This window comes from Solanum dulcamara, chromosome 8, assembly GCF_947179165.1.
Source record: "Solanum dulcamara chromosome 8, daSolDulc1.2, whole genome shotgun sequence".
NCBI lineage: Eukaryota > Viridiplantae > Streptophyta > Magnoliopsida > Solanales > Solanaceae > Solanum > Solanum dulcamara.
This window is the reverse complement of record NC_077244.1, coordinates 4,855,097-4,927,185: the sequence shown is the minus strand read 5'-3', so window position 1 is coordinate 4,927,185 and position 72,089 is coordinate 4,855,097. Positions and strand designations below refer to the sequence as shown.

The window sequence follows — 72,089 nt, the reverse complement described above, 5'->3', positions numbered from 1 at the left end:
GGGGGGGACACTGTAATTGGGTGCTCAATTCAAGGGTGCAAAATGAAATAGTAAATCTTGGAGGCTTTTTAATCCGTTTGGTCTTCCTCCGTCTGAAGCTGGGCAGGCCGACTCTATCTAGCATGTAGTATCCTCGAGTACCAGGAGGTAGCTGCTGGAGGGTGGTGTAGTGGCCTGGAGTGGTAAGAATGTGACTGTGCTTGGAGAGAGCATCCGCAGTGAAGTTTGCCTCCCTGTATACATGCCTGCAAGAAAAGAAAGCAAATAATTTGGAAATAACAACAAGGTCATGAGTTACCTGGTGAAGGCTCCACGGAGGTTTCGTTTGATGATTGCTCCATTTAGTGAGCAACTCCGAGTCAACTTCTAGGATAACGTGCTGAAAGCCCTTTTGAATGCACCATTTAAGCCCATAAACTATCGCCTCTAGTTCGGCTTGATTGTTGGTTCCCTCCCCTAACGGTATGGCATAGGCGAAGATGAATTTACCCATGTGATCTCTTAAGATTCCACCCCCCCAGTTGGCCCCGGATTACCCAACGCACTACCGTCAGTGTTCAGCTTGACGAAACCTAGTTGTGGCTTAATCCACGAGACTTGGGTGATCTTCATCTCATGAGTACACTTATCTATACAGGAGATGGTGTGGATCCAGTTCGAGGGCCAATGGATATAGGGGTACGCGACTCTAAGGAGATTTGAGATGTCCTTGAAAATTGCAAATTTCACTCTCGCCAAACTAGAACTCTTCCCCCCGTATTTGCTCGCGCACCTATTCTTCCACAAATTCCAACATATAAATATTGGGGTGGAGTGAAGGATAAGTTTGTGAGCTTCTGTGCGGTACTTGCGAAGCCACCAACTCATAATAAGCTCTTGAATGCAAGTTAAAATCACATTATGCCCGGAATGAGACAAATTAGCAGGAAGATTTTTAAGCACATTTATTGATTTTTTCTTTCCTTTTATCATTAGCAATTGATCAATCTTCACGCATAAATAAAAAATTCGAAAAAAATAAAAACTATTTAACTATTTAACTTGCACCAACATTTTCTCCAGATGCATGTTTTTGAATATCGAAATTAAAGAAAATTAGAAGTGGCGTGCACAATGAGATTCATATTTTTGAAATTGCATTTAACTGATCTGAGTTACGCCACTCTCTTGCCATCAAAATATTACTCCCTCTATTCCATATTAACTGAATTTCTAAGGTAATACACATATTAAGAAAAATATTCAATGACAAAATTTGAAACATATTTTCCTCTATTACCCTTTTGTTTAATCAACCTCATAAAAATGATTAAATGTGAAATCATAAGTACAAGTAATCCTTTATTGGAGTATAACATTGTAAGTAGTGTAGTTTAACTCCTAGAAAATTACAAAACTTCATTAATGAAAAGGGTAATCATGGAAAAAGTTTTAAATATTTCTCTTGAACTTTGAACAATTCAACTATTTTGAACAATGAAAAATACTCTAGAAATTCAGTTAATATGGAATAGAGAGAGTATCTTTTTTGTTGGTGTTAGGAACAAATTTAAAACTTCACGTGCAACTCACGTGACTAAAATGTGAGAGTTGTTCACTTCTAAAGATATTTGTGATGTTTATTGATTAAAGAGATATCTTAAAGTTGTAACTTTTAAGTTTTGTATATAGTTTATTTCAGCCAATTATGACACGTAAGGCACAGAATAGTGCCGAGATAGAAATTTGTGATTGATTGAGATACACAATAATTAATTCCGTTATTGAATCTTTGTCTTCACGTTGGTTATCATTTTCGTTGAAATAATATTGCATGGCAAAATCAGAGTTTTGAAATTATACTATTGTTTTTAGTTTTTGATTATTTCTTGAATGCAAAAGTCATTAGTTAGGAGATTTTTTTTTTTGGTTAATTTTTTTTGCTGTTAAGTCATTTTATTTATAAATCACAAATAAACAAGTAAATTTTACCTAAATCTCATAGTGATTCTTCCCAATTATATTTTATTCATACTCTTTTAAAAATTACCCGAAATTTCTTCTTTTTTGTCACTTTTGGATACATCACGTAAAGTGATGTATTCGACGTCCTGATACACCACGTCAGTGATGTATCCGATCGATACATCACGTAAAGTGATGTATCTGACTTCTCAATACATCGCGTAAATTGATGTATCCGACCGATACATCACGTACAGTGATGTATCAGAGAATGAGAGAAAGTAGAAATTTTTGTAATTTTTTCAAATGGTAGAGAATTTTAGAAAATATGATAAAACAAAATGTGTATTTATGTATTTTTTTCCAATAAACAAAGCACAAAATTCGGCCCAAGTTCAAAATTACAAATCATATAGGGCGGGCCCACTTTCCTAAAAGTTTCTCTATATAAGTGTCTCTTTCTCCCCTTTGATGCATCGCCACAGTACATATGCCTCTTTCCCTTCTTTGCCATGTTTCCGCCTTGTTGTCGGTGTAACTCTACTCTTCGTTCTCTTCTCCTGTGGGTGGTGCCATCTCTATATCCGCTCATGATGCCTTTTATATTATTAACACAAAAACATTATCGGGACCAAGGTATCTTTCTTCCTCTTTTCAGTTCTTCCTCCGCAAGTTTCAATCTAACATTTCTTTGTCTTTTCAGGAGAAAGACTATTTTTGTCTGAAGATGAAGCACATGAAGGTAGCCATTCGGAGTTTGAAGCTCATTTCCTCAAGAGTTTGAAGCTCTCCTCCTGCACTTAAAGCTATATTTGATGCCGCTCCTCTTTCACTTCAATGGTGTTTTTGTGAGCTAACCACGATTAGATTCTTTGTTTTAGCAGCTGTAAAAATGTGTATGTTATACCACCCTTTTATGTACATAATCATGCTGCTTAAAATCACCTCCATGTATGCACCACACCTGCTCATCTATTTATGCATGTTTGAATCTTTTGGTGGTAAGTCTTAACGAAGGGATCTGTGCTTTTTCAGTGTTTATAATTTTCCTTCCAAGTGTTGGTCCTTGCTGGAATAAACTAAATATCTTTAGCATTGTAGTTCGCAAGTTTGTTACCTTCTCTGTAGATGTGCTGAGTAGTTACCTCAAGATGCTTCATTAATTGTTGTATACCCTTAAAATAGTCAGCTAATTCCCAAGGCACTTTCCAGACTTCTTTAATATTATTAACTATTAATAGAGAATCTGATTCAGGTGTCATGTTGTTTATCTGATCCACCACACAACATTTTAGCGCCTCCAGAATGGCTCTCATCTCTGCTTCTGTGTTAATTGTGAGCCCAATACCATCTGCCTCTGCATATATCAAATCACCATAGCTATCCCTCAAACAAAATCCATATGCACTGCTTCCTGGGTTTCCTTTGCATACACCATCTGTATTGCACTTGAGTGTTCCCTCCTCTGATAACTCCTATTTCACTTGGTTTGTTAGTCCCCTAAGATTTTGATTATACCTTCCCAATTCTCCCTTGCAATCTTTATCCATGGGTACTTTCTTTTCGTCCTGAATTGTATACTTTGGACCACTTGATAAATCATACTTTGAAATGACATCTCCCCACCATGCTTTCTTGCATTTAATCTTCTTCATAGAATTTAAATAATCAGGGCTAGTATCATCCTATATATCTCCTTGGGCCTTGATTGTACCACCACATCATCATAATGTGATGTAGATTAGCTCCTTCCACTGCCATACCTATAAATTTAGCAAAATGCTTCCACAACTTGATAGCTATGGGAGCTGTTAGAAATAAATGTTTCATAGTATCTTGATGATATTTGTCACAACACCAATATCTAGATACCAAATTGATCCTCATTCTCTGTAGGTTATCATCTGTGGGGATTCCGCCTTTACACATTCTCCACAGGAAAAAAATGATTTTTAACGGAATTCTCTTATTCCAAATGAATCTGAAGATCTCCCTCTCATTCCTTATATGTCTCAACAGATCCCAAGTTGATTTGACACTAAAAGTGCCACTTGAATTTCCCATTCACCACACCTTGTCCCTTCCTGTTTCTGCTAGTGTGGGAATAATGTTCTCTGCGATATATCTTACCATGTCCTCTGATATATGTTGACTCAGCTTAATATTGTTTCATCTCCCTTCACAGATAAATTCCTTTACCTCTATCTCTTCTTCTCCATTGCTCCCTTATTCTAGATAGTATAAAGCCCATTGTTTTGTTCAGTTGTCAAATCAAAAACTAACTTTGCCATTCTTGATCTGCCACCATATATTATACTCCATTTCTTCTATAATTCCAATCATCTTCTTCCATACATGTGATCTAGCAGTACCTTGAGCAACGATATGATGTTTTTTTGTACAATAATTATTCCACATAAGTATGCTGGAATGAAGTTGGAAGTAGGAAAAAGTGCATAAGTATGCTGGACGTTGTGAACAAACGAAATCAAAGTCGTTCTAGCCAAGTTAAAGTTGTTAAAGTTGCATAGTGTTGTTATGATTGTGGTGTTGTCTTTGGAGATGGTTTAATTGCGTGTTGCAGGGCTAGAACGTGGGTCAAAAGAGGTGTGGGTACTGCTGGTTGCATAAGTGGCATGTCTTAGCCATAAGTGGCTTGTATATGAAATGTGGGCATAATCCCATTAATAAAGCTTCGAGTATGATTCTTAATTCTTATCCACTTCTTGAGGAAAGAACTCCAACAATAATTGAGCTACTGCCTTTCAAGTCTTCTATCTGATGAAAAGTCGTACATGTAAAGCCTATCCCCTCTTTCCTTTTGGCATGTCTTAGATGTAAGTGATGAATGGGATGTGCTTTGAGGGTGATTCCACTCATAAGCTCCGAGTATAACTCGTGACTTGTATTCACCTCTGAATGTTAAAAGTCTTAAAGTAGTTAAACCACTACCCTAGAGCCTTCGATATAATGAATAGTAATTGAATGCATAAGCTCCTAATACTAAGGATTCTAAGATGACAATTGTCTCTGGATCCACGAACTGTTTAGTCTTGCCTCGATACATGTCGATGATTCCTGAGGCTCCACTTAATATGATTCCTAATGACCTTTAGAGGGCACTTAAGACAATTATTACCTTGATCTTCAAGTGACGGTTCACTTGACTATTTCATTGAATCTTAGATGATAATTTTACTTGCACATGATTACTCGCTACTCTGCTCAGGCATGCTGTTAATACATCATTCACCGCGTCCCATGAAGGACCAGGCACGACCGCGTCCCATGAAGGGCCGGGCATGATACATGATGAAATGATTATTCACCGCATTCCATAAAGGACCGGGCACGACTGCGTCCCATGAAGGGCCGGGCATGGCATGATGATATATACGATGATATGATACCGTATACGATGATACGATTTTGTATACGATGACCCGATGAAATGACAGATTCACCGAGCCCCTCACTAAAGGGCTAGATACAATATTTAGACATGCATATGAAAACATAGTGACACATTTGTAATGCCGAGTCCCACAACAGGCCAGGTATGGTAGGTGATGATGATACTCATGATTCCATTTTATAAGATGCAGGTACAGTAATTTATTAATTTTTATGCTTGTTCCCTACATCCCTATGTCAGCTATAATCTACTTGTGGTATTTTATGCTTTACCTACTCAATACATATATCATACTGACTCTCTTTTCTCCGCGGGGCTGCATTTCATGCCCGCAGGTACAGACGCGTATTTTGGGGATCCACCGGCTTAGGATTCCACTCAACAATTTGGGAAGAGCTCCATTGTATCGGAGCTTAGCTTTTGGTACTGGCCTTTTGATGTGTATATTTGTTCATTCAAGGGTACGGCGTGGGCCCTGTCCCGTCATATGTTATCGTTAATACTCTTAGAGGTCTGTAGACATGTGTGTGGATTGTGTATATATATGTGTGTTCCATTATGTCCATATGACTTATATTTTGGGACGTTCCCTTTGTTGTGGTAGCCTTGTCGGCTTGCCTGTGTGTTTATAATGGGACGACCCCACATGCTATGATAGCCTCGTCGGCTTATGTATTAAGTTGCCTATTGTTAAGTTGAGACCCCTCAGGAGACAGGTTGTGCTGATACGTGATCATACGATAGGTGTACTTACAATTAACATGGGTATACGCGAGTGTCCAGTTTGGACACCCATCACAGCCTACGGGGTTGGGTTGTGACAATAGTAATCTTGTTGAACTAGGTAACTTAAGGTGCATGACAAGAGCTATCTGAGTCATGACTTGGAGCTAGCGATGATTGTGTTTGCTTTATAAATTTGGAGATACTATCTTTATGGTATCCATGTTGATGTATTTACCAGCCACAAGTGTTTACAATATGTGTTTAACCAACAGGACCTGAACCATCAACAAAGAAGCTTGAGTTGTTGAAGGATTACGATATGAATGTGTTGTACCATCCGAGAAAGGCAAATATGGTTTCCGATGCTCTTAGTAGGCTGTCTATAAATAGTGTTTCCCACATTGAGAATGAAAAAAAGAAGTTAGTTCATGATATTTATAGACTAGCTCACTTGGGTGTTCGCTTGGTTGATTCCAAGGATGGTGTTATTATTATCCAAAATGGTTCGGAATCATCTCTTGTATTAAATGTTAAGGCAAAGCAAGATAATGAGCTGACCTTGATTGAGTTGAAGAAAGTTGTTGTCGAAAAATCCATTGAGGATTTCTCCAGAGGGGGAGATGGTGTGCTTCGCTATCAATGTCGTTTATGTGTTCCCAATGTTGATGGCTTGAGGGAGATGATATTGACTGAGGCTCATAGTTCACGGTATTTTATTCATTCAGGATCCACAAAGATGTATCAAGATTTGAGAAAATTGTATTGGTGGAATGGTATGAAGAAGGATATTGTAAAATTTGTGGCTAAGTGTCCTAATTTCCAACAAGTGAAGGTTGAGCATAAAAAACAGGGAGATTTAACTCAAGACATTGAGATTCCTACTTGGAAGTGAGAATACTTGAATATAGACTTCATTACGATTTTGCCTCGTACTCGTAGGCAACATGATTTGATTTGGGTTGTCGTTGACCAAATGACTAAGTCAATGCATTTTCTTCCCGTTAAGACATTTTATACAACTGAGGATTATGCTAGACTTTATATTCGAGAGCTGGTTAAGCTTCATGGGGTTCCATTGTCTATCATTTCGAATCGAGGTACTCAATTTACTTCTCAGTTTTAAAGGTCATTTCAAAAGGGTCTTGGTACTCAAGTCAAGCTTAGTACAACTTTTCATCTTCAAATCTATGGTCAAGCCGATTGGACTATTCAAATTTTGGAGGATATGTTGAGGTCTTGTGTGATCAACCTCAAAGATAATTGGGATGATTATTTTTCATTGATTAAGTTTTCTTATAACAATGGTTATCATTTGAGTATCCAAATGGCTATGTTTGAGGCTTTATATGGTAGGAGGTATAGATCTCTGATTGGATGGTTTGAAGTTGGTGAGGTTGCTTTGATAGGTTCCAGATGGTTTGTGAATCTACGGAGAAATTTAGACTCATTAGGGAGAGGTTGAAGACTGCTCAAAGCCAACAAAAGTCTTATTCGAATGATTGAGTTTACTTGAAATTCTAAACTATGAAGGGTGATGCTTTTGGAAAGAAAGGAAAGCTTAGTCCCGGTTATGTAGGCCCTTATCAGATTTTGAGCCTCCTTGGCAAAGTATCTTATGAGTTGAATTTGCCTTCGAAATTGGCATCGATGCATCTGGTGTTTCATATCTCTTTGTTGAAGAAGTGTGTTGGTGATCCTACCTCTATTGTGTCATTGGACAACATTGGTGTGAAAGAGAGTCTATCCTATGAAGAGGTTTCGATTGAGATTTTAGATCGTCAAGTCCACAAGTTGAGGAATAAGGAAGTTGTACCCATGAAGGTTCTTTGGAGGAACCAACTATTTGAGGGTGATATATTAGAAGTTGAAGCCGATACGATGTCTCTTTATCCTCATATCTTTCCCTCCGTTTCAACTTGAGGTGCTTAGTTTCCTCATGTTCACTCTTTTGAATTCATGCGTTTTAGTCACTCTCATATTTTTGTATGCATACATGTTCATGAAATGAGTTTTAAAGTCATGTTTTTGTTCGGGGTTTGATTACTCCTTGGTTTATGCATTTTTATGTGTCGCTGCATTCATGTAGGTTTGTTGTGTCTCTTTTCCTACTCTATTCATGCTAACTTGAGTCTCATTCGAGAGCGAATGTTCCCAAGGAGGAGACATTGTAAGACCTCGAAAGTTGAAAAGTTAAGAAAAAGGCAAATCTCATAAATTTGCAGCTTTTTGGATTTTTATGAAGTCCTTCACGGACCGTATACAAAGTCTTATAGACCGTAGGCCCATCCGTCTGAAATCCACAGGAAAGGGGTTTTAGAGAAAGGGTTATATGGACCTTGTATGGACCGTCAAAGGAACCACGTTCCGTAAAGGGGTCTCATGGAAGTGAGCTTGGAAGTTGAAAGCTAAGGCAAGGTCCCACGACAGGGACCACGGACCGTGGACACTTTCACGGACTGTAAGGTGGTCTGTGAACTTGATATTACAAGAGCCCAAGACTTATCCCTTTTCCACTGATGATTATACAGTCTGTGGGAAGTTATACGAACCGTATAGGGGGGGTCGTTCACTTATTTTTAAAGGGGTATTTCAGACTTTTCTCCACTCTTTTATATCAAGGTTTGGATGTTTTTAGGCTATTTTCATATACCTATAATTACCTAAAACTCTTTGTTAACTACTCATTCTCTCGAACATTCTCCCAATCAAAAATCTTCTCTCTAAAGAATTCTCTCTAAAGCTTCTTCTTCAAGTCAAGTTAGGGTCCAAGCTTCAAATCAAGTTCAATATCTATTGCATTATGGCTTTGATTACCACGTAGTGTGAATTCACCAATGGATTCCATTCATCCATTGGGTCCCAAAAGAACTCAATTCTCTCAATTCAATTTTACCCAATTCAAGAGGTTTCATGTCAATTCTTCATGGGTCCTTTTCAATTGATTTCAATTAATATTTTTTTTATCATACATGAATTTAATATGATACATGATTATAAATTTATTTCACATGTACCCATGCATTATGTCAATGATTTTTATTATGAACTATGAATTTATGATCATAAACTTATGATGGATTTATGAAAAGCTATGAATTACGTTTCAAGTATGTTTTCAAGTATGAATGAATGAATTATGAAAACCTCACAATATTAAGGAATCATGATTTAGATGCTTAGAAAGATAAGTGTCTATATGAAAAAGTTATGAAATCATGATTTAAGGAGCTATTTTTATGATATATTTTATGAATGTGGATTGGTACATGTTTGCCTTTCCTAATGTTAATGATTTACTTATTTTGCTGAGATTAACTTCGTACCGAGAGGACTTTGTGGTGGAGACTTGGTAAGAGAGTCTCTAATAGCAACCCCTAGTCCCAAATTATGTGCCCCCGTAGGTTTACCTTTATTGGCCAAGCTAGTGGATCCACAAATAACAAATGATGTTGCATTACAGAGTCTACCTTGGCAAGTAGCCTCTCTCTTCTTGGTATGGGAGTTACATCTAATTTCATGTTATAGCTCACATGGTATTAAATGTCAGTTAAGGTTAATATCCCACAAAATGACTAGGATATTATTATAAGCTCTTAAATGATACTTTTATGATGCATTGACCTTATTACATGTTTTTTAAAATATTTGGTCATGCATCACATGTTCATGCTTATTATGTCTGTTTATTCATGATTATGCATATTTCTCACATACTTAGTACATTTCATGTACTAACGCATACTTTTGCCTATATTGTCTTATATTATAGGTCATGACGTTCCTGCTCCTTCACGTGGTTAGTTGGTGATCTACTCTTGCTTAGATATTTTGGTGAGTCCTCATATTTCGAGGACGAACCTGTTATGTTATTTCTTTATGTTCAGACTTATGTTCTTTTATGTTTGGTGAGCTAGGGCTTGTCCTATGCCCCGTCTAAAGTTAGCAGATGTATGTCTAAACTATATGAGTATGCTTAATTTCAATTGACTATTATTATTGAATTCTCTTATATCTAGATTCTATGTTTTGAGACTATCTTCCGCATTTAAAGTTTATATTCCATTTCCCATCTCTAAGTGTCATGCTATGTATGCTAAGAGGCTTGGTTGGGGTCTTTCGAGATTCTAATTATCGTGTCACGTCTAGGGCCTAGCTTGGATCGTGACAAATGTGGTATCAGAGCATAATATTTTAAAGAGTCCTAGGGTGTCTAACAGGCTGCGTCGAGATCACGTCTAGGGCCTAGCTTGAATCGTGACAAACTTGGTATAAAGCACAATATTTTAAAGAGTCCTAGGTTGTCTAACAGACTGCGTCGAGATCACGTCCAGGGCCTTGCTTGGATCATGACAATCTTATTCTGATTCTGTTGGCCGGTAATCCTGTGGTATTTGCTGGGAAGGACTTTACTCTATAGACTTTTATTGTTATTTAAGGCCCTCGTAGCAAGGCTATCATATAGAGCTCTGTTCCTTACCTCACACTTCTCAAGGCCTCCCTCATCCTTGTTCCTAGTGATAGTGTCCCAATTGACAAGGTGGATTTTTCTTTTTTCAACAGTGGTTCCCCAAATAAAATCTCCTTGGATCTTATTAATAGATTCAGTGACTTTAGTTGGGAGGGAAATGTATTGCATGACATGTGAGAGGATGCTACTGAGAGTGTCTTTGGCTAGAACAGTCCTTCCAGCTATATTCAGGAATTTGGTCTTCCCACCCGTAAGCCTATTATTCATATTGTCAGTTATGAATAGCAAGTACTGTTGGTGGGACTTTTGTGGAAGATAGGAAAATCAGGATATTTCCCAAATGAATCACTAGGGACAATGTCGAGCATGTTAGAACAAGTGTTGGTGATCTCAGTGGTATTGTTATGGGAAAAGACAACTTTAGATTTACTAAAGTTAATCTTCTGGCTTGATAGAACCATGAAGGTATTCAAGGTGTCAATAATTGTGAAACAGTCCACAGAGTCAAATTTGGAGAAGAGGGTAAGGTCATCATCAAAGAAAAGGTGGGAGATCTGTAACACCCCAATTTTTTTGCTAAGATTCAGACCATCCTTCATGTACGTATAGGATTGTACTCGATGATTTTAAAGTGCATGCATGAGTTAGCATCAATTCCTAAGTAATTGACGTGTGTTAGATGTGATTTAGGGTCATAAGGGATCCCTAAAACCAAGCCAAGTCCAAAGAATTCGTCTTGGCTAAGTTTTCGAATGAGTTCGTATAAGGGTCAACTTCCAACGACCATATCTTCTAGAATATAACGAACTGGGTGGCCCATAACCTATCAAATTAAAGGTCTTTGAGTCTTGTTTTCAACTCCACCAATATTGTATTTGTTTGAGTTCGGAGTCAAAAGTTATGACTATTTTACTTTAGACTATCACTGCAGGGTTTTTAGCCCGTTTTTTAGATTTTTGATGAAGGGCAATTTGGACATTTTCCCCAAACATTTATACACGGACTTGGAACATTTTTGGGTCAAATTCTGCACAGTTTCACCTCCAAAGAACCCTAACTTTCACCCTCTTCTCTCTCAATTCATCTTCAACAAGATTTTCCCTCAAAAAAATTCAAGGATTCAAGCTTCCCCTTTGAAGACCTAACATCAAGGTTTCTTCAAAATCTACACTAAGGTATGTAAGGCTACTAAAAACATGAATTGAATTCACCATGTGACCTACATCTTCTTTGAGATTGAATTTTCATAGGAATTAGGTTTTCTTGATAGATTTATGTCCTAATGAGTTCATACATCTATTAACTTGATTTTGTTATGTTGATATTGATAAGTTGAGAAATTGATAAATGCTTCATGTTTGATATGAGTTGATTGATATGAGTTGTTATACATATTTTGTTATGTCTAAGAGTTGATTGATATGAGTTGTTAAACATATTTTTGTTATATAGCAATAGAGAATTAGCTTGCATTAACTTGGAAATCCGTTGGTACGTTACAGTTTAATTCAATTAACAAATGATGGAGCATAGAAAGAATATTGAAATGTTGGTTAGGATGTTTTCATTAATTTAATACCTTCACAGATCCAAATTGCTAGAAACAAGATAGGGACAATATTTGATTAAATCTTTTAGTTATACAACATGAACCCAATTTCTGTGAGTTGATGCCTCAATGGAATTCCATTAGCATTATGAAATTAATTTATATTTAAGAAAAAGTTATATTCCTATTAGTATATTCATATAATACTTCCACTTTGATATGTATCTTTTAGAATATTTAATAATATAGAAAAAGCTAAACTTTATCATTTATTTCCTAATTTCACGTGAAGTGTTTGGTTTGGTTTGGTTTGGGACAACTTGGATCATTATTAAATAATAATGTTTGGCAAAAGAACTTTATGGAAAGACATTCTTTCTAGTCAAAAATAATGACAGAAAGTAAAGTAAGCAAGCACATGACATATGAATTGACAAGGGTCCAAATGAGACTGGTCGATATGATTAGATTGAATTGATTGGATAGAGTTTTATGAGCATTGAGTCTTGGGAGTAGTATCGAGCACCGAATTGGGTAAGAGTAAGTAATAACTCGAATCCAATAACTACGTCGCCAAACGTAGGAAGGGATTGGACCGTTAAAGTCGAATATTTCCCAAATTACTGTCCTGATATAATAGGACTTGATTGGTTGTGGATCCATGATTTATTGATTCGTTCTTACCCTGGCAAGGTATGAACGGACGTGGCAACAACGTCGGCTTGTTGTACTATCACTGGCTCATAAGTGATGGTTGTCGGATAAGAGAAACTCCCATATAGGTCTTGATAGTACTCTGAGTCGAATTGGGATGGATTGGGTTGAATTGTATGGGATTGGTCTTGTCTAAATCATATATTCTTGTTTAGACTCAAGACATCTTGATTGAGTTGTTTCTTCTTCTAAGTTGAGGTTCCAAGTTGATTTGATTTTACCTTGATGTCTGTTTCATTGGGCCATTTTACATACTCGTACATTCCACGTACTGACGCCAATTGGCCTGCATCGTTTCATGATGCAGAGACAGGTACTAGAGATCATCAACAGGCGCACCGTTGAAGATCTATTCACTTTCAGCTAGTTGGTGAGTCCTCCTTATTTTCGGACGATACCACAGTTATCTTTTCAGCTTTGAGTTAGTTTTTCTTTATTTTGATTTGTGGTAGCCATGAATTTGTCATTGGCACCTCTTATATTGTTGATAGAGGCTTCATAGACTAGAGTGTGGATGATGTTGAATTATTTCGTTGTGACTAGTTTTATTTTTGCTAGTTGTTGAATGGAGATGTGGTTGGCCTTTGGCCTTATTATGAATAGTATTCTTATGATTTGAGTCTTCCGCTGATAGAATGTGACTGAATGAAAGTGTGATTGGACCAAGTGGTTCGCTTGAAGTCCAGAAATGGTTTTCGAGTACCGGCCACATCTAGAGTACCCTCCCGGGGCGTGACAAGATCTTGGGCCCACTAGTGGTTAAACCAATGGGGGTCCATATTTTATCCTGATTCCACTACCTTTCCTCTGTCCCTAAATATCCATTGTCCTTTCTCTTTTTATTTTTACATATATTATCACTTTTCCTTTACTTAGGTATAAAATTTAATGGGATCTTGCATTTTGTTCATCAACTAATCCCAAAAGGATACCTCAACATATTTACATCTTTAACATGAAGTTTGTTGCAAGATTTACAAGTTGCACGACGATTTCAAGATGTGGAGTAATGGCATGAATCACTTCAAAAATATCATTTGATTAAGGTGCTAGTATTTTGGAGCAGCTCTTTAGTGAAGAAGATAACTGTGAGACTATAATAAGGTGGTGGCATGAGTGGTTAATATAAGGGGCAGGCATTAGGTTCTTCATTTCTTTCAAATTTCACCTTTTTGATTTTTGTTTTTTCACCCGTGCACATGAAATTACCAAATTGAATTAATTTGGTTTGATTTTCTAATTCAATTTCGAATCCATCATTTTTTTTCTCAGAAAAAAAGAAAAAGAAATGGCGATTCACTGCATGGAAAACAAGAAGACACAGAGATATTGCGCACACACTTAATGGAGATTTGAGAGACTCACATCAAATATGAGGGAGTAAACAACTAAAACTCGCATGTTGAGAAATGAGAAAGAAAATATTCTCAAATTTCACAATAAGTTAAATAAGTTTAGCAGTGACAGAATAAAACCTCATTATAAGATAAAATCAGGTATAGAAATAACCATCGGAGAGCTATTGTCATTGCCCCTCAAGCAGCTTGGTTAATACCAAATTGCTCAATTACTCCACTATCCTCATAAGAGGCCAGAGAACCATGACAATAACTTTTGTAGTCATACCCAAAATTGGTAAAATATTGTCCAAAACAAAATTGGAAAAAACATATGCAAATAAACAAAACTAGTTCATTCGTGCTCATTAAATGCACAAACTCACTTCTTTTGAGCAGCTTTGGTGACCTTGGCACCAATTGGATCTTTCTTATCAACATTCTTGACAACATCGACAACAACAGTTTGCCTCATGTCTCTCACAGCAAAACAACCTAACTAATGTTTTCTTAAGGGTTGTGCAAAACCTTATCATGACAAATAAAACGGAACGGAAGGAGTATTAAGTGAAAAAGAAAATAGGTAACTGATGTCACGTCCTTAGTCTTTTACTAAGCACACGTGCAGCACTTGACAACTTGCTCACGTTCTTGCGCTACTTGCTCACGATCTTGCTATGCCAAGTCAGCCTAAGACTCTAGGAATTGCTAAGAGAATGGAAAAGAGAACAAAAGAGGATTACTAGGAAAGATTATATTGTAGAGAACTTTGATTTTTGCTTGATGGTTCTTACAAATGGATGTCCATATATTTATACTACTAACTTAGGGAATAATATGCAAATAATAATTATTGAGTAATTCCCTACATATTTACCATTAAGTCGCTTCTCTAGAATACTCTCCAATCCTAGAAGATTCCAAGGACTTTCTATGTTAATCTATATTATTCTAGGATCTACCATGGGAAATCCCCACATTTCTCTAGAATATTCCACTAAGTCTAGTCTTCTTTCCTATGTAAGTTTCCACATAGACAACTTCATGCCATGTGGTGCCTACACGGTTTGATGATGTGGAGGGTCATCACACTCTCCCCCACCTGATATTGTGATGACTGCGGCGCATTGTTATTGTATAAATTCTCGAATCTTGTCTTTGAATTGCCACAAGTCTTCCTACTGCTCCCATGTGGCTTCTTTTGGTGATTGTCCCTTCCAATGGATGAGGAACATGGTGGTCGCCTTTTGCCCTTGTCTCCGTCTAGACTGATAGTCAATGATATTCTCAATCTCTCGATCATGCGATGCAGTGATAGTAATGGGTGTACGACTCGATTGTCCTCTGCTTGGATCATCCTTGTCTTCATGGTATGGATTAAGCATGCTGGCATGGAAGACAAGATGAATCTTAAGATGTGAAGGCATGTCAAGCTTGTATGAGATCTTGCCCACCTTAGAAAGGATCTTAAATGGGCCCTCATATTTACGAAATAAATTATGGTGCATGCCTCTTAGCGTCTTAAACTATCTTGGGTTAAACTTTACCATGACCATATCGCCAAATCGATAGTCCATGGGTCGCCTTTTGCTATCCACAAATTTCTTCATCCATTTAGCTGCCTTGTTCAAATAGAACTTAGCAGTGTCAAGCTGCTTCTCCCATCCTTTGGCCATATGATAAGCTCCAAAGCTCTTTCCTTCAAATGCGGCTGGTAGTGAATGTGGACTTTGAAGTTGTTGACCTATCGCTAGCTCAAATGGTATACGCCCTGTGGATTCACTCCGCAGCAAGTTATAAAAAAATTGGGCGATGTCTAAGAGCTTTACCCAATCCTTCTAATGTGCGCTTACATAATGCCTCAAGTATCACTCTAATAAGGCATTGACCTACTCTGTCTGTCCGTCTGTCTACGGGTGAAAACTAGTAGAAAAGTATAGTTCCGTGCTAAGTATGTCAAACAACTCTCTCCAAAATTTCTAGTGAAACGAGGATCTCGATCACTGATGATATGCCTCGATAAGCCTCAATACTTCACCACATTCTTGAAGAATAGCTTGCGGCTTCCCTGGCTGTGTAACTTGATGAGGCGGGCATAAAAGTGGCATATTTAGAAAATCTATTCACGACCACCATGATAGTGCCATAATAGTCGGACTTTGGTAGGCAAGTGATAAAGTCCATAGTCACGCTCTCCCATGGACGCTCTGCAACTGGTAGTAACAGTTCTCCAGGCTATCTCTATTCAACCTTGTCTTGTTGGCATACAAGACAAGTCTGAACATAGCACTCTATATCCTCTCATATGCGCGGCCAGTAGTAGACCGACTCAACCAAGGCTCTAGTGTGACGTTGGCCTGGATGGCCATCCCACAAGGTGTCATAACTCTCCTTCATGATACGTCACCTAATATCTCCAAACTTAGGCACGTAGACTCTTCGTCTAGTGGTGAGCAGCAGATTATTCTCCACCCAAAAGCATCTTGTCTTCCCTTGGGTAGCCAACACCATGTGTTGCTTGGCTACTGGATCATATTGCATACCCTTCTTTATAGCGTCTCGAATATCCTAGCTTGTTGTAGTAATGGCAGCAAGTTCGGCTTTTCGGCTCAAGGCATCAGCCACAATGTTACCCCTGCTCGTCTTATACTCTAGTACATAATCAAACTCGGCTAAGAAGTTTTGCCACCTAGCCTGATGCGGTATAAGTTCTTTTGCGTCTGAAAGTAACTAGTGACCACATTATCAGTCTTGACCACGAATTTTGATCAGAGCAAGTAATGTCTCCATGTGCGAAGGCAATGCATAATAGCAGTCATCTCTTTTTCTTGCACTGTGTAACGTCGTTCTGTCTCATTCAATTTGCAGATCTCGAATGCTATGGGATGCTTATCCTGCATTAAGACACCTCCAATGGCAAAATAAAATGCATCTGTATGTACCTCGAATGTCTTGGTAAAGTGGGGTAATGCCAAGACTGGCTCCTCTGTCACAATTGTCTTAAGGCCTTCAAATGCCTTTTGACAATGTTCCGTCCAAACCCATGGCTTGTTCTTCTTTAGCAACTCGGTCAGTGGTGCTGCCTTGGCTGAATATCCAATGATGAATCGGCAATAGTAGTTATCTCAATTCAATTACCTTTGTAGTGCTTCCCACTTTTGGATAGCTCGTACTTTAGCCTCGTCCATGCGTAGCGCACCATTGCTGATGACATGGCCCAAAAAATATACCTTTGCTTGTGCAAACTCGCACTTCTCCCTCTTAATGTATAACTCATTCTCCCGCAAGACTTGGAAAACCTTTCTTCAATGCTCTATGTATTTCTCCAAGGTGTTACTATAGATGACTATATCATCTAAGTATACTACCACGAACTGAGCAAGATATGGATGAAAGATCTTGTTCATGAGGGTGCAAAATGTAGCAGGTGCATTGGTTAAGCCGAAGGACATTACCATCCACTCAAAGGCTCCATATCTCGTCACATATACTGTCTTTGGCTCGTCTCCTTCCGCAATGCGAACTTGGTAGTAGCCTTTCCAAAGGTCCACTTTGGTAAAGTACTTGGCTTGCCCAAGTCTATCAAATAGGTCAGCTATGAGTGGGATCGGATACTTTTTCTTCACTATGACTTTATTTAGTGTCCAATAGTCTATGCATAAGCGCAATGATCCATCCTTCTTCTTTTGGAATAACAGCGGCACGCCAAAAGGTGCTTTCGATGGACGGATATGACTGGCATCTAATAGCTCTTTCAATTGTTTCCTGAGCTCCTCTAACTCATGTAGTGCCATACGATAAGGAGAAAATGCAGGTGGTTTAGCTCACAGCTCCAACTCAATCTTATGATCTACCTCACACCTAGGAGGCAGGTGCTTAGGTAGCTCGTTAGGCATCACATCTTTATTCTCTTCTAGTAGCTTCTCTATGCAATGTGACAGTGTCTCCTGGTAGCCCATGTCTTCCTCCAAGCTTGCAATGGTTGCCATGAATATCGGCTCCCCTTTCTTGAGCCCTTTGACTAACTAACTGCATAGCCGAAAGTTGTGCTTGGCTCGGTCCATGCGGCATGCATAGTCACGGTAGGCACCATGCAAGCTCCTTCTCGTTTCATTACCAAGAGACGTTGGAGGTAGGGGTCGATCATAGTATGACAATGTCTAAAGAACTCTTGCCCTAGAACAATATCAAAGATACCCATTGTTGTAGCGGTAAAGTTTTTTGTACATTTCCAACTGCCCCACTTGACACCAACACCATTAGCAACACCATGAGCATTTTAAGCCTCTGCATTCACGGTCTTAACACAAGAGTTAGTTGGAGCGAGCTTCAACTCGAGTCTCTTTGCTACAGCCTCGGTCATAAAATTGTGGGTTGCTCTAGTGTCCACCAGTGCATGAGCCGGCTTGTTGTTGATGGTGAGGTCCACGTACTGATTTGCATTATCATCGGGTTGGATATGTTGTTTCTTGACAGCTCCACATAGTCCTATCGTACCTAACTGTGCAGTGCAGTACCCTCTTCTTGCTTTTTCCCCTTCTGCTCATGCACTATGGCACTGAGGCTCTTTAAGTCGGTACAGTTTCTGAAATCGTGTGGTCCTCTGCATATGTAGCATCCCTTCTTCTTGGCATGTGCTTTCTTCTCGGTATAGCTCTGGTGGCTGCTCAACTTCTTGAAATCATATTTATTGACCTCTTGAGTCTTTGGGCGTTGCTGGTAGGTCTCTTTGCTTTTTCCACGGTCTCCCACACCTTTAATGTTGCTACCTTTCAACTCCTTGCCTTTACCCTTATCAGACCTTTCATGTCGAAAATCCATCAAAGACTCGGCCTCTACTATGACTTGGTCTATATCTGTGACTTGTCGGCGTTCCAACTCCTGCTTTGCCCAGTTTTGCAACCAGTCCATAAAGTGGAACAATAAGTCATCGCTAATGAGGTTGGGAATTTGGAGGATAAGGGTGGTGAACTCCTTGATATAATCGCGTATGCTCCCTGTCTGCTTCAGCTCTCGAAGTCTACGTCTTAACTCGTACAAGATATTATTTGGGAAGAACTGCCTCTTGAACTCGGTGTTGAACTGATCCCATGTGCCAATAGTGCATAAACCTCTCTCAACATCGGTCGACTTTCGTCTCCACCATAGTAGGGCAGTCTCTGACAAGTACAACACTGCGGTGTTGATCTTGGCATCGTCTTCCCTCACATTTTCATGTCGGAAATAGTTCTCTAAGTGCCAAAGAAAGTTCTCTACTTCTTGTGCATCACGAACCCCTTTGAACACTGGTGGTTTGGGAGCCTCGATCTTAGCCTCCCTTGTCACGACAACATTTTTGGCGATCTCAATTATGCTAGCGTTGACCTGCTCTTTGAGTGTCTCTATCTTTGCTTCATGGCATCGATAGTGCTCAACACCTCCATGAGTCTGCACTCTAAGGTACCGATGGTCTGTCTCATCTCTATCTCAGTCTGTGTACGCCCATCCAAGTCATTTCGGATGCTCTCAATCTCTTCAAGAGTATATCCCTCAAGAATGCTTAGAGTGCCCTCTACTTTCCCCAACCGTTGGCCAAATATCTCCACGACATCCATCCCCACATTAACCTTCGTGACCCACTCCCTACCAAGCGAGACGTCCTCGGGTAGGACCTCCGCATCATCCTCGCTCGCCTTAGTGGTAGAAGGTTCTTGGGATGTAAGCCCCCTTCATTTGGCTCAACCTCGGGCGACATCTCCTGGTTCTTGTTGGCGGCATTCCTCTTTTTCTTGTAGCCATTCTTGCCGGCGGCATCCTGGATGACATTAGCTTGGGTGTTAGTAGCGTTGATTTCTCCGTCGTTTGACATTCCCTTAATTGTAACCTGGCTTTGATATTACGTTGTCACGTCCTTAGTCTTTTACTAAGCACATGTGCGGCACTTGATAACTTGCTCACGTTCTTGTACTACTTGCTCACGATCTTGCTATGCCAAGTCAGCCTAAGACACTAGGAATCGCTAAGAAAATGGAAGAGAGAACACAAGAAGATTACTAGGAAAGATTGCATAGTAGAGAACTTTGATTTTTCCTTGATGGTTCTTACAAATGAATGTCCCTATATTTATACTACTAACTAGGAACTAATACGCTAATTATAATTATTGAGCAATTCCCTACGTATTTACAATTAAGTCTCTTCTATAGAATACTCTACAATCCTAAAAGATTTCAAGAACTTTCTATGTTAATCTATGGGAAATCCCCATATTTCTCTAAAATATTCCACTAAGTGTAATCTTCTTTCCTATGTAAGCTTTCACATAGACAACTTCATGTCACATGGCGCCTATGTGGTTTGATGATGTGGCAGATCATCATAGAGCTATACTTTGTTTAAAACAAGGAAACACATTAATGATACTCCTATATATTTTTTGAGTCTCTTTTACGGATCTGGACAGTTCTGCGATCAACAAGTAAATGTTCATAGCAAGTTTGATATGGTATTCTGAATAACAACCTGTTAATAGCTGGTTAACTTGAACTGAGAATGTAAAAATAACTTTAACACTATCATATATATATATATATATATATCATAGTAACCTACTAATATTGGTGAAAATTCAGTCTACTCTACCTCAATTCACCATTTGGAATTACCATGTAAAAAATCACTCACATTAGAGCATATGGCTCATTGGAAAATTTGCACAACAAATAACAACCACTAATCCTCAAGGCTAAAATTTAATCCCACAGTTATAGAACTGAGCTATTAGAACCAACTCACCATCCTTCAGCAGAGGCTTATTATAAAACATGTAAACTTAAATGCAAAAGAAGGCAATGAGTAGAAAACTAAGTCTCAATTTTAGGTTAACATAAACAGCAAAAATCCTGAGCCACCGTGGAAAACAAACCAAGGCACCTCAACAAAAGCAAATGAAAACGGACTCAAAATCATGCTCGCCACCGTCTGTCAAGTACCCAGTTCTGAGAATAGTTAATTGACATACAAGGCAGAGAACTAGGACCTAATAAGCAAATCAAAGACCAAACTAAAGCAGAACTAAATAAAACATAGTCTAGATAGCACACTCGATGATAATAGATAGCATTGGAAACACCAGCAACATTACATTGCACTGTTCACTTCTTCTTCTGGGCAGCCTTGGTTACCTTGGCACCAGTTGGGTCCTTCTTGTCAACATTCTTGACAACACCGACAGCAACAGTTTGCCTCATGTCTCTCACAGCAAAACGACCCAATGGTGGGTACTCAGCAAAGGTCTCAACAACCATGGGCTTGGTCGGAATCATCTTAACCATACCAGCATCACCATTCTTCAAGAACTTAGGCTCCTTCTCGAGTTCCTTACCCGAACGCCTGTCAATCTTGGTCAAGATCTCAGCAAACTTGACAGCAATGTGGGAAGTGTGGCAATCGAGCACTGGTGCATATCCATTTCCAATCTGCCCAGGATGGTTCATAATGATGACCTGGGCGGTGAAGCTGGCTGCCCCCTTGGCTGGGTCATCCTTGGAGTTTGAGGCAACATAACCACGCTTAAGATCCTTAACAGCAACATTCTTAACGTTGAACCCAACATTGTCACCAGGGAGTGCCTCCTGGAGAGCTTCATGGTGCATCTCTACAGACTTAACTTCAGTTGTCAAACCAGTAGGGCCAAAGGTCACAACCATACCAGGCTTGATTACACCAGTCTCTACACGACCAACAGGAACTGTTCCAATACCACCAATCTTGTAAACATCCTGAAGTGGAAGACGGAGGGGTTTGTCTGATGGCCTCTTGGGCTCATTGATCTGGTCAAGAGCGTCAAGGAGAGTTGGTCCCTTGTACCAGTCGAGGTTGGTAGACCTCTCAATCATGTTATCTCCTTCAAAACCAGAGATGGGGACAAAAGGGATCTTGTCAGGGTTGTAACCGACCTTCTTGAGGTAGGAAGAAACTTCCTTCACAATTTCATCGTACCTAGCCTTGGAGTATTTGGGGGTAGTAGCATCCATCTGTGAAAAGACAACAGAATTACCATGACACATATCCTGCTTAAAACAACAATTAATTCTGCCTATCAATAAAAGCAAACCTTGTTACAGCAGCAAATCATTTGCTTGACACCAAGGGTGAAAGCAAGCAATGCATGTTCACGGGTCTGACCATCTTTAGAGATACCAGCTTCGAAACCACCAGTGGTGGAGTCAATAATCAGGACAGCACAGTCAGCCTGTGATGTACCAGTGATCATGTTCTTGATGAAATCTCTGTGTCCAGGGGCATCAATCACAGTGCAGTAGTACTTAGTGGTCTCAAACTTCCACAAAGCAATATCAATGGTGATACCACGCTCACGCTCGGCCTTAAGCTTGTCAAGCACCCAGGCATATTTGAATGACCTCTTGTTCATCTCAGCAGCTTCCTTCTCGAACCTCTCGATAACACGCTTGTCAATACCACCAAGCTTATAGATCAAATGTCCAGTGGTAGTCGACTTCCCAGAGTCGACATGGCCAATGACCACAATACTGATGTGAATCTTCTCCTTACCCATGATGCCTTAGAAACTGAAGAACATCCAAATAGCAGAAAACCAAGAATTATTTTTTTGACAATCATGGAAACCAAAAATAATTTCTACAAAGTAACAAATATTAAGCAGTAATGGTTCTCTTTGATACTGAGTAATGAGAAACTTAGATCTAACATAGAAGATAAAACATACTAGACCAGTAATATGTAAATTTTGCCATCAAGAAATTGACTAAGGTACATGTGGATAGGGTACAAGAAAATCATTCAAATTTTTGCATTTTAAAATAGTATTTTGAAAAATTCTGAGCATGTATTGTTGATAGAAGTGATATAGAGCAACAGTTGGGTAGTTTCCATGACGAAAACATTATTGACAGTCTATAACAACTAATTAGTTTCTTGACAAACTCACGACACATTTCTCCATCACAACAAAAATCTATAGAAAATTCACCAAAAAAAAATATTCAAAACATACAAATAGTAGTATATTTATTATTCAATTGATTTCCAAGTGCTGATATAAAAAGGATCCATAACAAGGAAATAAACATCAACAGATCTGGTGAAAACCAAATTAACCAAGGAAAAATGCTTAAATCGATTTTACATTCACACAACATCCAATTCAAATCTAATTTATAAAAAAAAAAACAATACTTATAATTCAGATATAAAATCACAGCGAAAATACGCAAAGAAGAAATGTATAGATCGAACCTTTTGAAGAGGAAGAACTGGCCGCGCAAAACAAATAAGCGAAGCCGTAGGGTTTGAGAAATGTAGAGTGTGATACTCTTTATAGCCCAGGAAGCAATGCTCCAGTAGGGCTCTTTCGGCATCCACTGCATACATTTACTTAAATGTCCTTGTGTTTTCTCCAATTACAAGGACGTTTAGGTTTGTACAAGGGCAATAATTGTAAATCCCCAAATTAGTTTAGAAAATGGAGATTTTGTCATAAATCCATTCAATTTTGGATCTATTTATTTATTGTATTACTTAAATATTGTACTAATGTATTTGTCAAAATTTGGAAACCGATGGTTTGTATATTCAATAAGACTCTCTACATTCTACTCTTAATATTATTTTGTTTTTATTTCTTGTTTAATATTCTTATATTTTTCTATTATTTTACAACATATTATCAGCACAAATTTCTAACCAACTGAAATATGCTTAAATTGGAATTATCTTTTTTCTTAAAAGTTAATCAATTTTCTTTTCGATTCAGTTTAACTTCATCATGTCGAATTTGTCAAAACTTGAATTTGTGGCACTTGACATTTTTGGAAAAAATTATTTTTCATGGATATTTAATGATGAAATTCACCCTTGCGGCTAAGAGTCTTGGTGATACAATAAGCCAAGGAAATGAAGCATCAAGTCAAGATAGAACGAAGGTTATGATTTTTCTTCGTGATCATCTGGATGAAAGCCTGAAAGTTGAATATTTAACAGTGAAAGATCCAGTTGAATTGTGGATAGGTTTGAAAGGAAGTATGATCACCTTAAGGCAACAATATTGTCACGGGATCGGTATGAGTGGATGCATTTACAGTTTCAAGATTTTAAAATCGTAATTGAGTATAATTTGATGTATTTAGAATACTTCTCAATTGAAATTATGTGCGGAAACTATAAATGATGAGGACATGTTGGAAAAGATACTAACGTTGTTCAAAATCGAACCAAAATCGATAATTCAAAATGATTTTATTTTATTGATTTATCAATAACGGATTATTGATTTAACGAATTTGGTAATGGTTTTGATTTGTTTTATTATCGGGGTATCGATTCTTTTCGGTTTGAGGTTTTTTCATAAAGGGTTAACCGATAATCCGGTAGTAAATTAAATAATTATATTTATATCATTTGGTATGTAAAGTCTTTGACTTAGAGTTTAGTTTCACACTTTTATTTTTGGTTGTCTTAAATTCTCGGTATTCTACCATGTGACGGTGTTTGCTTTTGAGCTAGATGAAATCTGTCAACTCATGTTTATTGTTCATTTGGTTTGTCACCTTGTTCTCTACGTGATTTTTAGTGGGGTTTTTTGAGTCAAATCTTAATGGTTAAACCGATAACGATCAATTACCAATAAGTCAATATTTTAATAATTCTATAACAGTTTAATATGTCTACAAATCGATAACCGTTAAGTTATACCGATAAACTGAACCAACCGATACACCCCTATTTGACAGTTTTTCGGCATTCAACTCCGATGGTAACATTTCTCCTCCCTTACATTTTCTTAATAACGATTTCTTTTCTATTCTTCCTACCATGATAGGAAATCAAACCAAAGCATGACAAATTAATGCAAGATAATGCTTCATGAAATAGAAGCACCTTGTGTTAAGGAACATTTTCATGATGATACAAATGAGGAAGCCTAATATGAAATGTTCTAGCAATTGGCCAGATATGATTAAATAATTGGAAGGTTACAGTCCCAAGATGAAGGTAACAAGAGTATTGTGGGATTTCCCACCAGTAGGCTGGCTAAAATACAATACACATGGGGCTTCGAGGGGAAATCCAGGTATAAGCTCCTATGCCTTTTGTTTGAGAAATGAAAGAGGAGATTTACTATATACAGAGGGAACTACTATTGAAAACACCACTAACACTGTAGCAGAGGTGAAGGCGATTCTAGAAATATGTAAACATAGCAGGCAAAAACAACACAATAATATAATCATTCAAACAGACTCTATGCTATTGTACAAGATTCTAGAAGGAAAATTGCCATGTCACTGGATAATCACAGAGATGGTGGCAGAAATCAAAACAGCCTTACAGGACAAACAACATATATTCCAGCACATTCTCAAGAAAGGAAATCAACTAGCAGACTACTTGACAAATATTGCAATTGATAAAGGAGGGTGCAACTGCAAGATTTCAGCAGTTTAGAAGTAGCAAGAAGAAAGATCATTAACAGTGATTAACTAAAATGTCCCTATTTGAGAGTAACTCCAGCGAAGGGATAGAGGGACAGGGAGGTTCAAAGTGTTAAGTGTTTTGTTTTTGATTGTTTGTTTATTTCTTTCCTAATCGATTGGGCCATGTAGGGAATGAGTTTTGCCCGAAATGGTGTAAGGTGGTGTTTATACTCATTACTTCATCAATAAAATATCAAAATTTAACCAAAAAACAAAAATCACCTTGTGTTAAGGAGTTGAAGTTAAAGATGTGCATAGAGGAATTAGGATTTTTTGTTGAAGAATATTGCTAAGCTAGGTTATTAACATGTCAGAATACATTGTACTTTTGAAAATTGTACGTTGTATAAGTACCTCATATATTTATCCAAAATCTTTTCTTATCTGACCAAAACTCATAAAAGAGTTTGGATAAATATGTAATGTGGCCTTTGTTTGTCAAAGATTTGGAAGCCACAAATGTTGAAATTTGGCAATCATATTTGTCAAAGATTTGGTATACTTGATAAGGTTCACATTTGACAATCATATTTGTCAAAGATTTGGCATACTTGATAAGGTTCACATTTTGCAACCATAAATGTCAAAGATTTGATAGCCACAATATTTGATATATTCACACTAAGATGTTGAATTTTTGTATCTTCAAATGATATTATCCATGACATCAAGCAACCCATTTTTTCCCTATAAATAGGGAAGTTGACTATTAGTTGAAACACACTTTGAAGCATGTGAAAACATTTCATTGCTTTCTTTCTTTGTATTTTCATTAAGAGTTATTTTGTAAGAGAGTTAGTGTTGAGAAACACTCGTGTGAACTCTTTCTTTGGAGTGATCTTGTGAGGTTATTCTCTTAGGGTATTTGAGATTAATTAGAGTATTTACTCTAATTTTGTACTCTCTTTTGTACTTGTTGATATAGTAAAATCCTCCTCTCCGCCTGTGGATTAGGCCACACCGATCGAACCACGTAAAATTTGTGTCTTCTTTATTTGCTTTTACTTTCGTTATTACCAACTTACTATTGTCTTTGCTATTGTCATTATAACATTATTTGATTAAATTCCGCATTACCCGAGTTCTCGATCCTAACAAAATATATGAGATACTCATACAGCGTACAATTTCCAAAAGTATAGTGTATCTGACATGTTAATATCTTAGCTTAGCATAGATAACTTATAACAGATAGAAACGATAGGACTTAGAAACTGCAACATGAATAGCTGTTTCATGTGGATTTGAGAATGTACTTGCTCATTATTTTGTAGAAATTTGTCATTGAGGCTGTATGGACAAGAAGATCTCAGAGTGAAACTGCAAATAAGCCCAACAGGAAATCATGGAAACAAAGGACAGATATATATTTGAGACTTTTTTATTAAATCTTTTCTTTTCAAAACGATTTATCCATGACAAAGTCATGCATCGAGGAACCAGCAAGGTGATCTCTGTTGCTACCACAAACTCTCGAGACTTGAGGAACACATTGCCATCCCTTATTGATAACGATGCTGCTAGGGTTATAGGCAAATTGATTGCAGAGCGATCAAAAGAAGTTGATATCTAAGCCATTGCATATGAGCCCCGGAAGAATGGGCGGATAGAAGGCAGACTTGGGATTATTCTTGATACTATTCAACAAAATGGCATCATATTTGTTTAAAATTTCACGTTGTCTACTTCTTACTTGCAATTAGCTATATTACTTATTTTTAGGATCAGTTATTCCCAACTATTAGAACATATACGTCTTCTTCTTTATTCTTCTGAGCTCATCTTTGTAACATATGATAATGTTACTTGCCAAAAGATTGTTCTGTTGCTGTGGTCCCGTCTTCCTCGGAGAAAATCCAAGGCTCTTACAAGAGCAAGATAGGACATTGTTAAATTTTGTGCAAATGAGAATGCCAATGAGTTTTAAATATTTGTTCGTTATAGAAAGCAAAGCGAGAGAGAGAGTAACTCTTATAATTTTATTTATCAGAATTCAGAATCAGACAACGGTAACAATAGAGAGACAATAAGTCAAATAATACAACATTGTGTTTCCTTCAAAAGAACAAAAATGGAGAGGGATAAAATAGAGAAAATTTTGCATAAACTTCTATAAAAGTGAAACATATAAAGATAAATCTTTTTGCTGAAGACACATAACAAACACCAATATGCAAACAATACTGATATACCTGGAGAGAATGGAATGACAAAAGAAAAGGTTAGTTAACAGTAAAATCATTTCGGAGCAGCCGAAACAGATCACACATTAACGCACGCCCAAGTTTAGAGTTCTCAATTACCATAACTCTTAATCGTGACGTCTCTCTACTAATGAATTCTCAGGCAGCAACCTGTAACGGACAAGAAAAATTTGCTAGAAATTTCAAGAAAAAGGAAATAAAAGATATGCAGAACCAAAAATTGATTATTTTGACAATCAAATAAAGACGGGGCATAATGGAAAGACAGAATATATGCCTATAAAAATCAATTGGGAATATATTTTAGCCATGTAAGAACGTTTACTTTAGGTCCAATGCTTTCCAGGAGTCTCTTAGCTCTGGTAGAAACTTTTATGACAGACTAAGTTAGAGAACTTTTAGTACTCTTCAGTTTTATTTTGTATAAAATGCAGATGAATTTTAATTGGATAAAAATATGGGTAATCGGATTCATATAGTCAACCCCAACTTATCAGAGACTGAGGCCTAATTGTTGTTTATACATATATATATAAGGGTGACAATTTCAGACCGTTTAAGTAAAATGACAATTTAGCCTATATTTATTTAAATGGATCACTCATATTTTTTAAATGAGTGAATTTCAAATGCTTATACAAATATGGGCAAAGTGGGTAAAATTTGGGTATCCATATAGACCCTTAGATCACCACTTATAATAAAAATTTCCAATTGCACTATTTGGAAGGTGGGTGGGGGTGGGGGCAAAATATTTTTCTTTTTGAAATTTTTTTGAATTTTTTTCTTTTTGAAATATTTTTGATTTTTTTAAAAAAAAATTGGGGGTGGGGGTAGGGGGTCTGGTAGGGAGGTTGCGTGGAGAGAAGATTGAAAAATTTATTTTTTTTGTTGAAATTATTTTAATTTAAAAACAAATTGTGGTGGGGTGGTACGGGGTCCGAGTGGGGGGTGGGTGGGAATTTTTTTTTAATTTTTTTTTAAAAATGGGGTGATAGATATAGGGCAGTGGGCAAAAAATTGGTTGGTTGGTGGGTGGGTGGGTGAGGTGTGGGGGTGGGGGTTACGGAGTAAAAGAAAAATTAAATTTTGTTAATGTATGAAAAATTAATTGTTTTAAAAAATAATAATTTAGGGGTGGATTGAGGTTTGTACGGGTTAGAGCAATATCAATCTTGCTTTAATTTAATGGTTTTTTGGCTTTAGGAGATTAAAGTGGGTTAGATGGTTTTTACCAAATCATATTTGATCAAATCCATATTTACTCATATTTTATATGAGTGAATTGTAATCCAATCCATTTTGGCTCAATCCATACTCAATCCATCCAAATCCAACCATTTGCCAACCCTAGGTATATATTGAAGATCTGTTCATATTATGAGCTCAATCAACAGCCAACCACAGTGAATCATCTATATACTCCATTATTAAACAATTCTCTTGGATAAGGCAAAATTTAGGAGCAAATCTAACCATACCAATCATGATAAATCAAATAATGTTCCATGAACTCAAAATATATGGCAGAAATTGTTTCAACTCTTTTTCGAAACTGAGAAATTGTTTGAACTTTGTAAGACAAGAATCATAAAAAAAAAATGCATAATGCATAAATATGTCTGTTAACTTGGCTTCATTTCACATTTATACCCTCCAACTTTGAGTGTGCACAAGTAGGTACTTAATCTTGTATAAAATTGAACAAGTAGACACACGTGTCCTACATGGCAAAATACACGTAGGATGCCACGTGGGACATAAAACTGTCATGTAAGATGCCATGTAGGACGAATGTGTTTATTTCTTCAAATTTTGGATAGTTAAAGTGCCTACTTGTGTACTAATAAAGTTAGAGGTCATAGTTGCCAGCTGAAGCCAAGTTAATGATCATAATTATGTATTATGCCTAAAAAAAATGACAACTATCCCGCATCACTTCAAACAAGTTCACAGGATTCTCAACACCAAGTGTTAATTTACTAATCTCATAATGTAGAAGAGATCTAGCTCTGCACAAGCCCTAGCATTTGCAACACAGGACATTTACCTCCTAGTTACACTACAAACGCCAGATATCATTTTTCATGCAAGTTACTAGGTCTTCATATCCTTATAACATTCACTAAACCATCATTAATAGTTTGCCTTCTCATTAGCTGGGGCAAAAACAACTTTAACTGCTTCAAATACTTCTCTAACAGGCTTTGCAACATCAATCTGAAGGCAAAAGAGATGTCAATTTATGTTTCATATGCAGAGTCTCTCTCTCTCTCTCTCTTCTCTGTGGTGGAGGGGAGGAAGATGGTAAAGAGGCTGAAAGATAAAACAGTACCTTTCGAACCTTCCCCTTGGACCGGTAATATTCAATAACAGGTAGACCAGATTCCATGTAAACATTGAATCGCTTCCTTATTGTTTCAATATTATCATCTTCTCTTCCCTAAAGAACAAAAAATTCAAAGTTTATGAGAAGAAAGCCAAAAATGATACTAGGAAAGAAGATTAACAAAGAAGAAACAAGAATACCATAAAGATTTAAAGAACTGTAAACATGAAGAGAACTCTTCTACCAAGATATTAATGTCTAACCTGGTTACGACCTAAAAGGCGTTTCTCCATCTCTTGTTCAGGACAATCAAAGAAGAGCACAAACTCAGGCTCAATTCCAGTCTGGGAGACATTAAAGTGTGATAGTAAAATTTTAACACTCTTTACTATATAGGAGAATCCTCAAGATGCAGCTAAAAGAAGGTGGTGTACTGAGAAACTCACGACTAACTCAAAAGCAGCACGATTCTCCTCATTCTGGGGGAAACCATCAATAAGGAATTTATCATTGTCATTTTCCTGAATTGCTCATTAGAGAAGCACAATTGTTACCTCTGATTGTACAATTTTCCCTTCTTTAATCATGTTCGAAATCATCGTCCTGTACATAAAAGAAATGAATAGTTTACGATGCTGACGCACAATAAGCAATACTCTAATAATATAATGAAATACAAACAAAACTATGATAGTTCAAACTCTATGCACCACATTCAAAAGCACAGTACTGAGGATTAATCCTTTGTGTGCAATAAACATTGCTTGAAGCTATTGAACAAAACTCAAAGATATGATGCAACTTAACAAACAGCTGTTGATCTACTACACAGAATGTTGGTTGAAATGACAAAGGGTAAAAAGTACAGAGAAAGATAAAGCAACACAATCAAACAACAGATATCCTACCCATTCTCGGAACCAGAATTTCTTTCTGCTCGGAGAAGATCACTAGCATTTACATGGGTGTACCCAAAGTTTTCAACAATATTAGTACACTGGGTGCCCTTACCACTACTGTCACTGAGCCTACACCCTGGACATGGCCGCCACTCAGAAACCATTGTTGGTCCCAAGCGAATCACTTGGCCTGGCTAACTCACTCAGCAGAAGACTTTAACTCATAAATAAACTTGGATGGCCAAAATAAAGCATGCAACTTAATAATCTTTACATAACATGTAACTCAAATGCGTCAAATGTATGAGACTTAACTCAATGATTCAAAACATACTCAAGAAAATAAATTGAACTCTATCTACTAGTCTATGAAGCCTCCGAAATACTGACTCTAAAATACGTACCGGGATAGACCCACGGCTACCTCAAACTAATAGTAAATAACTAAAAAGTAAAGACTCAAGAGCACCTCTGAATGTAAAGAGGTCTCACCAAAAGTTGGGTAGAAACTGATCTTCAACGATGCGCTGGTTGAGGATATCTATCACCTTTATTTACATCATAAAATGATGCAGGTCGAATGACGCTATGTACTGTACGAGTATGTAAAAAGGAAACTTACTCAGGATACTCAACTCTGAAAACAGATCAACTCAAATAAGCATGAAATATAATGAGAAACAATACTTTAAAATATAGCAATGCAACTCGGTGTATAAATTATAATAGTTTACTTCTTGAAGAGTTTCTCTAACCGACAACCACCACTTACGAGCTAGTGATGATACAACGAACTATTGTCGTTGCCACAGTCGTCCAATACTTTGCCAGGGTAAGGAACGCAAACTCATCTCTGGATCCAATAAAAGTCCTCTTTTGGGACAATGAGGAGTCGACCGGATGAATAGTACGATCCTATCCTACGCTGGCTACGTAGTTTATGGGGTTCGAGTTGTTCTATACTCTTACTCAAATCAGTGCTCAATACTACTCCCAAAATTTTAATTTATTATGCTCATAACTCAAATGAGTGTATTTACTCAATCAGCTCAATTAGTCTTTTTTGGACTTAGCTCAAAACTCAATTCTTCTCAACTCATCTCTACTCTTTAAAATAAACATAAACTCAACTCAATGAATGCATTTAAAAGAGACATTTGAGTTCTCAGCTCAATTCAAAATAGATGTTTAAAAATGTTCACATCATTTATACTCAATAATTCTCATGCTCAAATAGAGATTAAGAGACTTCTCAACTCATGCTCAAAGTGATACATAAAAGACTTCTCAAGCTCAACTAAATTTCAAAATGATAAATGAAAGGCTTCTCCAATTTCAACTCATGTTCAAGCTATTTTTCAATCCAATGATGAAATAGTTACTCATTCTTTAACTCAAACAATGCATAAAATAATAAATATATGATTCAACTAGGGTTCATCTAAATGCAACCATGAATCCCAAATCTCAAAATTCAACTCAAGAAACTCATCAAGATATATTGAATATCCCCAAGCTATATATAATCAACCCTTGCTTCTTCTCTTCTCTTTAGTTCTTGCTCTCAAAAGTTTTGGGTGCTTAATGAGAGAATAACCCCTTTGGAAACTGATAAGGGACGGAGTTTGGTCCCAAAAAATGGTGAATTAGGTGAGAAAAAGACCAAAATGCCCCTCATTAAAACTAAACACGGACAAACAAATTGACCTGTGGTGGAATAGGTCCTCATCACTGACTGATTCCCCCATAGCTCATTTTTTTCCAAAAAATTCTATGGTAAAATTTGAATGCGGACTTGGCACGCACTCTTCTGGTTAACATATTTTCACGCACCAAAAATCCTACCCAGGTCTGCGTAGTTCTTTTTTTCCCCACTTTTTCTCTTATTTCAACTAATCTTCGCTAGGATAATACGGGGTATTACAATATCTCCCCCCTTGGGATCATTCGTTCTCGAATAATGGTCAAGCTAGGAAAAATACTTGGGCACGAATGCAATGCAAGAACTCAAAGACTCAAGCTTTAGAATAACTCACTCAATTACTCAAACTCAAGAAGGTACCAACTCAAAGAGAGTACTGTGGTTAGTTATACTTTTTGGAAAGAAGAGAAAAAAGCACTTTATTTTAAATTAATGAAGATGAAGTTGGAAAACAAGATTGGAGCACTTTCCCAAATGTGGATTTAAAATGTTATAACCAAAAAATTGACATCCCTAGTAATCTTGACTTTTGGAAAGTGGGAGTTCAATCCATTCGTTAAGATCAACCGCAAACACAAAAGGAACAGAGGCACGAAGTTTGTGGTTAGGTGGCAAATAAATATTTGTTTTCTTACATTGTGGGAATCAAACACTCACAAAAAGGGTAAAAATTCAGATAGCCAACCAACTAAGCTATTAAGATTCCGACAAGGAAATATTTCGGCTATTTATTATTGGAGATTTCGTAAATCACAGATATTCATAAAATTAATTAAATTAAAAACTAAAAGAGGGAAATATGATACATAAGCTGAAACAAATTGTTACAAATAACACCATCGCTGTTATTTAATCTGTCATAGCATGTTAACATATCATTTATTTTAGTTTCTCAATGAATACTTATTCAATAAATTTTGTATAAGGGCTAATATTGTAAGTAGTAAAAGCAAATTAGGAAACCAATCAAATGGAATCTTTTAAATGTTGTTTGTGATAAGAAGTAAGAAAGTGAAGTATTAGTCACAAGGGTCATTTTAAAAAGAGTTAATAGTTAAAATCACCTTTAAACTTGGCACACTTTATCAAATGCACACCTAAACTATGAGAAGTGTTAATTACCCACTCAAACAAAGATTCTTGAAACTATTTACCCCCCCCCCCCTAAACTATGAGGAGTCTTAATTACCCCCTCAAACTTGAATTTTTGAAATTATCTGCCCTCTAATATGCCACATGATTTAAAAAAATTACTCTGTTTCAATTTATATGACTAGCTTTCTCTTTAAGTAAATTTCAAAAAAAATAACACATTTTTATATGTAGTAAAAAATTAACTTTAAAATTTTCATTTTACTCCTAATAAAATAATTATTGCTACACAAATATTTATGACTTATTTTAGACCACATCTTTCTTAAACTTCATTTTTGAGTCGAACTACATTATATAAATAGGAACGAAAATATTTTTTTTACTAAATATAGAAATATGTTATTCTTTTTGGAATTTACTTAAAAAGAAAACGAGTCCTATAAATTGAAACAGAGTAATTTTTTAAAATCATGTGGCATATTAGGGGGCAGATAATTCCAAAAATTCATGTTTGAGGGGGTAATTAAGACTTCTCATAGTTTATGGGGATAAATAGTTCCAAGAATCTTTGTTTGAGGGGTAATTAAGACTTCCCATAGTTTAGGTGTGCATTCGATAAAGTGTGCCAAATTTAAGGGTGATTTTAACTATTAACTCTTTTAAAAAATATTAATTAACTACCAACTAAAGACCTTCTTTTGGCCTTAGCTACAATATTTTATTACTACTTATCCTAATTCATTCACAAGAAGTCTCTATGAACATTCAGCAAAGTAAAATTCCAAACATAAAAGGTGTGATATATCAAATTTGGAATAGGCTATGAGATAAAGTGTGTGGTTGGTATGGAGAAGAATAAGTTTTAATCAAACGGGGACTGACAGAAACGTTGTCATAACCCAAAAACCGAGGTCATGATGGCATACATCCCCAATCTCAACCCGATGTGTAATCCTAAAAGTAAAACCATACGAGACTCCCCAAGGGAAGTCAGGCCACCCTTAAACGTAATAAAAGGATAACAATGAAATTATCCCACAACTTGATGTCATGAGTGTAAAGAATATCTAATACAATGATCGAATATGATGTATATCATAAGTCTTCTAATAATGATAAAGACTATAAATAAAAGCTAGAACTAATGGCGGTCTGAATCCCAAGACCTCACCAATAATCTGAATAGTGAAATAGCCGCAGGAGAAGAAGTTTAGCTGTTGCGCAGGATACCCTAACTAGGATCTGCATCAAAGGGATACAGAAGTAGGGGTGAGTACAATCCACATGTACTCAGTAGGTTTAACCGACTAGGTATAAGGAATTAATCAAAAGTTATGAAATAAACTAATGAATGCTTCCACCTGCACGCAGAAAAGTCCCACTCCGGCTACACTACTGCCAATTTATATAGAACAACGCAATTAAAGTAAACACATAAATACAGTTCAATGTCACAGTTAAATAAATAGGTCAAGTATCACATATATCAATGCAATGCAATGCAATATGATAATGCAATGATATAATGATACGATGGGATCAAGGTTGTCGTACAACCTATCGTATACACCTGCCGAGATGTGATACCAAGCAAGATCCATGGGGTGTCACAGACCATATCACAATCTCAATGTATCAACTACCTCGCTGTAACACCTTGAAAATTTCTATGCCAAGACCCGAACCACTCGTCATGTGCGTGTAGGATTGAATTCGGTGACTTCAAGTTGTATATATGAGTTAGGATAAATTCCTAAGTATTTAAAGTGTATTAGATGTGATACAGGGTCATAAGGGATCCCTAAAACCAAGTCAAGTAAAAAGAATTCTATTCGGCTAAGTTTCCGAATGAGTTCGTATAAGGGTCAACTTCCAACGACCATATCTCCTCGAATATAAAAAATTGGGTAGACCATGACCTATCAAATATAAGGTCTTTGCGTCTTCTTTCCAAATCCACCAAGATTGCAATTTTGGGAGTTCAGAGTCAAAAGTTATGACCAGTTTTCTATAGACTATCACTGCAGGAATTTTAGGCCTGAGGCTTCAGTGGAGCCCGATGCCACTATAGAGCCAGAAACTAGCCTCAGTAGTTTGGCCCTTGGCGCGGTGCGCCACTATAGCACCTGCAGGGTTTTTAGCCCATTTTCCAGATTTTTGATGAAGGGCAACTTGGACATTTCCCTAATATCTATACATATGAACTTGGAACATTTTTGGGCATTTTTGCAGTCTTCCACCTCTTCAAAACCCCAAAACTTCATCCTTTTCTCTCAAATCATCTCCAAACAAAATCCTCTCAAACTCAAGGATTCAAGCTTTCCATTGAAGACCTAACATCAAGGTTTCTTCAAAATCTACTCTAAGGTATGTAAGGCTACTCAAAACATGGGTTGAATTCACCCATGTGCCCTACATCTTCTTTGAGATTGAATGTTCATAAGAATGGAGTTTCTTGACAGATTTATGTCCTAATGAGTTTTTACATCTATTAACTTGATTTTTTTATGTTGATATTGATGAGTTGAGAAATTGATAAATGCTTCATGTTGATATGAGTTGATTGATATGAGTTGTTATACATATTTTGTTATGTCTAAGAGTTGATTGATATGAGTTGTTAAACATATATTTTTAAAAAACTTAAATATTTTGAGTCTCTTTAATTGATGATTTGGAGTCTTGATGAGTCCCCAAAAGATTGGCTAAATGAATGGAGAAATGATTGGAAAGGATTACATGTTGTCATAAATGTATATCCAAACTACTCTTGAAAAATATGATTGGGATTGATCGGATAGTATGATCGGTGAAGAAATTTGATTGTGATAGAATTGATGAATTGACAAGGGTCCAAATGAGACTTGTCGATATGATTAGATTGAATTGATTGGATAGAGTTTTATGAGCATTGAGTCTTGAGAGGAGTATCGAGCACCGAATTGAGTAAGAGTAAGTAATAACTCAAATCCAATAACTACGTCGCCAAACGTAGGATGGGATTGGACTGTTAAAGTGGGATGTTTCCCAAATTACTGTCCTGATATTATAGGACATGATTGGTTATGGATCCATGATTTGTTGATTCGTTCTTACCCTGGCATGGTATGAACGGACGTGGAAACAACATCGGCTTGTTGTACTATCACTGGCTCATAAGTGATAGTTGTCGAATAAGAGAAACTCCCATATAGGTCTTGATAGTACTCTGAGTCGGATTGGGTTGGATTGTATGTGATTGATCTTGTCTAAATCATATTTTGTTTAGACTCAGGACATCTTGATTGAGTTGTACCTTCTTCTGAGTTGAGATTTTGAGTTGATTCGATCCCACCTTGATGCATGTTTCATTCGGCCATTTTACATACTCGTACATTCCACGTACTGACGCCATTTGGCCTGCATCGTTTCATGATGCAGAGACAGATACTAGAGATCATCAACAGGCGCACCGTTGAAGATTTATTCATTTCCAACTAGTTTGTGAGTCCTCCTTGTTTTTGGAGGATACCGCAGTTATCTTTTCAGCTTTGAGTTAGTTTTCCTTTATTTTGATTTGTGGTAGCCATGAACTTGCCATTGGCACATCTTATATTGTTGATAGAGGCTTCATAGACTAGAGTGTGGATGATGTTGACTTGTTTCGTTGTGACTAGTTTTATTTTTACTAGTTGTTGAATGGAGATGTGGCCGGTCTTTGGCCTTATTATGAATAGTATTCTTATGATTTGAGTCTTCCACTGATAGAATGTGACTGCATGAAAGTATGATTGGACCAAGTGGTTCACTTGAAGGCCAGGAATGGTTTTCGAGTGCCGGCCACGTCTAGGGTACCCTCTCGGGGCGTGACACTCGCCACCCAGCTTGTGGCCAAGGACTCATGATACTAATATCTCATCCACTTGCCACCTACTCGTGGTCAAGGAAATATGAAAGGTGTCACATTTTCTTTCTCACAATTCTCAACTTCTCAATGATCAATGATAATATGAATGAGGATGAATGCATTCACAACATATAAGGCATGGAGGTAAAGTTCAACTCAACATGTAGTACAAGGTTCAAAGTTCTCAAAACTTAACCTAAACATGATATTCACACTCAATAGATAGTAGTGGGAAGAGAATACTTCAATTTAAGTGTTCACCCATTTCCCCAACAATATTTCAATACTCAGGCATGCTTAAAATTCCTAACTCAACCCCTCAGGCGGGCATTACAAGTCAAATAACCTCTTCACATCTCTAACTCAGTTAAGTCATGAATTACACAGTCTCAATCACTGATAAAATATCACATAAGACCCTCATATGGGAAATGCAACACATATAACCCCCCACACAGGCATCACAATTTAATTTAACAATTTCAAATTACACTACGACCCCATCCCAAAGTCTACAACATAGAATTTAACTAATCACCCCAATTCATTCCCAAGAAGGATGGCCAAACCTACCTCAATTGCCGAAATCGCACTCGAACGCAATACCGGACAAACAACCTTTGAATTCAACTCCCGAAATGCTAACCCACTATTAAGAATGAAACATACGCATCATAACGAGTCCAATGACACCCATATTGATATGTTTCAGAACTGGGAGTAAAATAGTCCAAAAATTGATCATTTTTGAAAAGGGTCAAATCTGGACTTTTATTTAAAAATCACGTTCTACTAGCAATAGGGAACTTATGGTTGAAAACCCCATAAAAATAGAGTTAAAAACAAGTTAGAAATCACCATTTTCTTAAATTCGAATCAAGAAAGAAACAAGAAGTTTTAGAGTTTGAAACTAAAATTTAAGAGTTAAAATCATTAAATAATTAATGAAAAAGGAAGGTTTTAGGTTAAAAATTACTTACCTAACGATTTTACTCGAAAACCTCTTCTCAAAATTGTTCCGAGAAGCTCAAGAACGCAAAAATGGTGAGATTGAGGTTTCTCCCGAAGTTGAACACTGTTCAGGCACGAATTGTGCATCGTGATCGCGAGCCACTAATTCTCGCGATTGCGAAGAACACTGGAAGGATAAAACCATCGTGATCGCGAACTCTCCTCTCGCGACCGCGAAGATATATGCCCTGACACATCGCGATCGCGACGCGATCGCGATGAACAAGGGAGATCTGCACCAGAACCAGAAACAACGGCTGAAACACAATCCAAAATGCTCTCGGTTGGACCCTCAGAAATCATTCAAGGTCCGATAAAAATAAACCGGATATACTACTCCACTGAATATGACATTCCAAACTCAATGGAATTGTCAGATTTCCAAAAAGAATTATTTTTGACCAAAATACCCTCCCGGACCCCTTATTGGCCTAAAACTCAACTTTTGGCTTAAAAACTCGAAACGGCGATTCAGGTCCCGGGGCTCTAAGTCAATGTCAACTAGATCGAACTCGATGTTCCGGACTCAACGAAACTAACAGAATTCTTGTCCGACGCTTGGATCTCAAAACGTTGACGGAAGTCAAACCAACTCATTTAAAACCTCATTTTCAACTTAAGACCTTAAATTCACATATCAACCTCAAATCTGACGCCTCCCCTAGATCAATTTCCATGTTCCGGAGCTGATGGGACTGACGGAATCCCGTTCCCAGGCCCGTAGCTCCAATTGGTACCGAAAACTATTTTTCACCTCTTAACTCTATAAAACTCAAGAATTTACCTAATTCACTAACTATTAAGATTTTAACACATTCAACAACACAAACAGAACAACTAACACTCGGGGCACTAATGATAGGGGTAAAATGGTAATTTCACACAAATTTCCAAAAATGACCCTCATGGTCATTACAAATGTGGCCCGAGAGCCCAAATGGCGAACGACCTGACTATGATACTATGTAAAAAATATGACATCTAGTGTAACTCAACCCCTGAAAGCTAACTCATGAAGAGAGGATTGCTCAAGTCCATATAAGCAGACCACCAGTCCATTCCCCAACCAATGTGGGACTGCAACCTGCTCTAACAATCAATGTTGCTTCTTACAACCGTGATTAAACAGATAAACTACTTGTGCAGAATTGAAATCTTAACATAACTAGCATAGGTAATCGAATAACATACAAGAGAGTGGACTGTCCAGTTCACATTGTTCCAACTGTTTGTCTAGATTTTGCTGCCGTTTAGCAAAATCAATCTTCGACAACACATTCTTAAAGAAACATGTTGAATGGTCTTGTTGTTTCAGAAATGACATAAATCCTCACTGATCATATTGTTACTCCATTTAAACTCGTCTCAATATGAAGAAGAAAAAATGGAATTATAAAGATTATCTATTGTACTCTCTTTTAAGCGACAACTTGTCCATTATTTGGTTACAACATACTCCACTAAAATGGCCTAAAAGATGTATAATCTTTCACAAGCATTATCGTTTAGCTTCTAGCAGTAGATATTGAAAAACGTGAATAGAAATGTTGCTCTTATTTGATGAAACTTATATTTAAGAGTTGGTGAACTTGCAGAAGATGGCACAAAATGACATTGACAATGTGTTAGATCAGCTAAGATGGATCAAGTATGGAGGGGATTTGGATACAATCAGGATTGGTCTAGTTGAGATACTTGAAATAAACCTAAGATTTTTTAGAATCTTTATAAAGTACCATCAAGTTCTTTTTCCTAATTCGTTGGCCGAATTCACAAAGACGGCCAAATCAGTTGTGGAAATGCTTCACTTAGTTTTTCATCGAATTCCAGATGAACACAAAATTAATCTTCATCTGGAAAGGCTAGAATTACACTTGCTAGAATCATTGAAGGTAATACCATTTTAAGGTACAATTAGGAGTTGAATGATTCCTATATCTCGGAATATATGGACTGGATCGGAAAGAATCTAAATTATGTACTGATGTGCCTGGAACTCACTCCCTCAACTAATAAAGAACACGTTGTAAGAAATCGAATTATAAAGCAAGTGAAAATCATTCAAAAGAAAATGAGATTTTTGAGATTCTTATATGCCACAGAGATAAATGGTTATGTCGACCATGAGAAGCTGGAGTGTTTGGAGACTCGAATTCGATTCATGGCTAACAATGTGGAATAATTTTGTGGTGCTGTTTTGCTTAGCATTTATAAACCTCCGTATCTATTATGCCCGATTGTGCTAGTGGAGCTGGAAATGAAGAAGATTTTTCTTGGTGAACTAAAGACTTCAAAGTTTACTCAATCAAGAATTTTCAAGGACAAGAAATTACCAAAAGGATTTTCACATCATCTCCACAGTCTTCTGATGTACCTCAGAAACAAAAAGCTCGATAACTTTCCTAATAATGTCTCTGCTCCAATTATTGATGTGGCAATAGAGTTCTTGTTGGTTTTCCTTAATGCTGATGTGTCAAATCATGCTATTGATGGCAACTAGTTGAATGAGGTTATGGAAAAGATTGGAGCTATAGTGAGTGATGTTCTATATGTAATTCAAAAGCTTCTTCCTAGCTCTATAACCAAACATGACGCTAGCAAAATACATATTTGCTTGATACAGATATTGGAGAAAACAAAAGATCTGAAGGGACAAGTGGAGACGTACTACAAATCCTTAAAATTCACTCCATCTCAGTTTCCCACTGCTGGTGGATTGTGTTTTCTGGAGTCTCTTTTAAGGAAATTGAATGAGATGTCGAAATCTAAATCAGGTTTAGATTTTATGATGAAACCTCATATTGGTAGTTTAGAGAAAGAGCTATCATCTCTTACACCCATATTACAGGAGGAGTTGTCATCTTTGTTATCCATTTTCAGAGAAGTTCCAATGGTGCACCATGAACATAAAATTCCTAAAGATCTTCAAAGGCATACTATCAATTTGGCATATGAAGCTGAAGTTGCCATTGACTCTATTGTTGCTCAGTATAATGTTCTTTGGCATATTTTTTGCTCACTTCCTGCAACCTTAAAAGAGATCAAGCACATTTGTGAGAGGTGACTGAGATGTGGTCGGCGGATGTTGCTCTTAAGCTGTGTTATGTGATAGCATCATCTAAACATCTGCCAACTCGACATACCAATCCTGTGAATGAGGAGGAGGTAGTGGTATTTGGGAATGACACAGAAACGATAATTCAGTAACTGATTAGAGGTACAAATGAGCTGGATGTCCTCCTAATTGTAGGCATGGGAGGACAAGGGAAAACAACTACTTCTAGAAAGGTGTACAATAATGACATAATTATTTCTTGATTCGATGTTCGAGAATGGTGCATCATTACCCAAAGATATAACCTGAGAGATCTATTACAAGAGATTTTTAGTCAAATTACTGGTTCAAAGGATAAGGGAGATAAGGATGACATCCTTGCTGACAAGTTGAGGAAACACCTAATGGGAAAGAGATATCTCATTGTCTTGGATGATATGTGGGATGGTATGGCATGGGATGACTCAAGGCTTTCCTTTCCAGATGTTAGAAATCGAAGCAGAATAGTAGTAACATCTCGACTTGAGAATGTGAGTGCGCATGCCAATTGTCGCAGAAAAATGTATTTCAGCAGGAAGGTTGCGCCCCTGAACTACAAGAAGTTGGTCTAGCAGTTGCAAAAAGATGCAAAGGATTGCCTCTAGAGGTTGTCTTGGTAGCTGGAATAATCAAAAGGAAGAAAATGGAAGCCTCTTGGTGGGATGTGGTTAAAAAATCTCTACTTTCCTTTCTTGGTGAAGCTGAACGATATAGTCTGTCAGTTATGCAGTTAAGTTATGATAACTTACCTGACCATTTAAGACCATGTCTTCTTTACATGGGGATGTTTCCGGAGGACGCAAGAATTCCAATGTCTAAATTGATAAGTTTATGGATTGCGGAAGGACTGAGAGACTAATGGAAGAGGCAGCTGAAGGTTACTTGATGGATCTCATCCACAGTAACGTGGTAATGGTTTCAAAGAGAAAATATAATGGTAAAGTCAAAGACTGCCAGGTTCATGATGTGATGCTTCACTTTTGCTTGGAGAGGAGTTGAGAAGAGAAGCTTATGCTTACAGTACAAACTTCTGAATGGAAGGAAAGTCGAGTGTGCTTCAATTAAGGGATTTCACTCATTCCGAAGAGTGGTGCCTTCCTATAGATATCACGCACGCTGCATAAATTAACTTAAGTTCTTGAACTGTCCAACTTACATATCTCAAGGTGGGATATCTCGGAGGAATCCTTTCCCCTTCTTGAAACACTTGTTATAAAAGGGTGTTGTGAACTTGAGGAGATCCCCTTTAGCTTTGCAAATATTCTAACACTTAAAAAGATTAAGTTGATGTACAACGAATCTCTAGAGGCTTGAGCTGAGAGAATTAAAGAAGAAATCATAGAGAATGAAGGATGTGACCATCTTAAACTCATCATTATCAAAGTAAGTAGAAACAATCTCCTATCCTATGTGCTGCTTTTAAGTAGAATTTGATAACAATGTGTTTAAGTAGATAATTAATGTTTTCATGTTGTCACAACCCAAGTTAGGCCCTAGACGTGACACGGCCATAGATAAAATTATAAATGTGGAAGGAAGTATCAAGTAGATGTCTCAATAGAAGAGAATCAAAACATAATCTCCAAAAAAAGGGGGAGCTACATACTCATAATAGTCTAGACCTGCCTCTACTACTTTTAGATGGGGCATAAGACAAGTTCCTAGCTCACCAAAACATAAAGAAAGAAATATAGTCTGAACATAATAAAAGACATAGCGGGTTCACCCTCGAATCATGAGGACTCACCAAAATAGCAAAGCAGAGTAGATCGCCAACTAGCCACGTGGAGGATGAGAGTCGAACTCTACATTATGAGACAATGTAGGCACAAGTATGCGTTAGTACGTGGAATGTACTAAGTATGTGAGAAATATGCATGAACGTGAATAAGCAGACATAACAATATGAACATGTGATGCATGACCCAAATATCTTAAAAAGCATGAACTAAAACTTGAAAACATTTAGTGAGGTCAATGTATCATAAAACATCGGAAGAGCTTATAAGAAGAAGATAGTACTTTGTGGGATATTAACTCTAACTGATATTTAAGACCATGTGAGCTATAACATGGAATCCGATGTAACTCCCACATCGAGAAGAGAGAGGCTACTTGCCAAGGAAGATTCCATATCATAATCATAATGTGCTATATGTGGATCCACTAGCTAAGACAATTAAGGCAACCTACGGTGGCAACGTAGTTTGGGACTAGGGGTTGCTACTAGAGACTCCCATACCAAATCTCCACCACAAAGTTCTCTCGGTGCTTAGTTAATTCCAACGGAATAAGTAAATCATTAACATTAGGAAAGGCAAACAAGTACCAATCCACATTCATAAAATACATCATAAGAATAGCTCCTTGAAAATCATGATAATAACGTATTTATATGGACACTTACCTTTCTAAGCATCTAAATCATAATTTCTTCATATTGTGAGAAAACCTTTCACAATTCATTCATTCATACTTGAAAACGTAGTTCATGGCTTTACATAAATCAATCATAATAAATATCACATGGTCTTTCACTGTGATTTCTTTGTCAAACTGTTGGTTTTATCTTTTTTTCTGTTATACAAAATTCTCTGTTTTGAGAGGTAATAAAAAGTATTGATTTGAAAATCACAATCTCTATCTTAAAATTCAATACATATTGGATGGTTTAGAATAACATACAAGAGCAGACGGGTCGATTCCACCTAGTGCTGACTACTCACAAGCTGGAGCCTAATCTTCTTGAGTGTTAAAAGAGCATCTTCCATGCTAATCCTTGCATCAGGTGCCACTAAACTGCAGCTCAAAGCTAATTTCATGATAGATAACAAACATTGCATCTTTGCATCAATTTGTTCATCCCCTGGCTGTATCAAATTAAAATCCACAACCTTATGAATTCCACTTGGGAAGGAATCACTAACCCAACGTTGTATGCTCAGGTCTCCGGTAAATATTTCATCACTCGGTCTCCTTCTTGTAAACGTCTCCATCATCAAGATGCCAAAACTATAAACATCACAACTCGTGGATACTATTCCATCTTGTCCATACTCTGCAATCACGGTCAGAAATGATCATAAAAGCTTCCTAGTTAAAATGGAATATGTCAAAATTAAGAGTATCAATCTATACCTAAGGGAAAAAAAATTGTTTTGAGTATTTAAACGATATGAGAAATTTCTTAAAACTTCTAATATACCTGGAGCAATATATCCAATGGTTGCAATTGTCCTTGTTTGAACAAAGGCCTCCCCTGCACCTAACAATTTTGCAATGCCAAAATCACTCACATGACCAACCATTTCCTGATCTAGCAAGACATTGCTTGGCTTCAAGTCACAATGCACCACAGGTGTTGAACAGCCACTGTGGAGATACTCTATTGCAGATGCAACATCTATCGTTACATCTAATCTCTGCAATAAATTCAAGAAAAAGTTGTGGGAATATAACCATTTATCGAGTGTTCCATTGGACATGTATTCCATCACTAGGGCCTTGAAATCAAGGTTGGAGCAGCTGGTGATGACTTTAGTCAGATTTCTGTGGCGAAGATTCCTGAGTATCTCACATTCTGTGTCAAAACTTTTGAATGCACCCTCCAGTTGCACATTGAATACCTTTGCTGCCAAAACAGTACCATCCTTAAGTATACCTTTGTAGACCTTGCTAAAACTCCCATTACCAAGCAAGTTGCTTTCATCGAATCCTTCTGTTGCATGTTCAAGTTCATGATAGGAAATTCTTTCATGCTCTATTGCTAGAGACACATCTGCTTGACCTGTATTCTTCTTTGTCTTTCTCAATCTTACAGATACATACGCAAGGACTAATACAAGAAATAACAGACTCACACCCAAAATGATGTACAAAATCAAGATTGTCTTTTTCCTCTTTGGAGATTGGATGACACATGGTGACACATTAAACTTCGAATCACCACAGAGTGCATCATTGGACAAGAAGGATTGATCTGTGGCATTTGCGAAAGGACCACCAGTGGGAATCTCTCCACTAAGTTTATTGAATGAGAAGTTCATGTATTTGAGATACACAAGAGCTTTTAATGACTTTGGAATTTCACCACTAAGATTGTTATAACACAAATCCAAGAATTCCAATGCCAACATTTTGCCAAATGAATCTGGAATAGGCCCATCTAACCTATTATGCGCCAGAGAAAAATTAACCAATTTATCTAGAACCCCTAGAGTGCTAGGAATCTTACCAGAAAAATTATTTTTTGACAAATCAATGAGTGTTGCAGCCTTTAAATTTCCAATCCCAAGGGGAATTTTCCCACTCAATAAATTGGATGAAATATTGAATTCTATGAGATCAAGAAGTCCACCCAAGCTTTCAGGTAAGCTTGAATTCATCATGTTGTAAGCTAGATAAAGATACCTCAAACTGGTAAGTTTTCCTAAGCATGGTGGCACGAAATTAGAAAAATTATTTTCTGACAAGTCTAGTGCACCAAGATTCTTAAAATTGCAGATAACATCTGGTATGGTTCCTTCTATATTGTTGCTTTGTAGGTAAAATTCTTGAAGGTTCAACATGCCTTGGACAGTATTTGGAATATGTCCAGTCAACTCATTATTAAATAAAATCATCTTTATCACTTCAGTAAGATTACCAATTTCTTCAGGAATGATGCCCTTAAGTTTACAATTCGATCCTTCAAAAATCTGTAGAGTGTTTGAGAAATTCCCAATAGATGCAGGCAAAACACCATCCAACGGATTATCACCAAACCAAAGTGCTCTTAGTTTCCTACAGTTTGTTAATGATGTAAGGAAGCTCAATGCTGAGTAGCTGAAAAATTTATTCCTCTGCAAGTTAAGAATCTCAAGGTATTCTAAGTTACCGAGTGATTCAGGAATTGGACCTGTGAAACTGTTACCTGAGAGATCAAGCAATTTGAGTCTTGAAGAATTTGAAAGTGAAGAAGAGATAAAACCACTCAGATTATTTCTTGCACAAACAAATTGTTCTAGGCTCGGCATTCCACGCCCTAAATCTGAAGGTAGAGTACCTGAAAGCTTGTTCACTCCAAGATCTAGTTTCTGCAGCATTGACACGTTGAAAATGCTTGCAGGGACAGAACCAATAAATTCATTCTGTGATAATCCCAACACTTGTAGTTTCTCAAGATTTCCGAGCTCCACTGGTATCTCTCCTGTCAATTGGTGGAAATATATGAGTACCAATTTGGCGGACGAGAGAAAATGAATAAAATTACATATATCTTGTAAGGAAATATCATACTACCTTCCAAGTATAGTGCTCCAAGTTCCAATATTTTAAGAGTTGTTAAGTTGGCTAACTCTCTTGGTACAGTTCCAATAAACTCATTTTCAGACAATGACAAGGCTTGAAGATTTCGGCATTTCTCTAGGCTTGTTGGAATAACTCCATCTAGGGAGTTGCGTGAGAGGTAAAGCCCTTTCAAGTTTGGAAGATGATCGCATATAGTTGTTGGAAGCTTACCAGTAAGATTGTTGCTTGTAAGAGCAATGATTTGCATTGTCGTAATGTTAAAGATTGATGGTGGAACAGAGCCACTAAATTGATTATGTTGTAGGTCTAGGATAGTCAGGTAACGAAGATCACCGAGTTCCCGAGGGATTTCTCCTTTCAGAAAATTTCTTTGCAAGCTCAACACTTGCAGCTTTGTTAGATTGGAAAGGGAAGATGGAATTTTTCCCGAAAATTTGTTGTTCCAGAGGTACACAGACCGTAGATTTGGTAACAAACTTAAAAATGATGGAATGGCTCCGGTGAAGTTATTGCTTGTGAAGTTAATCGATTTCAATCTGTGTAAATGAGCCAACTCTTCTGGCAAATCCCCATGGAAACTGTTGTTAGTGATGTCGAGGGAGATGAGAAATGAGAGGTTTCCAAGGTGTGGAGGAATGGTACCATGAAGTTGCATGCTAGAAATGTCTAAAGCAGTGACTCGATTGTGGCGGGAGCTGCAAGTGATTCCGATCCAACTGCAAACCGGGCTGGAAGAAGACCAATTGCTTGATAAGATGCTGTTAGGATGAGTAGAAATGTAAGATTTCAGTACAAGAAGAGCGGCTTCATCGGTGCTAATATTAGCAAGTGAAGTATGGTGATGGAGCAGAATGAAAACTGCAAGAGCAAAGAGAAAATTGCAACTGCTGTCCATAATTACTATGACATGAATGTTTCTCTTTTTTTTTTTTAACTTGTTGAGCTAAAACAATAATTGATAATACCACAAGTTGGAGCTTTGCATAGAAGTGTCAATTTTTAGTAGTACAAGTTGTATTGTGACCACAGGTTTGTCTCTATTTTTTCTTGTGTGAATTGAAATAGACACTTATGTCTCATGTGGTAAAGAAAGAAAGATATTTTTGAGATGTGCCCAAAATTTCAAATAAATGAAGAAAAATGTCAAATTACAAAGTCTATTGCCTTTTTAGGCAAGTTAGAAGTCCTTTAGGAAAGTTAGAAGTCCTTTCTTTCTGGTCACTTGGCTTTTTGCATTTATTAGAAATCCTCCTAATGAATATTACACACTTTGCACATCTTTTCTAATACAAATACGACTATTAGTCTACTTAGTAGTCTGTGAGGTTTTGGTAAGCATTGTGCTAGTGTGGGAATATATAACTGTACACAATCAAAATTGACCCTGAACTATGTGAAATAGACCACTTATATACTCCATTTCATTTTGGGATCAAAATGCCCCCACCGTTATTCCAAGAGACCACAAATACCCTCGAGATGACTTGCCAAGTGGGCATTCAAACTTAGTGAGTACGACATCGCATATCAACCCTGTACTGCTATGAAGTCGCAAGTCTTGGCTGATTTCAGTACATGAATAATTCAGAGGCTAAGAAAAAAGTGATACTTGACTATAGGGATAGTTACCAATATATACCACTTGGCAATCTAGTTTACTAAACATGACCGAAATATACCCTACATACACACCCAATGGTATATTGTGTGTATATATTGTGTATATATATGTATATTATATATAAGAGTGTGTAAATTAGTATTAAGTTTATACGACCTATACATTGTGTACATATTTTATAAATTAGATGCCTCAAAAGTATCGGGCTGTAATTTTTCCTAGATTATATGATTCGAAGGTAGCGAAACAAATTAAAAGGTAAAGTCAAATGTAGCCAAAACCCCTTATACGCTATCGAGGAGCATCTACAAGAATTGGAGAAGAAAAGATAAGGGCCGCAACCCAGAAACAAAAGGAATTATTAAGCAAAATGACTCTTCGGTCATAAATCCTTACCCAAAATAACCCAATTATCAATTGGAAAAAGAACACTTGTACCCAAAAAGGAAAACTATTTACAAGCGGCTACCCATTTCTTTCATATCCCCCTGTTTTTAACTATAAATCGCATTTACTGCTTGATACTATCAAATTATATATATACTCCAGTGGTATCAAAGAGAAAAAAACAATGCTTCAGTGAAAACACTACTCAGTTACTCCTTTACCATTAGAGTATATATATAACAGACAATGTTTCAGTGAAAAGATTGCGCAATTACTTCTTGATACCATTAGAGTATATATATACTCCGATAGTATAAGGATGAAGAAGCAGTGGTTCAGTGAATTCAACAAGGGTAAGCCGGTAAATAGTTTGGGTTGTAGGTCCAATTAGGATAAATAGTTGGGTTGAGTCCAATTTGGGTAACTACTTTCCCTAATGCGTCCAATTTGTGTAGTTTTCCCTTATCATTTTTTACCAAAAATGGTCATTCGACACATTTCAATTGCAAGCGAAGTGCAATTCCTAATTTCTTTTTCTTCTGGCCATTAATGGCTTCTTCTTCTCTACCTTCTTCTTCTTCCTAATTTCTTTGTTGTTTTTCCTCCTCCTCCTTCTTCTTCCATGTTCAAAGCTCAATTTAAAGGACGTGCTGAAAACATGAATTGTTTTGAGTGAATAATATATCAAAAGACTAGAAACATTGAGAGGAGGTCATGATATCTAAATTTTAGAATTGTTTAGAGGAGATTTAAGTTTGTTGGAATTTGAAAAAGAAATTGGTCTGCGATGTATACTTTATTGTATCAACAATGTATATAGATGTCTATACATCTCTGTTATATATAGTTATACATTTTTATACATGAGTATACAGTAGTTATACAATATTGATACATTATATATACATATTGATACAATATATATGGTCATTTTGTTAAAAATAATTTTTATTGCCAGTACATATATCGCTAATTTTGAGCTATTTTTTATGTAAATGAAAATTTGGCTATATTTGGAGCAAATGAAATTACTTTATGAAATTTACCCCCAAAAAAACATAAAGAAATAAACGACATATATCATATCACATATATAAGAGTTTGAAATCTAATTCAATCAATTCAAATATAATTCATGTATAATGCAACTTCCATTCATTGATAAGAAAAAGGGGAAGTGTGAACATGGAACTAATTGATAATAAAGTTCATATAATGAATTGAAATGACAACTGAAGTAATCCTCAAACTTCTACAGATTATTTAGTAAAATCAAACAACCAAAAAAGAGCAATGTGTAAACAGAGCAACTTATGAACCCTTTAGTAATGCAATTGGAAAAGCTTCATGAACACCATGGAGCATCAGCCTCCGAATCATCGAATGTGAATGCAGCACTTGCAGCTGGGCCTTCATCATTCAACTGTCGACCATATCCGTCCCAGGCAGATGAATGTGCAAACGCCACACCTGAACTTTGGATTTGGCTCATTTCATGGCGTCCGTTCAAATTTCTTCCCTTGCAAAATGCTGGCAAATACATCCCTGCCACAATATATGAAAAGTTTTGGACACATTCTTTTTGACACCTAAAGACCACACTTGCATATAATCATCTTTCAGTTCACTTGATGGTCAAAGTTAATGACATTTGAAGTTAGGAAATGTAATACCTTCTCCCAAAGCCAAATTGTAGTAAAGATCAACAATGTTGGGGCACTTTTGGTTGCATTGTTGGGAGCAAAGCTTAGAAGTGAATTTTGATTCAAGAAGTGAATCAGAAGAAATGCCAACAGAGTTCCTATTAGCTCCACAAGCACTTATGCACTCATCACTTTCAATCAAATTTGCTATGCCAATATTGGACACTAACACCTCTGAGGTCTTGCATTGGTACCTTGTTGTTCCCTCACCTGATTCATAAGTCTCCAAAGAGCAACGCTTCCCTGAGGAAGCAACTGAGTAGGCACACAATCCTATTGACAAATCTTCACACACAATTTCTCCTGCATTTTCAAATCATAATAATACGAAGTAGGATTTAAAATCGGTGGATTCAGAATTCAAATTTAGATATGGGGTGAAGTGCTGGATATTGGATTTTGACATGGATGTTTAACGTGTGGAGGGTCCTAAAAAAAATTGTACATGTACCCCCTTCGGACAAAGTCTATTTTTGTCTGAACTTCAGTCAATTCTATTTAAAGTTCATGCACATATGATTGAAATTCAAATAAAAATGGTAGAAGTCTGGCAAAATTGACCGAACTTCAGTGGCTAAATTTCCGGCAAAAATGACTAAAGTCCAAACATATTTGTTTGAACTTCAGGCAAAAATACATGAACTTCACTCATATATAATTTCAGACACCGTACATTGAATCAAAATCTGAACTTTTTGAATATTCAATTTGGTTTTTATATTATGGATTGAATTTCAGATTTTGAATTTGGAATTGCATATCGAATTTGGTGCTTTGAATTTTCGAATATCTGGAATTGGTATACCTTATATTTAGCCCTACCCATATGTCCAATACTAATACCCTACCCATTATACATTAACCCCATGAAAATTGTAGTTGGTGATAAAGGGGACGTACTTTGATTTGCTTGCAATTATTGTCCTTCTTAGTAAGTTTGACTTAAAAGGCTCAAAAGTCAAAATCAAAAATTTGAAATATCCAAATCAATTTAATTTAATACCCAACTTAAATATCCAATCTAATCTGAACTTATTTGATTGAATTTCAATTATAATTTCTTCAATTCGCAAATCAAAATTTTCATATTCAATCTGAATGGACCTTGTGCCCGCCCTTAGCTCCAGTTGAAATTAATTAATTTAGACACTATTATGTATTTTTGTATTTAAAAGTTTCATCAAAACATTCCCGCATGGCTAATATCATTATTAATACTTTCTCTGTTCTTTTTTAGTTGACTAATTTTTAAAATTAAATTAGATTACATTAATTCAATAGTTTAAAATAAAAATTTAGATATTCAAATATTACACGAAAAGTACTATAAATTATAATTTTTTTCATATCAATATGATGAAAAAAAAATACATTTTAAAATGTTAGTCAAAGTTCATATCATTTGACTCTCAAAAAAAAAATTATGACAATTAAAAAAGAATAGAAAAAGTATTATATTCTCCACATGGCTAATTTCATTATTAATAGTTTTAAAAAAAATCTTCAAAAAGTAATTTTCACTTACCATCAACTTTTCATATTATTTTTCATGAAATATTTTCGAGGAAAAATGACTCAAATCACAAAACATTTAATCTCATGGTCCTATTTTCCTTGCATTAGATAAACATGGAGTTGTCACCTAATCTAGCTTAATATAATTACAAATATGTTGAAGAGAAACTCGTAAGTCTCCTAAATTAGTATTTATTTACGTTTAAATACTACATATATAAAACAAGATATAGTACATTATACATACCATTACCAAGAGCTCCATGGACAAGAAGTGAGAAAACAAGGAAAATAGTGATGAGTTCCATATTTGGTAAACAAGAAAATTAAAGGCTATTTCTTCTTAGTGAAAGTATAGAGAATAATACAAGAAGAGAATTTGGTGATGAGAGATATGGAATAGAAAGGGGTACTTCTTTATATAGGCAAAATTTAGACGAGTCCAATATTTTTAGTGTGGTTCAAACACTAATAGAAACAGAGAGATTTTTTCAATCGTGAATCAATAAAATAAATTTGCTATAAATATAATTTTTTAAATTAATTTTTCACCGAACTAGCTCATTGAGAAAAAACGCATGATGAAAAACAGAATCTCATTGAAATATTGAAAAACTTTCTAATTTTTTCCGTGTGAAAACACTATTATTTTTCTTTTTCTCACTGATATTTTTCGATAAGAAATTTCAATGAAAAAATAGTGCTCCCTCCGTCGCATTTTATGTGGCACCCTTTTCGTTTTATTCTGTTCCAAGAAGAATGTCACCTTACTATTATTAGAATCAATCTAACTTTAAAACTTTTCTTTTTATGTGTATATCTTTAATGAAATGATTTACAACAACACAAATATCTAAGGATCATTTTAGACTACAAATTTTTAAAATCTTCATTTTTCTCTTAAACTCCGTATCAAGTCAAATGGTGCCAAATAAATAAAATAAAAGAAATATATTTTTTTTAGTAGTGAAATAATTGTTAATACAATATCAGTAGCGTAGACAGGATTTTCCACAGAAAATATCAGTCCCATAATTCAGTTTGTGCGTGGGTTTGGGACTAGGAATGTAGTGGTCTTAGATCATGTTCCAAAATGATATTTAACTTTATTCAAAAAGTGTATGTATATTATATACACATAATTTTTGGTTTTATTCATATTCTTTGTATCTTTGGAATTTGGCAAAATGAAAGCATTTTGTCTTCAAATTTTCTGCCGAATATTGGAGATCATTTCTTGTTCCTAATTACTTCCTCCGTTCTAAAATACTTTTCATAATTTTATTTTTTAAGAATCAAACGATATAAATTTTAATTAATATTTTAAAATATAATAATATGAAAAGAACTGCAATTTGTAGTATGTTTCGTATAATTTTTAAATTTTTAAATTTTAATCTTCAAATACTATATAATTACTTTACCTTTGAAAATTAAATATATTATCTCTCGAGAAGTAAAACGTGACAACTATTTTGAAATGAAAGACAATATTCTCTTACATATTTGCTCATATATAGAACCGGCAGAGTGGTGTGTCGGATTTGTTTCCTTTCCCTTGTTTCGATGAGGTCAATTTTTGCGGAACTTCCTAATTGCCAAATGTGTTTTTCTATTAAGTCCCAAGGTTCATTTTTTTCATTATTAAGAGGATCATAAATTTTAATTTTTTTTAAAAAAATCGAATCTATACACTTCTTTTGTCTTCTTAAAATCATTGCCTCTTTTTTCGTTGAATATAAAAAATGTATTCCTTCACGGAAAATATGTTGAAAAAGTTAAGGAGCAATCACTTGAATTTGTAGCTTAGGGAAATATGAATTAGTCTGTCCAATAATTTAGAATGACTCGAGAAGTTGTTAGTCATTCTGTAATCTATAGGGTTTTTTTATTTTAAAAAAATGGGTTAGAGGAAATAGGGGGGGGGGGGGGAGAGGTCACCAACCATCTAGGGGTGTATCGATCGGTTTGATCCGATTTTATATATTACTAGTTTGGTTTATTAGTTTTTAATTTGTAAACACGTTAAATTGATAATAACCAAACCACAAAGATATTCATTATTGAATAATCAGTTTTCGGTCCTTAATGATTCGATTTCGATTTAACCAATTACAAAATACTTTAATATTTTTTTTGCTTTCTCTTATTTTCGTTTGTTCATATATACACTACTTTCATGAATAAAAGTTTACACAAATTACAAGCAGAAGCAAATTTATTTGTGTTATTACTAAAACAAACTTGTTTTCTTTCTAGTTAAGTAGCAAACTTGAATGTAGTAGCAACAGAAGCGACCTCTCAAAAAGAAAAACAAGGTCGGTTCATAGTTTAAACTGATGGGTAGAACTCCAGCAAGCCAACGACTTTAGAAAAAAATAGCATTAAAACAACTATAAAATGTTTTAAAAAAAACGATAGGGTATGCATTTAAAATCTAAAACTGCTATTATACGAGCTCTGGGGTAACTCCACTTTTAAGTCCTAAATGTAATCAATCTCTCTTATTCACTTCTGAATGTCAAAACCCTTGTAGTAAGTTGAACTACTTTCCTTGAACTCCATAGATTGAGAAGTACTGGATACATAAGCTCCTAGTCCTAAGGACGATGTGACGACGGGTATCCCTGATTCTATGAACTATTAGTATTACTTTAGTACATGTCTAGGGTCCCCGATATCCTAAGTGGTGTAGGCATTAATAGCATTTAGAAGGCACTCAAGATGGAACCTTAAAATCGGAAATCGAATCGATAGCCAAATAAAAAATATATATACAAAATCGTTTAAAACCCGTTAACCCGATATCAATAAATCAATAACATTTTTTGAGGTTCCGTTGAACTAATTTCTGCACACCCCTACGACCCTAACTAAACCCTCCATAGAAGTTCAAGGAAGTAAAACTACATACTAGAAAGAGATGGGCATTCTCCTTTCTCTTTCTTGCTGGTTATTGATTTCGGGTTGAGATTTTACTTGCTTACTTTCGCTTTTCCTTCGGTGAGCTACTTTAGGTTTAAGGTAAGGAGCACTCCTAGCATAGATTAATTACCATTCTAACTTGGTTAAGAATCCATCTTTTTTCTGCCTCAATTGAGAATTGTAAGAGGTCAAGTGTCACACCCCGGGAGGGTACCCTAGACATAACCGGCACTCAGAAACCCTTTCTGGCTTCCAAGCGAACCACATAGCCTGATCACACATCCGTTCATTCATTCAATCAGCGGAAGACAAAAAAATAAAGAGAATATTCGGTGGGCAACTCAAAACATCATCTAACTCAAAGAATAAAGGCCATGGGCCAACAAATCAACTCTAATATTTGTCATTATAAATAATTTGACAAGAATAATTTAAGGAAAGAAATACTCAATCGATCCTTCACTATCTAGTCTATGAAGCCTCTATCACTACTATCTAATTGGTGTCAATGACATGTTCATGGCTACCTCAAATCAAATGAAAAGGGCTAACTCGACGCAAGAATAACATAAGCGGTGTCCTCCGAATGTAGGGGAGGACTCACCAATACGCTGAATGCGAATAGATCCCCAATAATGCTCCTATTGATGATCTCTTAAACCTGTCTCTGCATCATGAAATGATGCAGGTCCAAATGGACGTCAGTAAGTGGAATGTACGAGTATGTAATATGACAGAATGAAACATACCTCAAGGAAGAATAACATCGGTCCAAATGTCTCAAATCAGAAAGATAAGGGAGACTCAAATAAGGCGTCATAAGTCTAAAGTAAGAAAACATTTTTAGACAAAGACCAATCACACATCATACAATCCAATCCAATCATACACAATACAGTTCAATCAAATCGTATATCATCCGATTCAATCGAATCGTATACAATCGGTTCAATCCGGTCATATACGATCCGATCCAATCCAATCATATACCCTTCCATCGTACACTATCCAATCACATATCATATAATCCAATCCATCACACATCACCTAATCCGATCATATAAAATCAACTCAATAATCAACTCAAAGGACTCAACTCAATAACTATGCAAATTAAATTATGCAATGTTTTACAATTCAACTCAATCATCTACAATCACATTCAAACCAATCATATCAAGCACAATCCATTCAATTGGGAGTTTCTCTAACCGACAACCATCACCATATGAGTGAGTGATAGTACAACAAGCTGACGTTGTTGCCGCGTCCGTTCATACCTTGCCAGGGTATGAACGAATCAACCAATCATGGATCCAATCCAACCAAGTCCTATAATGTCAGGACAATAAAATGGGAAACATCCGACTTTAACGGTTCCATCCCCTCCTAGACGTAGTTTATTGGTTCGAGTATGGACTATACTCTTACCCAATTCGGTGCTCGATACTCCTCCCAAGACTCAATATGCTCATATCTATCAAGTGAGTAAGATACTCAAAATACTCATTTAGCCTCTTAGGACTTAGTTTCAAATCGACTCATTTAGTCTCATTGGACTCTTTTCAAATCGACTCATCTCAATCATCAAACTCTTCTCTTCAAATTTGATACCATCTCAACTCAATGGATGTAGAAAATATTATGTACATTTGAAATATAATTCCAACTCCTCAACTCAAACTCAAAATAGATACTTTAATGTAAAAATACTCAACTCATTTTAAGGCTCCTCATACTCAACTCATACTTAAACTCCTTTCTAAATCAAAGATAAAACTAATAATTCTTTAGACTCAAAATAGTGTGTAAATAGTTTATGCAAAAAGGTTCACAAATAATTTATTTAAAGCTCCTCCTCAAAAGATCATTTATTTTCAAAATATTCCTAAGACTCCAATCAACTCAAATTATGCACATCACATATCACAAAATCACATTAGACTCCAATCCACTTCATCACACAATCCTCATCAACATAACCTCTTCATTCACATCATCGTCAAATACCATTATTCACATCGTCATCAAACATCATCATCATATCACCATCATCATCAAACATTATCATCACATCATTATCAAATATCATAATCACATCAATCGTCAAACATCTACTCCAAAATCCTTATTTTAGTCTTATGTTCAATTTATGGAAGCAAAAGGACATTCTTAACTATCCAATTCATTCTTTTCATTCCAATCAATACATATATACACAAAACCATCCACCTCAACCTCAAGACAATTATGACAAAGAAATCTCATCTCGGGTTCATGTGAATGAAACATGAATCCATACTCTCAACAAACTCAACTCAAGAATATCGTCAATACCTATAAATCTATATACCAAGATCCATTTGTAGTCAATAATTATGAAAGATAACTATTTAGTAACTTAAGTCATTAAAAACATCAATCAACCAATAGTATCTAAAAACATTCTATAGTTTAGGAAAACTTTCAAGCAAACCTTCTTAGAAGGTTCAACTCTTTCACAACTCCTATCCAACACATCTATGGGCATATGGAAGAACTCAATCCATATTTTAGGTTAGCCTTACATACCTTAGAGTAGATTTTGAAGAAACCTTGTTGTTGGGTCTTCAATGGGAGACTTGAATTCTTGAAGCTCTTGAAGGCACTCTTTGTTGGAGAAGGATTTGGAGAAGAAGAAGAAGAAGAGAGGGAAATTTCTAGGGCTTTTTAGAGAGAGAGGGAGGACTGAAAAATGGTCCAAAAACATTCCAAGGATGGTGTATATATAATTTGGGGAAATACCCAAATTGCCCTTTCTCCAAAAATCTGGAAAATAGGCCAAAAACACCCTTGGCGCGATAGTGGCGTATCGCGCCACTGCGGCGCCAAGTCGAATAGGCTAAAAACCTGCACATTTGTTAGTGGCGCGTCGCGCCAAGGACCAAATTACTGAGGCTTGTTCCTGGCGCGATAGTGGCGCGTCGCGCCCTTACAGCGCCAAGCCCAAGTTTTCTGGCTTCTGGAAAATAAGCTTGAAAACCCTACACATCTCATGGTGGCGTGCCGCGCCAGGGACCAAACTACTGAGGCTTGTTCCTGGCGCGATAGTGGCGCGTCGCGCCACTGCGGCGCCAAGCCCAGATTTCCAGCAGTCACAACCCAGGCCTGAAATTTCGGCAATACTAGCCCATCTTAGGTTGGTCATAACTTTTGACTCAGAACTCCAAAATTTACAATCTTGGCGGCGTTGGAAAGAAGACTCAAAGACTTTTAATTTGATGGGTCATGGGCCATCCAATTCATCCTATTTTAGGAGACATGGTCATTTGAAATTGACCCTTGTACTAATTCGTCCGAAAACTAAATCGATTGGGATTTTTTTGGACTCGACTTGGTGTTAGAGATCCCTTATGACCCCTAAACACATCTAACACACTTCAATTACTTAGGAATTGATCCTAATTCATGTGTAAAATTACAAGTCCTCTGGTCCGAGTCTACACTCACGTGAAGAAATGTTCGAATCTTAGCGAAAAATTTTGGGGGGTGTTACATCAAGCTTAGCTCCCGAAGATAAAGATGAGTTAACAACTTATGAATGTGCGCTTGTCGGAAATCATCTTCAATCTTCGATCCCTAGTCCGGTGATTCGAATCATAGGAGCTAGTAATCGTTGATATGCTCATATATTGGTGATGTTATAGCTGTTGTGATCAACCAACTGAACTACTAAGATAAACATTGTTTTTAATTATTTGGGTTGATATTGTTATCACAAGGGATGATTATGAAGGTATTGGCCAACTTAAGCAACATCTTTCAAGCCAATTCCAGACTAAAGATTTGGGCATTTTTCTCGAACTAATATATATATATGGCTAAGACAACTTCTTTAAAGATTGGAGTTGAATAAATAAAATTGTTTTGTGATAATCAAGATGCACTACATATCGCTTCTAATCCAACGTTCCATGAAAGAACGCCAACACATTGAAGTAGATTGTCACTTCATTCAACATAAGGTTGAATATGAGTGCATTCTTACAAGTTTTGTCAACTCAAACGACCAGCTAATATAGGTTCTCATAAAATCACCCAGAGGATCCAGAATTGACTATAGTTGACGCAAGAGGAGCATACGGTTAAACTACAGCTTGAAGAGGAGTATTAGATGACTGTCACTAGATAAACATACAAGAGTTGTTTGTATATAGCCAATATAATTTCTTACATAGTCCACTTGGTGTCAAGCAATGTGGTGGCTAGCTAGTATGAGCATAAACAATCAATTATAATAAAGTACGTACGATATAATCACACACATACCGCATATGGCAAGAACATCTAATATAATCACACCATGATGATCACGTCTCCGTCATGTTGAAAATTCACACTTTAAGCATAACCTTAGGATAAGGTTCCCTTATGTTGAAAACATCATTCAGAACTGTTTTTGAGATTAAAGACGCTTTAAGCAAATTCAGGGCCTGCAAAAGTTAATATATAGTTAATGAGGATTCATTATATATAAATCTTAATAAATCATGCATGTTTAGTTCCATTGCTTGAATCTTTTGGCAGAATCCATAGTTACAAGACACAAGTTCTTGTGCACTCTAATATCTAGTCAATTCAATTTATCATTTGCTTGCAACCTTTTATGATGTGCTAAAGCCTCTTTACTCTGTACTAACTGATCGAACTCTGTGCAAAAGCCTCGAAAAGGATCACTATGAGAATCAAGTTTTTCTCCTTCGATAAGTGCATATAGGGAAGTGGGCTCTCGACTATTGGGAAAACTCTTAGTATTTTTTACTGAATTTTTCCGACCCGTTTTGGTGCACTATTGGAGAGGACATTGGTCCTCCATTGCTTTCTCAATCAAAAATGAAATTTAGCCTACTGAACAATTTCATTTATTACTTACTCATTTCTCAAGTTCAGAAATAAAAGTTTAGAATTCATGATTAGAGTTTAGAATTTAAGCATGAAATCTTCGTAATCTCAAAAGTTTATGCGTTCATCCACCACAATTTGCCGAGGAATACCCCAGAAGATATCCAAATATCTCGTAACAGATACTAAAAACAACAAATATGCAAGGACAATATTATATATCCAAATTAATATACAAGTAATTTAAGTAGAAGGCGTACCTCGTCCTTCCCAACAGTTACGATGCGTTCCTCCACATCACTGGTTGACACCTTCATTTGATTAAGCTGAGTTATGATTGAGGTAGGGGAAAAAGGAGTCACTAGAAGATTATCCATTATCATAAACGTTGCAGGTCCTTTCAAGTATCCTTCACCCTTTATAGTTTCCCCTGTTGGAGACTTTGGATCCAAAATGATGGCTAAATCACTTGCTTCTTCCTCATTTCCTATCGATGATCCCTTGGATTTATTAGTGTTCCTTACTATTTCTATATCCCCATAGCCATTGTATCTGTATTTCGGGTACTCCTCTCCCACCTCGAGAATATGACTGTCAAAACCAGAGTGTGGAAACAATTTCGGAGAGAGTAGCATATTTTTGCACTCTTCTGATTTGATATAGTTTTCCGAACTCAAATCAGAAGCACCCTTATACAAATTATCTATACATCCAAGTCTTGAGTTGCCACCTAGATGCTTTACTACAGCACCTAACGGGAATGCAAGGAAACTGAAAAGGAAGTCTACAAGCTTGACGCCGGCTTCCGCATACAAAACCTTCTTCTTACTTTTGCTGACTATAAGCTTCAGGCTCATACTATTTAAGTTTTGAGACATGGCGCCCTTCTTGTCTAACTTTGCTGTTTGGTTATCTTCGAACTTCGATATATCTTTCACCCAATTTCCCTGGCTATTCAGTATCATATTTGTCAAAGGCGTCTTGGATAGCAATGAGAACTTCAGCAGTTGCAACACCTAAATCAGGATATATATGCATCAAGTGATGAGGCAAGGAGGTTGCGGAAACCAGAATACCACAAGACGCAAATGTGAATTTTTGAAACCAAAAGAAAAGGCAAATAAAAATCCGAGTTGTCAAATGAAAGCTTCTTAACCAAGAAATTAGTAATGTGCACATTAGACACCTCCAAAATTTATGTGCAACGTCCACAAGACACAGTGGGGATGAGTTGAGGTGTCTAATGTGCACTCCTAAAGTTGGAGTGTTTACTTGGCAGTTGAGGCCAAGTTTGAGTGTCTTATCTATATATTGGTCAAGAGCAAAAAGGACACTACTGTCCTGCTGCTACACTGCCCTTCCATGCTGCTGCATTGTGCAGACATGGTACACTTGACAGCTGGATTGTTGACTCACGGAAAACGTATTAGAGGTACCAGGTCCCTTCATCAGATCTGTCAATTATCAAAATCATCTTTACAGCATTATAACAGAGTGCCTATCTATGTATTATGCCTTTCAATGAAGTGATAAAATTATGCTTGGTTAAAATGAAAACCATCAGAAGAAAGAGCGGACAATGTGCTAAAGGAAAGAGTTAAACACAAACTAAGTTGATAATTCCAATTTTTACTTCTTTTACTATGCAATTAGTTCTTCCTTGGCATTAGCCACACACTCGAATCGAGCTTCAATATGTCTTATTTAAACAAAGTTCAGCCTAGACATTTAGCCATAGAACACACAAAGTTGAGTAACTGTGAACAATCAAGTAAGACAATTCAGCTATTACCCCTCCCGCGCTGTACCTACTCTAGGCTGTACCTCATTGATTGTCTAATTTGCCACCATTATAATACTCAACTTAATTTTATCTCAAGCCTGACTAATAGTACATCATGAATTTTCAAACTAAATGAAGATGACAGACCAGATAATAACTTGATGGAGAAAACAATATATGAAGAATTGCTCTTATGAAACTATTTTTGAACAAGTTAGGGACTCCGAAAATAAGAACGGTATGCATAGTACAACATATCGGAAAAAGCATTACCTCCTTAATACTAACTTCTACAGTCTTTGCCTCGATTTCATTCTTGTCACTGACTCCGAGCTTTCCAAACAAAGCAGTTAAACTAGCAGTTGAGGCTGGAATTACCTGCAAATCATCTGTTATCATAAAGCTTGCTGCCCCAGCCTTTAGAAAGACTTCAACCACGCTGTCTCCCCCACAACTTCTCTTCTCTTCCTTGTCAGAAATTCCTCTCGGAGTTCGCATCAAACTATTACAGAGGCAGCACTGTGTATTCTGCCAGATACTGAGAAAGTTTTCACAGTGATAGTTAGAACAGATATTAGAACAGACAAACAACTTCCCTGCATTCTCCGAATGATCAATATTGAGCTTCAACTTTTCACACTGAACTTCTGATGCATTCCGTGGCATGATCAACATAGATTTGCAATAGCTTGTACGCAAGAACCTTGGCTCAAGCGAATAAACACTGGCATAAACGCGGCTAATTGATCCCAATTGAACCATATCTTTTTCAAGAAGTCTTAGAACAGTACCTAATGGGAGTGTCAAGAATGAGAAGAGTGTGTCAATGAATTCATGGTCCGACTCTGCAAAGATTACTCGGTTTTTGTTCTTGTCAATCATAACCTTAAGTTTGATAACCTGAAATTGAAGAATCCAAATGGTCATAACTTTAAGCATGCTTACAATAATTTGATATTTGCAACTCTCTCCACCCCATTCTGACATATAAGTTAAATACACAAAAACTATCATAGGTATCATTGTACCACAATAAGTCATGTTAATGTTAAGAATATCAATCGACCTTACTCCTAATCCAGTCGTAGATACTAGCTCATGAGTTGGGGATTGTCCTAAATCAACTTTGGTTATCAAGAGCAAGCACAAGATAACATGAGAACCTTATGTTAGGCGGAGGCGGATTCCGTATTTAAAATTTGAGGTTCTTAGAATTAGACTCATTGTATTGTATTTTTTAACTTATGGGTTCAAACCTACTATTCCATCTGTCACAATTTATGTGGCGCTTTTCTTTTTTTCGAGAGTCAAACAGTTTAAGTTTGATCAAAAATTTGCAAATGGAATCTTCAAAATATTTAAAAATATATGAAAAATTTACGGTCAAAGATAGACTCTTTTGAATCTCGAAATTCGAAAGGTGACACATAAATTGGGACGGAGGGAATATATATTTATTGCAATTTTTATAATTGTTTACATAGAAATTTATACTCTGCAGCGAAAGTTTTGGGTTCAAACGAACCCAGTGCTAGCGCCTAGCATGCTGCATCCGCCCCTAATGTATAGATAAACCAAGAATTAAAATGGATTTTGCTTTATACCAGGTTAAGAAAATGGATCTTTGACAAAACTCAACCTAAAAGGTAGTTCATGAGGCGAGAATTATCCAAAACCCTGTAAGCACTCAACCAGTGGCGTAGCCAAAAGTAATGAAGGGTATGGCCAGTTGAATACCCTTGGTCAAAAAATTATACCAAGGTCAAAAATTAGTTTCATATGTGTATATATTAAATGATCTTGAATACCCTTAACGAAATTTCTGATTTCATCACTGTGAGTCAACAACACAACAAATTCCCTTGAATACTTTGGCCTAACTCACTACAAAACCTAGCTCATGAGGTTAGGATTGTTCAAGATCATACGCGATAATAAGTTAACAACATCAATCAATGAGTAAATCCTGATAGTTAACACTGTATAATAATGTCAACATTTACTAGCTTGTAATTAAAGAAATCTGTCAATTTTGTTAACCAAAAAAATAAATAAAAATGGGAAAGAACTGACACAAATTAGAATACCTTAGGGTCTTCATCAGATTTATGGCGTCCGGCAGACATATTAACTCAGAATTTGAGACTAATGATTGAAAAAGTGAGTGAATAGAGTGACTCAACTTTACTGATTTATGTAAGAAAAAGAAAGACTTAGCTACGATTTTCCAAGTCTAAGATTCCATAAACTAAAGTTATATATCATTCGTTTTAATTTATTTGTCTTATTTTTTTTTAATTTATCTCAAAAAAATGTTTTTTCCCAATAATTTTTTAAATTTAACTTTTTATATGTCATATTTAATTAAAGTCATTAGATTAAAAGATATTTTAATATATTCAATGTATCTTTAATTTAATATCACAATATTCAAAAGGAAAAAATTATCTTATTAAATTTCGTATTAAATAAAAATAGGACTATTAAATTAAAACGAAAAGTGTATTTTTTTGGTTGTTGTGTAGGGCCTCTTTGAACTTGGGGCTAATGACATTTCCATTTAACATTCTTTTTTAAGGACTCCGTCCATTTTTATTTATATGTTTTTTTTACTAAAAGTAGATGGTCCTTAATATTTATCATTTTATTAAATCAATGCATAAATGATTTTATTTTCTATTTTACTCTTGTAAGTTACTATTATTCTTGAAAATATACACTTGATCAACATAGAAAAATTAAGTAAATAATTCATCTCCATTGGTCAAATTAATTAATCAAAATAAATTAATTCATTTTCATTGATTGAAAATTTGACTTTAAAAAAATATTACATAAGGGTAGAATACTAAGCTTACTTAGTTTATTAATGCACATAAAATCTAAAATAATGATATATAAATAATAACGGAGGGAGTACCTTTTAGATGTTATTTATAGGGATTTAGCTCCATTAATTGCACAATTTTGTCTTTGTATTTTAGTAATCAAATGTATGCTCGAGGCATAAGTTTTTTAAAGACAAGGAACATAATGATAAAGAGTAGTAGGGAAATTACAATTATGTAGTGGGTATTTATATTAATATACTTCTTCTATCTCATATTAGAGTACAATTTTGCTAAATTAATACTCGGTAATTAATAATCTCTGTAAGATAATATTTTTCTTTTGCCCCAACTTGAGCCAATAAAAAAAATCACTCATTTCGATAAGATAATAAAATAATATATTTTCAAAAGATCCCTATATAAATATATGATCTCATTAATATTATAAATTAATAATTCTTTATAAGTACAAATATATCCAAAACAATTTAGTGAAATATGATTTTGTTGTGTTTTATTTTTTTTGTTAAAATTTAAATCTAGTTGAAGCTCATCTTTTTAACTTTTCTTATTGTATCCAGTGTTCCTGTGTATGTGGAGTGATTTCTTTTGTACTAACATAATGTTTTACGTATTTGATCTGTCATTATTGATTTTGTGACATCTTTTAAATGAGAAACCACTTTTGGATATGATTTCAAGAAATTTCCTATGTTGCTTATATAATTTATTCCCTTGCCATCATACATTGAATGTTTTTAGTAAATATATAATTAATATTTTGATTATTAAGAAACAATGAACAATATGTATAATGAATTTATTTTTACAATGAATCATTAAATTCTTGAATTTATTTTATAATGAATTATTTAACAAAACAATATATTACAATGAATGATGCACATACATTATACCTTAATTCAATAATATGATACATAATTTAGTAAGATACAATGATTTTAATGTATTCATTGTACTTTATGGATAATAAATTCATTTTTATGTGAATTCAATAAATATGATACATAAATTAGTAAGATACAATGATTTTGATGTAATCAAAATTAATCTTTATTGAATCTCAAAACGTTCTTTAAATTAATAAATATTAATTTATTGATTAAATAATATCTCCACAAAATGATAATATTTCATGGTCCCATCTATATTAATTTAGTAAAAATTTACTATACTTGTCTATTTTTCTTTTACATCTCCTTAAGAAATTATAAATAAGGATATTTATACTAAATTACTCTTTAACTCTTTTTAATACACTATATTTATGTTTCTTATCCATCAATACCAAGATTAACCATGGAGGAATTTTTTTGGAATTTTATAATATTTATAGTTTCAAATTAAATAAATTAATTTTAATGGAAAAATGAGAAAATAAGATTAATTCTATCTTGATTTTGTAAATTACTCATTTTGTTCACTTTTAATTGTCATATTTCGCTTTTCGAGAGTCAAACTATAAAAACTTTAACCAATATTTTACAATGTATTTTTTCATCATATTAATATGAGTAGAATTACAACTTATCTTGTTATGATTATATTCGTTGTGTTATGTACCTGTTTGCATGTATCCCTTTTTTTTCCTGTTAAATTTTGGTATTTTATTGATGAAGTAATGAGTATAAAACATCACCTTACACCTCTTCGGGCAAAGCCCATTCCCTACATGGCCCAATCGATTAGGAACAAAATAAACAAACAATAAAAAATAAAGTACCTAACACTTTGAACCTTCCTGTCCCCTCTATCCCTTTGCTGAAGTTACTCTTAAATAAGGACATTTTAGTTTATCACTGTTAATGATCCTTCTTCGTTTTTGCTTATAACAAAGGGGGGAAAATACGTAGTCATTTTACATGTATGAATTACACAACTCAAGAAAAGCAGGATACAACTAAGGGGAATTCGACTCTCAAAGCTCCACCCTTAACTTTTCTAATCGAAGAAATTAGATTCGGGTCATCCAAGTGGATTAATCCAGATTTATTTTAATAATAAATATAATATATATAATATTTATATTTAATAGATAAAAAAGAAGAGACACAACTATTTAGATTTTTTCTGAATAATTGCGTCCCCTTAGGATTATAAAAGATTTCTTTTTTAGAGGAACAAGACATCCTTTCTCTTAAAGGAAAAAAGAAAACGACACATTCTATTTTCCTTCTTCCTTCTCCAATTTCTGAAAATTTTTATTGAAGATTTTTGTGAAGATTTCTTCTCCGAAAAAGGAGCAAACTTATGTAACATGTTATAGATTGTGATTTTTATACGGTGTAGTTCGTCTTTGAATATGATTACACTATTAGATTTATGAAACAAATTTAATGATCCTACAAATTATGTGTTTGAGTAGATTCTTCACTAATTAGGAAAAGATGATTATATTAAATTGTCATCATAAAAAAATAGAGGAGATTGTCAGAGTTTGATTTTAATGTATGCAACCCATCCAAAGTCAAGCAAGCAACACTATTTGGAAAAAAGATGCAATAAATCAAGAGATGAGATTGACTAAAGTGAATTAATTACTCAAGAAATATCTGATGCTAACTATGGTAACAAGTACCAAAACACGCACGACAACGATAGAATCAAGTACCAAGCTATATCGGATGAAATCAAGACCATGATATAATTAGGAAGTGCAATTACTAAACAGATTTGAAAGATTGAATCACAATCTTCTAACGACATCATACATTGAAAAATTGTCCCTTGTTGTTGGAAATGTATCAATTTTTCTTTTCAAGGATCAATTTTTTTTGGTTACCTTTTCCGTCAAAGGTAGGCCGAAGAAGTATTGAGGAGAGGTGATTAGACAGGACATGACACAGTTACAGCTTACGGAGAACATGACCTTAGATAGGAGGGTGTGGAGGACCCACATTAGGGTAGAAGTTCACATAGTCTCGTTATTCTTCTCTATTCATAAGCATAGTAGTGCATTACGATCTCTTGCGCTTTGACTTCTGATTTCTGTTATTTCTGTTATTATTTATTACTTTCTATGCTTTGATTACTCAATTTTACCTGTGACGCTTTCATTATTTATTTAATCGTTATTTGTTATTTGTATTTATTTATTTGTATTTATTTGTTATCTATTCGTTATTTATTTGTTGTTTTTCTCATAAAGCTTTTAATTTTCTATTCTTATCTAACATTTTTTTATGCATTTATGCTTTTACTGAGCCAAGGGTCTCCAGGAAACAGCCGTCCTACCTTGGTAGGAGTAAGGTCTGCGTACATTCTACCCTCCCCAGACCCCATGTTGTGGGATTTCACTGGGTTGTTGTTGTTGTACCTTTTCTGTAACACCCCTCAAAATTTTTCCTAAGATTCGGGCCTTCTTTGTACACATGTGGGGCTCATCGTATTTATTTCGAAGTACGTGCTTGAGTTAAGATGAGTCCCTGAGGAGTTTAAGAGCGTTGGAGGTGATGTGGGGTCATTGAGGACCCTTAGGACCGAGCTAAGTCCAAAAGATCCGTCGTGGCTAAGTTTAGGACGAGTTCACGTAAGGGTCGACTTTCAATGACCCTATCGTTTTAAAGACGTCAATCCGGGTGGCCCATGACCTATCAAATTAAAGGTCGTCGAGTCTTCTTTCCAATGCCACCAAGAACGTGGATTTTGGAGTTCGGGGCCAAAAGATATGACGATCCGAGGACGAACTAGCACGACAGGGATTTCATTTTGGCCTGGGTTACCACTGCTGGGGAAATGGCCCTGGCGCCGTAAGGGCGCGACGCGCCACTATCGCGCCAGGAACATGCCTCAGTAGTTTGGTCCCTGGCGCGACGCGCCACTAAAAGTGTGCAGGGTTTTGGGGCCAAATTCCCAGAATTTGGAACAATAGGCCTGGCGCTGTAAGGGCGCGACGCGCCACTATCGCGCCAGGAACATGCCTCAGTAGTTTGGTCCCTAGCGCGACGCGCCACTAAAAGTTGTGCAGGTTTTAGGCGAAATTGGCCTTGGCGCTGTAAGGGCGCGACGCGCCACTATCGCGCCAAGGGCGTTTTAGCCTATTTTCAGAACATTTTGAGGAGGGGCAATTTGGAAAGTTACCCAATTATATATATGTAGCCCTTGGCCTTTTGGGAACTCATTTGGCAGCCCTCACTCTCTCTCTAAAAAGCCCTAAGAGCTCCTCTCCCTTCTCTCTACTCTTCTTCTCCATTTCCAACAAAGGAGTCCAAGAAGCTTCAATATTAGAGTCCTCTATTAAAGACCCAACCTCAAGGTTTTCTTCAAGTCTTCTCTAAGGTATGTAAGGCTAACCAAAACATGGGTTGAGTCCACCCATGTGCCCTATTCTTGTTTTGAGGTTAGATGTCCATGAAAATGGAGTTTCTTGATATGGTCTAAGTTGAAGAGTTTTATCTCATATTTATTTAATTCTATATGCATTGAGGTTGTTGAGCTAAGAGGTTCCTAAAATGAGCCCTTAGGTGAGTATGAGATGATGAAGAAATGAGTTGCTAAATATGTTTTATTGGTCATCTTAATTATGTAGACTTGATAAAGTATACTATTTTCTTAAACATGTTGCTTATTATAAAAATGTCGATTTGAAGTCTTGAGGATGTGATGAGTCACAAGGATTTTCTCAAATGGATGGAGGTAATGATTGATTTTATATCTAGATGATGTGTATATATGCATTTTAACACTTCCTTGAAGTTATGATTGAGATTGAGCATTGAGATTGAGACTTGATTGTGATAGAGTTGATGAGTTGACAAGGTTGTAATGAAACTTGTCGATGTGATTTGATTCAATTGATTGGATGGAGTTTTATGAGCATGGAGTCTTGGAAGAAGTATCGAACACCGAATTGGGGAAGAGTATAGTCCATACTCGAACCCAATAACTGCGTCGCCAAACGTAGGGGGGATAGAACCGTTAAAGTCGGATGCTTCCCCGAGAGATTTGTCCTGATATTATAGGACTTGGTTGGATTGGATCCATGATTTGATGACTCGTTTATGCCCTGGCAAGGTATGAGCGGACGCGGCAACAACGTCGGTTTGTTGTACTTTCACTGGCTCATAAGTGATGGTTGTCGGTTAAGAGAAACTCCCAAATAGGTGTTGATAGTACTCTGAGTCGGATTGAGTTGATTGTGTATGATTGGTCCCGTCTAAATCATATCCTTGTTTAGACTTAGGACATTTGATTGAGTTGTCACCCTTTTGAGATTGAGATCCCGAGTTGATTGATTATTTCTTGATGTTTGTTGTATTCGGCCATTTTACATACTCGTACATTCCATGTACTGACGCCATTTGGCCTGCATCGTTTCATGATGCAGAGACAGGTACTAGAGATCATCAACCGGCGCTCCATTGAAGATCCACTTACACTTCCAGCCAGTCGGTGAGTCCTCCTAGTTCCCGGAGGATATTGGGCCTTCCTGTACAGTTTTTGATTGCATTTTTTTGTTATTTAGATTGTCGGTAGCCATGGGCTTGTCATTGGCACCTTTTAGACTTGAATAGAGGCTTCATAGACTGAGATGTGAGGAGGTCGAGCGGTCATCTTGAGGATTCCTATTTTGATTATCGTCTTGATTGTAAATGTTTGGCCTTCGGCCCTTATGATATGAGAAGTATTTTCTTAAATTGAGTTTTTTGCTAATAGAATGTGCTTGAATGAATGAGTGATTGTACCAAGTGGTTCGCTCGGAGGTCAGAGATGGCCTTCGGGTGCCGGTTACGTCTAGGGTACCCTCCCGGGGCGTGACATTTTCCGTCAAAGACCTTCTTGTTTAGGGGTGGGCATAAATAACGAAAAATCAAAATACCGAACTGAACCAGATTTTTTTGATTTTTTGATTTAGGTGTTTCGGTTTTCAATTCGGTTTTCGATTCATATTTTTTTGTAACTTCGATTTTTCGGTGTCACAAATTTTGTATTTCGGTATTTCAGTTTAACCAAATTTACGCATTACTGTACATTGTATTTTTTCATTTTCTTCCTACAAGATTAAAAAGTTTGTTCTTCAAACTCTTGAATGAATTATTCTTAGCCTTATCAATACCATTTCAAATCACAGAATGCATATAATAGCCTTTAACGGCCCAACTTGGGTTGACAAAAAAAACACACGCTATTCTCCAACCATGGAAGATTTTCTAATGTAAACAGTCGTTAAATTATTTAACTGGTAAAGTTCCTGTCATGTGATCAGGAGGTCACGGGTTCAAGCCTTGAAAACAGTATCTGACAGAAATGCAAGGTAAGACTGCGTACAATAGACCCTTGTGGTCAGGTCCTTCCCCGGACCCCGCGCATAACGAAAGTTTTAGTGCACCAGACTGCCCATTTTTAGCAGTTTTATCACTAAATTATTTTTGTTTGTCATACAATTATATTTTGTATTTCTGGTAGAAAAGTTTTTCTTATGAAAAAAAAGCCTTGAATCTCATTATGATGTAGCTCAACTTAAAAACCAAACTAGCAATTATTGATTCATTTCTACATAATCTGTAATGTTCAAACGCATTAAAGCAACTTTGGGGTAGGATGGATGCTTCCAAACGAATAACATATATATAGTTAGTTCCGATTACAATTATGTAACACATGAATAACAATAGTAACAAGCTGGAAAGTTTCATGCAATAGTCCAAAATATACACAATTAGTGCAGCACACGCACATCATCTACTGTTAGTTATATCAACATGGAGGATCACTTAATTAACTTGTGGGGACCAACTAATTAATATCGCATAATAAAATACAATCGAAATTAAATAATTTTAATTTTTAAGAGTTTTTTTTCATGATACGAACTATCAATATATAATGTAGTAGCCATAGTACTTGTAAAAATTTATATAATTTAAAATTTTAAAAAGCCCATTAAGCAGGTCCATAACACAAAAAATCGAATTTAATAAATCGAATCAAACCGAATTATAAAAAATCAAAACGAACCGAATTGGTTTGGTTCAGTGTTCAGTATAACAAATACATAAACCGAAAATCAAAAAAGCTAAAATAAAAAAATTGAAACCGGAATTATCGAATGCGCAACCGTATTCTTGTTAGAGTATACAATTTATATGCAACAGAAGCACACCACAAGCTCACAAAATTACATAATAACTAAATAATATAACTTAAATCAGTTGAGAAGAATTACAACTAACCTTTCGATATTTCTACACAAATTGCTCAACATCAAAGGTCCAGAATTGCTTCTTTCTACTGTCTTCTACTATTAACCTCACTAATTTTCTTAA

The 72,089-nt window shown here is 36.0% G+C and overlaps 5 protein-coding genes and 1 pseudogene across 12 annotated transcripts; 1 reads left to right on the top strand and 5 right to left on the bottom strand.

Moving 5' to 3' along the window:
• Window positions 1-20,984: 20,984 nt before the first annotated feature.
• LOC129900538 (elongation factor 1-alpha-like) lies at window positions 20,985-23,517 on the bottom strand. The gene is made up of 3 exons (XM_055975529.1): window positions 23,412-23,517; window positions 22,249-22,723; window positions 20,985-22,168 (listed from the first exon to the last, which is right to left on the bottom strand). Exons 2-3 carry the CDS (start codon window positions 22,708-22,710, stop codon window positions 21,287-21,289), a joined length of 1,344 nt encoding a protein of 447 aa, XP_055831504.1. The 5' UTR covers window positions 22,711-22,723; window positions 23,412-23,517; the 3' UTR covers window positions 20,985-21,286.
• Window positions 23,518-29,473: 5,956 nt separating this feature from the next.
• On the bottom strand, window positions 29,474-31,244 carry LOC129899004 (UMP-CMP kinase 3-like). The gene is made up of 5 exons (XM_055973738.1): window positions 31,090-31,244; window positions 30,736-30,784; window positions 30,445-30,564; window positions 30,188-30,295; window positions 29,474-30,072 (listed from the first exon to the last, which is right to left on the bottom strand). Exons 1-5 carry the CDS (start codon window positions 31,242-31,244, stop codon window positions 29,989-29,991), a joined length of 516 nt encoding a protein of 171 aa, XP_055829713.1. The 3' UTR covers window positions 29,474-29,988.
• On the bottom strand, window positions 30,626-48,101 carry LOC129899313 (probable LRR receptor-like serine/threonine-protein kinase At3g47570). 6 transcript variants are annotated; one of them, XR_008769499.1, is made up of 5 exons: window positions 47,149-48,101; window positions 45,074-47,056; window positions 44,554-44,926; window positions 43,616-43,673; window positions 35,043-35,119 (listed from the first exon to the last, which is right to left on the bottom strand). XR_008769499.1 is itself a non-coding variant. In XM_055974234.1 (4 exons), the coding sequence occupies exons 1-3, from the start codon at window positions 48,050-48,052 to the stop codon at window positions 44,577-44,579; spliced, it is 3,237 nt and encodes a 1,078-aa protein (XP_055830209.1). In that variant the 5' UTR covers window positions 48,053-48,101; the 3' UTR covers window positions 30,626-30,784; window positions 44,554-44,576. The 6 variants fall into 6 exon arrangements, 5 of the variants coding, with proteins under 5 accessions (XP_055830209.1, XP_055830210.1, XP_055830208.1 ...); XM_055974234.1 differs by lacking the exons at window positions 35,043-35,119; window positions 43,616-43,673 and adding an exon at window positions 30,626-30,784; XM_055974235.1 differs by lacking the exon at window positions 43,616-43,673 and having other exon boundaries at window positions 35,020-35,119.
• On the top strand, window positions 40,373-42,933 carry LOC129899002 (putative late blight resistance protein homolog R1B-16; annotated as a pseudogene).
• Window positions 48,102-50,305: 2,204 nt separating the features above from the next.
• LOC129899694 (uncharacterized) lies at window positions 50,306-52,761 on the bottom strand. The gene is made up of 3 exons (XM_055974721.1): window positions 52,631-52,761; window positions 50,839-51,171; window positions 50,306-50,710 (listed from the first exon to the last, which is right to left on the bottom strand). The coding sequence occupies exons 1-3, from the start codon at window positions 52,689-52,691 to the stop codon at window positions 50,511-50,513; spliced, it is 594 nt and encodes a 197-aa protein (XP_055830696.1). The 5' UTR covers window positions 52,692-52,761; the 3' UTR covers window positions 50,306-50,510.
• Window positions 52,762-55,662: 2,901 nt separating this feature from the next.
• On the bottom strand, window positions 55,663-64,206 carry LOC129899292 (uncharacterized). Of its 3 annotated transcripts, XR_008769496.1 has the most exons (5): window positions 64,060-64,190; window positions 62,246-62,872; window positions 60,450-61,205; window positions 59,617-59,780; window positions 55,663-55,975 (listed from the first exon to the last, which is right to left on the bottom strand). XR_008769496.1 is itself a non-coding variant. In XM_055974202.1 (4 exons), the coding sequence occupies exons 1-4, from the start codon at window positions 64,096-64,098 to the stop codon at window positions 59,682-59,684; spliced, it is 1,521 nt and encodes a 506-aa protein (XP_055830177.1). In that variant the 5' UTR covers window positions 64,099-64,206; the 3' UTR covers window positions 59,458-59,681. The 3 variants fall into 3 exon arrangements, 2 of the variants coding, with proteins under 2 accessions (XP_055830177.1, XP_055830178.1); XM_055974202.1 differs by lacking the exon at window positions 55,663-55,975 and having other exon boundaries at window positions 59,458-59,780; window positions 64,060-64,206; XM_055974203.1 differs by lacking the exon at window positions 55,663-55,975 and having other exon boundaries at window positions 59,458-59,780; window positions 62,351-62,872.
• Window positions 64,207-72,089: the final 7,883 nt, after the last annotated feature.

Coding starts and splice junctions, on each gene's coding strand:
- LOC129900538 (XM_055975529.1), bottom strand. CDS start 22,710: ATGGGTAAGGAGAAGATTCACATCAGTATTGTGGTCATTGGCCATGTC. Junction 22,169..22,248: donor TGATTTGCTGCTGTAACAAG/GTTTGCTTTTAT, acceptor GTCTTTTCACAG/ATGGATGCTACTACCCCCAA.
- LOC129899004 (XM_055973738.1), bottom strand. CDS start 31,244: ATGGTTTCTGAGTGGCGGCCATGTCCAGGGTGTAGGCTCAGTGACAGT. Junction 30,565..30,735: donor GGAAAATTGTACAATCAGAG/GTAACAATTGTG, acceptor TATATAGTAAAG/AGTGTTAAAATTTTACTATC. Junction 30,296..30,444: donor GCCTTTTAGGTCGTAACCAG/GTTAGACATTAA, acceptor TTTGTTCTTTAG/GGAAGAGAAGATGATAATAT.
- LOC129899313 (XM_055974234.1), bottom strand. CDS start 48,052: ATGGACAGCAGTTGCAATTTTCTCTTTGCTCTTGCAGTTTTCATTCTG. Junction 47,057..47,148: donor TGGAGCACTATACTTGGAAG/GTAGTATGATAT, acceptor ACCAATTGACAG/GAGAGATACCAGTGGAGCTC. Junction 44,927..45,073: donor CATTGGATATATTGCTCCAG/GTATATTAGAAG, acceptor CCGTGATTGCAG/AGTATGGACAAGATGGAATA.
- LOC129899694 (XM_055974721.1), bottom strand. CDS start 52,691: ATGGAACTCATCACTATTTTCCTTGTTTTCTCACTTCTTGTCCATGGA. Junction 51,172..52,630: donor CCATGGAGCTCTTGGTAATG/GTATGTATAATG, acceptor TTGAAAATGCAG/GAGAAATTGTGTGTGAAGAT. Junction 50,711..50,838: donor CAATTTGGCTTTGGGAGAAG/GTATTACATTTC, acceptor ATATTGTGGCAG/GGATGTATTTGCCAGCATTT.
- LOC129899292 (XM_055974202.1), bottom strand. CDS start 64,098: ATGTCTGCCGGACGCCATAAATCTGATGAAGACCCTAAG. Junction 61,206..62,245: donor TAGAAGTTAGTATTAAGGAG/GTAATGCTTTTT, acceptor ATCCTGATTTAG/GTGTTGCAACTGCTGAAGTT. Junction 59,781..60,449: donor TAACTGTTGGGAAGGACGAG/GTACGCCTTCTA, acceptor TAACTTTTGCAG/GCCCTGAATTTGCTTAAAGC.